The sequence below is a fragment of the Mobula birostris genome, chromosome 17, assembly GCF_030028105.1.
Source record: "Mobula birostris isolate sMobBir1 chromosome 17, sMobBir1.hap1, whole genome shotgun sequence".
In the NCBI taxonomy this organism is placed as follows: Eukaryota; Metazoa; Chordata; class Chondrichthyes; order Myliobatiformes; family Myliobatidae; genus Mobula; species Mobula birostris.
Genome location: NC_092386.1, coordinates 34,801,402 through 34,862,349, shown reverse-complemented (window position 1 = coordinate 34,862,349; position 60,948 = coordinate 34,801,402). Strand labels below are relative to the sequence as shown.

At 40.5% G+C, this 60,948-nt stretch overlaps 1 protein-coding gene across 1 annotated transcript; it reads right to left on the bottom strand.

Annotated features, from left to right (window-relative positions):
• Positions 1-1,262: 1,262 nt before the first annotated feature.
• LOC140211603 (transmembrane channel-like protein 2-A) lies at positions 1,263-43,686 on the bottom strand. Its single transcript, XM_072281501.1, has 17 exons — positions 43,616-43,686; positions 43,307-43,397; positions 42,307-42,388; positions 39,207-39,313; positions 37,490-37,588; positions 32,296-32,438; positions 31,895-32,042; positions 25,057-25,245; positions 22,818-22,997; positions 20,408-20,557; positions 20,043-20,171; positions 19,651-19,718; positions 18,240-18,479; positions 7,120-7,245; positions 6,352-6,430; positions 4,865-4,976; positions 1,263-1,830 (listed from the first exon to the last, which is right to left on the bottom strand). Exons 1-17 carry the CDS (start codon positions 43,639-43,641, stop codon positions 1,628-1,630), a joined length of 2,172 nt encoding a protein of 723 aa, XP_072137602.1. The 5' UTR covers positions 43,642-43,686; the 3' UTR covers positions 1,263-1,627.
• Positions 43,687-60,948: the final 17,262 nt, after the last annotated feature.

The following is a 60,948-nucleotide window of genomic DNA, read 5'->3' as shown; positions in this document are numbered from 1 at the left end:
ATAGAATTTTTTGAGGATGTAACTAGTAGAGTGGATAGGGGAGAACCAGTGGATGTGGTATATTTGGATTTTCAAAAGGCTTTTGACAAGGTCCCACACAGGAGATTAGTGTGCAAACTTAAAGCACACGTTATTGGGGGTAAGGTATTGGTGTGGGTGGAGAATTGGTTAGCAGACAGGAAGCAAAGAGTGGGAATAAACGGGACCTTTTCAGAATGGCAGGCGATGACTAGTGGGGTACCGCAAGGCTCAGTGCTGGGACCCCAGTTGTTTACAATATATATTAATGACTTGGATGAGGGAATTAAATGCAGCATCTCCAAGTTTGCGGATGACACGAAGCTGGGTGGCAGTGTTAGCTGTGAGGAGGATGCTAAGAGGATGCAGGGTGACTTGGATAGGTTGGGTGAGTGGGCAAGTTCATGGCAGATGCAATTTAATGTGGATAAATGTGATGTTATCCACTTTGGTGGCAAAAATAGGAAAACAGATTATTATCTGAATGGTGGCCAATTAGGAAAAGGGGAGGTGCAACGAGACCTGGGTGTCATTATACACCAGTCATTGAAAGTGGGTATGCAGGTACAGCAGGCGGTGAAAAAGGCGAATGGTATGCTGGCATTTATAGCGAGAGGATTCGAGTACAGGAGCAGGGAGGTACTACTGCAGTTGTACAAGGCCTTGGTGAGACCACACCTGGAGTATTGTGTGCAGTTTTGGTCCCCTAATCTGAGGAAAGACATCCTTGCCATAGAGGGAGTACAAAGAAGGTTCACCAGATTGATTCCTGGGATGGCAGGACTTTCATATGAAGAAGTACTCGTTGGAATTTAGAAGATTGAGGGGGGATCTGATTGAAACGTATAAGATCCTAAAGGGATTGGACAGGCTAGATGCAGGAAGATTGTTCCCGATGTTGGGGAAGTCCAGAACGAGGGGCCACAGTTTGAGGATAGAGGGGAAGCCTTTTAGTACCGAGATTAGGAAAAACTTCTTCACACAGAGAGTGGTGAATCTGTGGAATTCTCTGCCACAGGAAACAGTTGAGGCCAGTTCATTGGCTATATTTAAGAGGGAGTTAGATATGGCCCTTGTGGCTACGGGGGTCAGGGGGTATGGAGGGAAGGCTGGGGCGGGGTTCTGAGTTGGATGATCAGCCATGATCATAATAAATGGCGGTGCAGGCTCGAAGGGCCGAATGGCCTACTCCTGCACCTATTTTCTATGTTTCTATGTTTCTATGATTGCATACACTCACAAATCGAATATTTAGTATGTGTCCAAGAATGAATTTCTTCTCAATTATTTTAATATTAACCTTGCTTGGAAACCAGTCGCTAAACAATTATAAGAATCTATTCAGCTTGATCTATTATCGTTGAGATACATTTGTTTTTTATAGAAAAAAAGGCAAGTTTACTAATAATGGGAGAAATAATTTCAGGGTTCATTAAAAACTTGCCTGGAATGATGCATTTCATTATCATTCCAGACATTAATATTATCACTGTATTGTTACCACTGACATATGTCAGTCATAATAAACCAGATTCAGATTTGCTTGACCGCAATCTCATCAAGACCGCTCAAAGTATATTGGAGAAATGGGTTCATTTCCTCTCACTTTTTAATGTCTTGGCTGCCCAGGGCGAGGCCCCTGGTGACGTGGACCTGGTGCTCCAGGTCTCGGTTGTCCTGGTAGGTGCGGTGGTTGCCTTGGGTTGGGTGCTTTCGTTACTACCATTCGCGGAGGTGGTGCCAGTGTCATTTCCTTTCCAAGTTTTCCATTGGTGGAAGGGGGCTGTTTCTCAAATGCTTTTTTACCTGTGTCTGGACCGTAAGATACAAAAAACACAAATTTTCCTTTAATCACAAAAATAATTTTATGGACTAATTGTAAAAGATGAGAGCAGATTATACAAATTCAAGACATACAAAGAACAAACCACTTGAATTGCTCATGGAAATCCAACTTGTAGGGTGTAATTTAATATTTATTAATAAGAGGTTACTGCAAGGTGTCCAGGATCTAAGTACAAGTACTATCTACAGCAACAGTGAGGAAATTAGAAATATTAGAGGATGAGTTTCCAGAGGACAGGTATCAATAAGCACATATTTCGCTCCCCACTCTCCACTTTCTGAAGGGATCGCTGTGTAGATGGCTTTCTTCTCTACTCATCCCTATTTACTGATCTTCCTCCTGGCATTTATCCCTGCAAGTGGGACAAGTGTTACATCTGCCCCTACACCTCATCCCTCACCACTCTTCAGGGCTCCAAACAGTCCTAGGTGAAGCAACATTTCACCTTGAGTCTGTCGAACATCTACCGTTGCTCCCAGTGCAGCCTCGTCTACTTCTGTGAGAACTGACGCAGATTGTGGAACTTCCTCATCAAGCACAAAAGGTGGGATTTCCCGGTGACCACCTGTTTCAATCCAACTTCCCATTTCCATTCCAACATGTCAGTCCATGGCCTCCTCCACTGTCACAGTGAGGTCACTCTAAGGTTACCTCAAATTCCATCTAGGTAGCCTCCAATCTGATAGCATGAACATCGATTTCTCGAACTCCTGCTAATTTCTCCTCCGTCCCCCTTCTGTCGTTTTTCCATTCCTCATTCTGGTTCCCTCTTACTCCTTCTCTTTTCCTCACCTGCCCATCACCTCCCTCTGGTGCCTCTCCTTCTTTCCTTTCTCCCATGGTCTACTGTCCTCTCTTATCAGATTCCTTCTTCAGCCCTTTACATCAGTGATAATAACCTTACTTCATACCCTCTGCCCCACTCACCCACCTTCTCCCTTATCTGGTTTCAGTTATCACTTGCCCGCTTGTATTCACTTCTGCTCTCCCCACTTCTTATTCTAGATTCCTCCCTGATAAAGGGTCTCTGCCCAAATCGTCAGCTCCATAGATGCTTCCTGACTCGCTGAGCTCCTCCAGCATTTTGTGTTGCTCTAGATTCCAGCATCTACAAAATCTCCTGTGCTTAATATCAGAACTACAAAAGAAATGTCAAAACTTTAATGACTCATTGAGAAGCACAGGGGAAAACAAAGGAAGTGAAAAAGGATAACAAATATGTAAAATATTTTGAAGGTCTGGTAAATGTTAAATAATTTTAACTGAAAGGAAAACAAATATATAACAACTGTATTTCCATCTGGAAATAAAAACCTTCTGGAATTGTACCTCTGATTTCCTTTTGCTGACCACAGTGAAAAGACTTGTAGTTTCTTTGTATTGCATGACAGCCTCTATTAAAAGTCTATTGTGACCTGCTCATGGGTAAAGGTAGGCACTTTCAACTTCAAGAGGAAAATATCTGTTTGCTCAACAGAGCCAGCTCATGTATATTCCTGATAAATTATACAATTAATTACGATGCAGAAACATTAGAGAACATTAATATGTAAGAGAGCCTCGAAATTAATAGGTTAGCTCTTTTTATCAGTACTATTTACATGAAACTATTTCCATCTTACTCCAGGATGGAATGTGATTGTGAAAACTTGCAAGTCACTGCAAATTAAACTAGGTTCTTCTGTAAAGTACTTTCAGCAGGAAAGCATCAGCAATATTCTTTTAAAATCTTATAAACTTTATACCAAATAATAAAACTGATGATGATAGCATTGTAATTTTGAAGTTCATATCAGCATCATAGCTATGTGATGTAAACTTAAATAAATGAATGTCTTTGACAGACTAAGCATTTGCTGCCTGTTCCCCTTCCATGAATATCCTCAAACTTGAAGAAATGAACACTTCTGACAGACTAAACTATTGCCGCCTGTTCTCCTACAGATATCCCAAATCATATATGTAGTAGGGGCAATTATCAGAAAGTATGCGATCCCTTTAAAATAGTCATGGCTTGGACTGGCAAACTACCAACAGTGGGGCAGAAGTTAGGTTAGGGAACAAGGCAGGCCAAATCACTTTACTTTCTGAGGACACCCTCTGAGTGATTGGATACACATTCGGTGACAGAAAATACAATCCCAGCAATAAGCAGATGCATATTGTTTATCAGGATCGAGCCAGTTGTAATCCTAAGGCTAACCAGCCACGGTTATACATCTTACTTGAAACTGTTGTGATATTTAAGTGGAACAAATAGGAACTTCACATAGAGCTGAATGCAAGGGTAAAGTTCAGCAGATCTTAATTAAGAATTGAAACCCAGTGGGCGCAGTATTAGGCATTCCTGTAGTCAATCCACTCCAAAGTCTGATGTGTTGTGCATTCAGATGCTTTTCTACACACTACTGTTGTAATGCATGGTTATTTGTGTTACTTTCACCTTCCTATCAGCTTGAACCAGTCTGACCATTCTCTTCGGACCTCTCTCATTAACAAGGCATTTTTGCCCACAGAACTGCTACTCACTAGATTTGTTTTGTGTGTTTTTCACACCATTCTCTGTAAACTGTAGAGACTGATGTGTGTGAAAATCCCAGGGGATCAGCAATTTCTGAGATCCTCAAACCACCCTGTCTGGCACCAACACTCATTCCACAGTCAAAGTCACTGAGAATACATTTCTTACCCATTCTGACGTTTGATCTGAACAATGTTTGAACTTCTTGACCATGCTTTTATACATTGAGTTGCTACCACATGATTGGCTGATTAGATATTTGCATTAATGAGTAGCTGTATCTAATAAAGTGCCAATGAGTGTATGTTTTAAACAACTAGATTCACATTTATTAAGTGCAGTTATTTTACTAGTAAAATATCAATCAAATTACACTATTTAGTATAATTCCTGAATAAAGACTTAAATGCCAGTGTCTTTTTAAGCTACATATTTTACTAAAATTAGGTCACACATTAAACAATGTCATCAGCTCCCACCTGTTTCAAGTTTGCTAGGATTTGTTCTCTTTGGTAAAAGATCTTCTAAATCTTGCAACATTGGATTGACAGTATTTTTATTGTTCCTTCTATTCTTTTGCTCTTCACGTTGCTTTTTTAATAGAAAAGAATCGCACCATATTTAACAACATTTCACTGTGGGGTATGATTATATTTAAAAATGCAACACAACACCGAGATGTTAGCCTTGTTACACAGGAGGAATGTTATTGTTTTAAAATACAGGACAATATACTTTATTAACTTCTATGCAGGGTTTATTAATATTTAGTTGTTTTTTTTTTCTAGCAGAGCACCTTAAGTGACTTCAACAGCCATAGAAAGAGTGAAAGATAGAAAACCTACCGCACATACAGGCCCTTCGGCCCACAAAGCTGTGCCAAACATGTCCTTACCTTAGAACTACTTAGACTCACCCATAGCCCTCTATTTTTCTAAGCTCCATGTACCTATCCAGGAGTCTCTTAAAAGACCCTATCGTTTCCGTCTCCACCACTGTTGTTGGCAGACCATTCCATGCACTCACCACTCTCTGCGTAAAAAACTTACCCCTGATATCTCCTCTGTACCAACTTCCAAGCACCTTAAAACTATGCCCTCTCATGCTAGCCATGTGCAGGTAGAAGTTGGATTGCATAGTATTTTATTTTCAATCCAATCAAGAATTGAAGTAACCCTCAGTAAATCATACTTGGAAAATTCATGCCTGTTAATAAAATGGATCAGCCACTTGTTCATACCATCTATAGTTCCACATCTAATGCCATGCCACACACTTCTGAAGTCCTCCTGGCCTGAAGTAAAGAACTCTGGTCCAGAAAGTGACTTGTCATGTGGCAATCACAAAGAAAGGTGTAAAAATGAGTTTTCTTACTATCTCTTCTTTCAGTTAGTCATGACGAAGGGTCTCGGCCTGAAACGTCGACTATGCTTCTTCCTATAGATGCTGCCTGGCCTGCTGCGTTCCACCAGCATTTTGTGTGTGTATTTCTTGTAAATTTAGATGCCATTTAAATGGCCATTCCAGTGTCTTTCTGAGAACCTCAGTGCTCTTTTCATGGCCTCTGTAACCTCCGCCTTCTGGAACATCTATGTTGTAGGTTGCTTCTGTCTACCAACAACGAACTGTGTTTCCTGAAGGGCTGATTTTTGTTTGGAGTGGCTGAGATAAATTGGCCTTATTCCCGACAAGGCGTGCAGATTACAATCATGCACCTTTTTTATGAAAATCCTACCAACATATTTTGGCTGTGCAGAATGGAACCAAACTTTACAAGTGCACAATAAAATGGATACACTGCGTACTTGGTGCATGCCATGAGAAGATGTATTTCTACCTCTAAGAATTTCTAGACCTCAAATAAGTGTCCTTCTCTATGTAAAGGATATATGAAAAACTATGTATTTCCAAGTTTACATAATAACTGTGCATTCCCCTCAGTGACTACTTTTCAATATGAACTTACTATTTGCATCTTCTTTTTTAGTTCCAGATTTGCTGCTTTGTATGTTTTTGAGGTAGCATTAAGGTAATATATGCCTAAACTGCAATTAAACACAGGTTGAAAGGCAATCAGATGTCATAGTGCTTAATAAATAAATAATATATTTTATTAAAAATATACCTTATAGTTTACAGTATACATTAGCACCTTCTTTATTCAGAATTGCAGTTAAGATATATCAACACTGATTTTTTCATAATGGCTGAACAGCAAACAACCGGCAGCAAATGAGGATCGATTTTTAAAGATTTTGCAGAGTGCAAAATAAAGATTAAAAAATCAATTATACTAAATTTTATAGCATGAACAAAACATTATTTAAAAAGTAAAACAAGTGTACCTTGAAATGCTTATCTGAAGGACTGAAAATCCATATCCATAAAATTAGTTTTATGAGGACCAGAGAGAAATTCACTCATACTTCATGCAACAATGTGCATCTATTTCATATCAATTTTTAAACTCAAAAACATACTGTATATATATAAATTTGATATTAGATTTTTGTCTATGAATATGCCCCACACCTACAGCTGAATATACTTACTCTTTTGATAACCCATTAAAGCAAAAAAAGTGCATTTAATACGATTTATATTATATTTTGCAATTGTACAAAATTAAATTTAATTTTAAGCTCTGTACCATTAATCAAACCATGGGACAGGAAGACCATAATTATTTGGGTGATTAGAGTTTTTTGTTTGCTGAAAGGAAAACAAAACTTACACCATAAGTAAGATCCCAGGTAGAATCAGCCCCGGATTTGAAGCATAACTGAAGAGTTTTCCAACAAATGCTGGAAAATCATACTCAATTGTTTCCATAATAACCTCAAACATTTTAGCTTTCCCACTGTAAGAAAACAAATTGAGAATTAGAGTGAAATATGGTTTAAGCAACAATGACCAATTTGAAGATTGTACTCTAATGGTGCATCATTCGTGTTCTTTAATGGCAGTTGTCACTAATTTTTGGTGTGTCAGAGAAACTGTAACTGATGTACTTATCTGCTCAATGCATCAAAACTTTTATTTGGGAATAGGCATTTATATTGGAGGTGCATTTGCAACAAGGTAACACTCATTGGGAAAGCTCCCTGATAGGTAATGAGACAACTATATAGTGCTGCAGGCTCAGTCCGTATCTTGCACCTGCAACTGAAGTGTTATATGTATCCAGTTCCATCAAGTACAGGAAGAGAAGGGATGGGTGACTGACAGAGAGGCAGAAGAGAGGATATTGATAGTTCAGGAGGGTGCTGAGCGCTTCTAGCTCTCTAAACCATCTTTATTTTAGAGGCAATTTCCCTGGGAAGTGCTAAAAACGGAGAGCCAAGAACCCTAAGAAGAGACAAGAATAGGGATGAATTATCAAAACAAGAGAAACAGTCAATGAAGGCAAGAAGACCAGCCAAATTGCAACTCTGTCTTTGGTGAGAGTGACCTTTGTTCCAACCTACTCAGGAGAGGCACACTGCCACTGCAGAATCGACAAGAAGTTATGAAATCTATATCTCAACTCAAAGAAACAAGATTTCATGGGTCAGAGAGCATCACCACAAAAATCCCAAGCGTTTTAGCCACAAATCCACTATTTCATCCTCCATATCTCAAATGGAGATATGGATGCTGTAATCCTAACTCTCTACAAGAAAAGAGATCAATCTGTATCAATTATAGAGGGATCTCCCCACAGGCAAGCCATCATTTGGAATGTTATCACTTGGGGTCCTTCTTAACCACTTCATCGTGGTGACAGGGGAGCTGTTTCTTGCATTACAGTGTGGATTTTATCTGTCTAGAGACACTGCGGACATAGAACATAGAACATAGAAAACCTAAAGTACAATACAGGCCCTTCGGCCTACAATGCTGTGCCGAACATGTACTTACTTCAGAAATTACCTAGGGTTACCCACAGCCCTCAATTTTTCTAAGCTCCATGTACCTATCCAGGAGTGTCTTAAAAGACCCTATTGTATCCGCCTCCACCACTGTCACTGGCTGCCCATTCCACCCACTCACCACTCTCTGTGTAAAAAACTTACCCCTGACCTCTCCTCTGTACCTATTTCCAGGCACCTTAAAACAGTGCCCTCTCGTATTAGCCACTTCAGCCCTGGCAAAAAACCTCTGACTATCCACACGATCAATGCCTCTCATCATTTTATGCACGTCTATCAGATCACCTCTCATCCTCTGTCACTCCAGGGAGAAAAGGCCAAGTTCACTCAACCTAGTGTCATACGGCATGCTCCCCAATCCAGGAAACATCCTTGTAAATCTTCTCTGCACCCTTTCTATGGTTTCCACACCCTTCCTGTAGTGAGGTGACCATAACTGAGCACAGTACTTCAAGTGGGGTTTGACCAGGGTCCTATATAGCTCCAACATTATATCTCAGCTCCTAAACTCAATCCCATGATTGATGAAGGCCAATGCACCGTCTGCTTTCTTAACCACAGAGTCAACCTGTGCAGCAGCTTTGAGTGTCCTATGGGCTCCGACCCCAAGATCCCTCTGATCCTCCACACTGCCAAGAGTCTTACCATTAATATTATATTCTGCCATCATATTTGACCTACCAAAATGGACCACCTCACACTTTTCCGGGTTGAACTCCATCTGCAACTTCTCAACCCAATTTTGCATCCTATCAATGTCCCACTGTAACCTCTGATGACCCTCCACACTATCCACAGCACCCCCAACCTTTGTGTCATCAGCAAAGTCACTAACCCATCCCTGCGGTTCCTCGTCCAGGTCATTTATAAAAATCACGAAGAGAAGGGGTCCCAGAACAGATCCTTGAGGCACACCGCTGGAAACCGACCTCCATGCAGAATATGACCCATCTACAACCACTCTTTGCCTTCTGTGGGCAAGCTAATTCTGGATCCACAAAGCAATGTCCCCTTAGAACCCATGCCTCCTTACTTTCTCAACAAACCTTGCATGGGGTACCTTATCAAATACCTTGCTGAAATCTATATACACTACATCTACTGCTCTACCTTCATCAATGTATTAGTTATATCCTCAAAAAATTCAATCAGGCTTGTAAGGCACGACCTGCCTTCGACAAAGCCATGCTGACTATTCCTAATCATATTACAGTATGCCTCTCCAAATGTTCATAAATCCTGCCTCTCAGGATCTTTTCCATCAACTTACCAACCACTGAAATAAGACTGACTGGTCTATAATTTCCTGGGCTATCTCTACTTCCTTTCTTGAATAAGGGAACAAAATCCGCAACTCTTCAATCTCCCAGAACCTCTCCCCTCCCCATTGATGATGCAAATATCATCACCAGAGGCTCAGCAATCTCCTCCGTCACCTCCCACAGTAGCCTGGGTTACATCTCGTCCAATCCCAGTGAATACTGAAGCAAAGTATTCATTAAGTACCCCTGCTATCTCCTCCAGTTCCATACACGATTTTCCATTGTCACACTTGATGTGTCCTATTCTCTCACATGATTTTCTTCACATGATGACTTTAACCAAAGGGTTCAGAAAAGAAGAAGATAAGCAGAAAATTGCTCCTAATAAGAAGATAGCAATAGACATTCTATAGTTAGGGAAACAGCGAAGGTCATCAGTGCTTGCAGAAGAGATTTCAGGACAATATGTTGCCTCCCTGATTTCAGGGTGTACACTTTCACTGGGGAACATGGTCTTATTGGTAGGGATGCAAGACCTATCAAATGGGATGAAAAACTGAAGGTTTTTAAGGATTTAGTAAGCAGTTTGAGACACAGGATTTCAACAGGTGTCGATCTGGATTATTTACTGTAGCTACCGTACCATGCACTAGTAAGTACAGGAGAGAATACCACAAAAAAGGGCACAGCTGGAAAAAAGGTGCCTAGTAAGGGCTTAGATTCCTGCTGTATTATGACTAGTTCCGAGCAGGATAAGGCTTGTACAAACTGGATGGGTTTACCTCCACCGAGCAGGGACTAATATCCTTACTGGATGGTTCACTTGTTCGCTGTGGATGGAGGTTTAAACAAATTTAGCATAGGGTGGGCAAATTAAGGCAGCACGGGAAAGATAAGGATAAATGGAGCAAAATAATTGGGAGAACTAATTAGCACTAGAAAAAAAGCTTTTAGATAGAAACAAACTAATAGGATATTGAAGATATGAGTCAAGTTTTCTTGGCATGTCTTTAAACATTAGAAATATATTAAAATTGATGAGCAGCAGGCACGTTACCCACTAATTCTAAAATCCTTTAATAACTAAAAATCCATTGATCTCTATCTGACCAAGTACAGGAAAGAGCCTCAGCGTCTTTTTGGGGTTGAAGAAATATCTCCTTCTCTCCATTGTAAATATCCTACCCTCTATCCTGATGTTTTGATCTCTTGTTCTAAACCTTCCAGCCAGAACAAGCATTTTCCCTGCTTGTTGATCCCTGTCAGAACTTTGAACATTTCAATTCAGTAAGAACATGTTAATTAAATGAAATAAGAAATAGGAGAAAGTAGCCCATCTGATGCCTTCAGCCTGTTCCATCATTCATTAAGTTCCAGGCCAATCATCTACCTCACCTCTATTCTTCCACTATTCTTCCTATATACTGTATATTAATTCTGCTATGTTCAGCAATCTATGAAAGTGATTAGAATGAACTGAATGACTGAGCCTGCACAGCCTTCCTGGGCAAAGAATGAAGAGGTTTCTCCTCATCCCTGTCCTAAGTGGTCTACCATTCTCCTTAATATGTGCGCCCAGACCTGAAATTGTGACCAAGGGAAAACATCCACCCTCCATCCCATCTCTCAAGTCCTTCATGAATTAGCATTGTATTTAATGCTGCTGGTAGATTTCCCAAAAAAGAAAACAATATACTGAATCTTGTGTGAAACACTATTAGAATGGTTCACACCCAGAAGTAGTCACCAGAATGGAACATGCAATATCTAAAGAGACCTCACGTGATTTAGTGCAACTCCTGGCACGACATTGCACAGCAAGTAAATTCACCCAGAGAGACAAGCAAGCTCTGATCAATGAGGTATGTGCTAGGTGAAAGGTCATATGTCATAGGGAGTGGAGTCCCACCAGGTATGACACAAGAAGATTGGCAAGACATGGTTACAGTAGTTTTCCTGTGGATTGAGAATCCTTACTCAGTGGAGCAATATGAAATGTGCTTTCATTTCTTCACAAGCTACGTCTGGGTGATCTGCTCAACACTACTTACACTCACAGAGTTAAGCAGAGGTCTGAGTTTAATAAGTAAATTGGCAATAAGTGATGACCCCCCTCCTGTTGGACTGCTTGAGGTAACTTATTCTTTATTCTTTCTTTCTGCTCTTCTAATATTTGTATATCTGTGCACTTGCAATGCTACTGTGACACTGTAATTTCCTTTGGGATTAATAATCTATCTATCTATCTATGAGGAAATTGAGTTATTACAGCAAGAGCTGGATCAGGGATTTATTTATTCATGTTATAATTTGTGTAGGCATTCTTACGAAGCAAGTGTGAGGAATTTTTATCCAGCTTTTGGGCTGCCTCAACAGATTATAATTGGTGTTTGATGTTAGTGGCAACAATTGGAATATGGAGAGGATCCCTTGAGTTCTGTCGAAGACCATGATTTCACAGGCTGCTTTGAAGAAATGTCTCTCTTCCAATAAGTTCAGTAATCAATATTTCTTCACTCTTCCTCATACCTGGGAGATGATATGGTGAATGCTGTGCAGAACACCCCTTGGTTGTCTTCTTTTTCCTCCTGTTTCACTTGCAGCAGCTCTTGAAACTGCATCTTGAGATTTGACATTCCTTGCTCTGGGACCAATGACTATCTTTGATTTTATGTCATATTATGTCATTCTGCAGGATGAAGTCAGTGGCACAAAATAATCTGCAGATGCTGGGGTCAAAGCAACACTCACAACACGCTGGAGGAACTCAGCAGGTCAGACAGCATCTGTGGAAAAGATCAGTCAACGTTTCGGGCCGGAACCCTTTGTCAGGCCTGAAACATCAACCGATCTTTTCCACGGATGCTGCCCGACCTGCTGAGTTCCTCCAGCGTGTTGTGGATGAAGTCAATGCATCTATAAGGCCTACAGACTGCAGGGTACCTACAGACTGATGCAAGGAACAAATTCCTTCTTAAGAAGTCCAAGGATGTTTTTCACCTGCATCATAGTAGCTATGTGGCTCTCAGGTCTATGGCTGGGGTTGGATATTGCACTTATGTAAGGAGACAAGCAAGTAAAGGGTAGCCCATGTCCCCAGATCCATCCCTCTGAGCAGAGATGATCACTTAACTGTGGAATTAACCTTGAAGGATTTCTTTCATTCATGACCCATAATCAGCTTCACATTGTGAGTGTAAACTTCTGTTTGCAAAATCATCCAAATTATAAAGAGTAGAGTCAATGGCTTCCAGTTCTTATGGGGAGCCAGCAGCACCAACAAATGCCGAGGTTCAAGATGCCAATTGTTTCTGACTAAAATCAAAGTACAGATGAAATGGTTTAGATGAAAAAGGAAACACAATGCCTGGGAGTACTCTGTGACACAGCTATGAGCAACCAATCCATTAGATGTGTCGGGGATCTGCTGCTCTCATTTAGAAAAGTCTTGTGTGAAAAAGTTGGCAGTCAATATGACCTTCACTTTTACAGAGAAGAGCAGAAGGCAATCAACAGAGGAATGTTATCATACAGAATGTCACATACCTCATCAATAAAAGTCTTGGAAAAAGCTGAGGACATTTGTTCATTAGAGCAGTCCAAGTAGGACATGATGTCTCTGAGGACTTGGTGTCAGTTAGCATTTTGCTGATTGCTCTATCCTTGCCTCTTATCCAGAGGTCTCTAATTCACCCTAAGTTACCAGCATGATCCAATGATGGAATATTGCAAGCACAGCCACTACTGTGGAATGAGTAACTCAGCAGTTAAAAATTGCTACTATTAGGCTTTTGAAGGATTTGCAATGGACAGGCATGAATAGTCCCCATGCAATCATATTTTATTGGTTTAATTTCACCACCATGTCAGGGAAACTGGACATCACTTTGGGATTCTATGGGATGCCTTACAGGAGGACTGCAGCATTTTGTGATCGCAACTCATCACATTTTCTCAATGGCAATAAGGAAAAGGCAATAAATGTTAATCCTGCCAGTAACACATATGCCTTTAGTCTTGAATCAGATTTATTATCACTGAAATATGACATGAAATTTGTGGTTTTGTGGTACCAATACAATAGGAAGATATTAAAAAATTATAAATTTCAAGAATAAATAAATCATGCAGAGAAAAGGAATACAAGGTGGCGTTCATGGGTTCATGGACTATTAAGACATCTGATGATGGAAGGGAAGAAGATGTTCCTGAATCACTGATTGTCAGTGTTCAGTTTCCTGTACCTCCTCCCCGATGGTAGTAAAGAGGAGAAGGATGCCCTGATGGTGAAGGACTTTAATGGTGGATGCTGCCTTCTTGAGCATCATGTCTTGAAGAAGTCATTGGTGGGGAATGTTGTGCCATAATGGAGCTGGCTAAATTTATATCCCTCTGCAGCCTCTTGTGGTTGTTGATGGGAGGCTCCATATCAGGCTGTGATGCAGCCAGTGACAATGCTCTCCACAGTACATCTGCAGGAATTTGTAAGACTTTGGTGACATATGAGATCTCCTCAAACTGCTAATGAAATAGAACCACCAGTGTGCCATCTTCATGATTGCATCAATGTGTTAGGCCCAGGGTAGATCCTCTGATATGTTTACACATAGGAACTTGAAGCTACTCATCCTGACCACTGATGATCCCTCACCAGGGACAGGAGTGGGTTCTCCTGACTTCCCCTTTCCGAAATCCACAATCAGTTTTTTAGCCTTGATGGCAATGAGTGTGCAGTCATTGTTGCAACACCACTCAGCTAGCCAATTTGTCTCATTCTTGTATGCCTCTTTGTCACCATCTGAGATTCTACCAACAACAATGATGTCATCAGCAATGTTATATTTTACAGTTGAGCTGTGCTTAGGACAAAGTTGTGAGTATAGACAGAGTAGAGCAGTTGTTTAAATGAAGTGTCCCTGTGTATATTGTCAACAGGGAGGAGATGGTATTTCCAATCTGCACTAACTGTGGTCTTCCAATAAGGAAAGCAAGGATCAAGTTGCAGATGGAATTTCTGTGGGAGGGTTTACAAGCTTGGCAATTAAAACTGTAGGGTAATGGCATTGAATGCTGAGCTGCAATAATCAGCCTGATGTATCTTTTTCTGTTGGTGCTCCAAAGTAGAGTGAAGAGCCATTGTGATTTTGTCCACTCTAGAACTGTTGCAGCAGTAGGCAAATTGCAGCAAGTCTAAATCTTAGCTCTAGAGGAGTTGATTCTAGTGATAAACAACTGCTCAAAGTACTTCATCACAGTAGGTGCGAGTGCTACTGGACCATAGTTGTTGAGGCAGCTCACCCTGTTATTCATGAGCACCGGTATGATTGCTGCCCTTTTGAAGCAGATAGAAACCTCAGACTGCAGAGGCTGAGGAAGTCCTTGAACACTTCAGCCAGACAGTCAGCGCAGGTTTTCCGTACCTGGTCAGCTACACCACTGGGTTCTCTTTCAGAAGGTTCTAGCATTGGCCTCTGAGACAGAGATTACAGGGTTGCTATATGCTGTGGGGTTGCACACAAGTGTAGTGTTATTCTCCCTTTCAAATAATCCAGAAAAGGCATTGAGCACATTAGGGTGTGAAACATAACTGCCATTTATGCTCCCAGGTTCCACTTTATAGCAGGAATGGCATGAAAACTCTGATATATCTGTCTCGTATCCAATTCTGTCTTTGGCTGCACTCAGAATTGCCTCACATGGCCTTCTCTGGGTTATATTTCAGCTACTTGTAATACTATAAAGTAATAAAAAAAATCTGTGTATCACTGGTAATCAGTCATTTGAACATCACATCACACCTAACTCAGGCACATCCCAAATGTTTTCAGCTATCAGAGATACTCAGCACCATTTTTACATCAACAATTTTGATTGATAATTGTTTTTTCATTCCTTGGGTTAATGGACATTTAAATCAGAAGTTGATAACCAGTAACATTTATGAGCATAATCACTGAACATCACTGTAAACATAAACACAGGAGGTAATCATCTACTCGTGGCAGGTAAAATGTGCTACCCAGTCTAATCCCATCTTCTAACACCAGGTCACAGTCCTCACGTACACTTCCAAGTACTGTATGAGAATTCTGTCTCAACTATCAATCTCTTCTGAAAAAATGGTTCCCTCATCTCCTCAACATCCTTCTACTAACAATTTTACATCTACATCCCTAGTTTTTGATCCCTTGTTAAGGGAAGTGGGTCTTAACTATTTATTCTATTTAGGCCCTCAAATGGTTTTTACATCATATCTTCCCTCTACCTTCCCGATTCCAAAGAAAACAAACTTATGTCAATACATTAATTTTCCGACACTGAGAAAATTCTCATAAGTCGCCAATGCATCCTTTCTGGAACAATCATATTCTTCCTATTATGTGACAATTCAATTCAAATTGTACACAGTGTTCAAACTGCAGCCTAAGTAATGTTGCATGCAGGTCCAACAAAATTTCCCTGTTCTTAAACTCAATGCCTCATCTAATGTAGGAACACATCCATGTGCATTTTAACCACTTTATTGACTTTCCTAATTCCTTTAAGGTTGTGTGGACATCTACTCAATAGTCCATTTGCTCCTCTTCAACATGCAAGGTTCTGCCAGTTCTCTTGCCTTGACGTACTCCGCACATGAATTGCCTCACACTTCTCCATAATAAATTCCATTCACCTTTCAGCCCAACTGGCCAGACTATCTGTGTCCTCTCCTAAGGTTTAAAGCATTCCTCCCCATTTCCATCTATTCAATCATTTTGCATCATCTGCAAATATATTTATCATACCCCTTCTAGATTCCTAAGGTTGTCATAGCCAGGGGTGGTAGTGGGGATAAGCTCCCACTACCTATAAAATGCTCCAAATTGCGTGCGTCTCTAACAGCCTCTGACAACCAAGTCCAACTCTCGGCCTTCACGTGTGACTTAGCTACTAGGCCCGGCGGAACTGTTTCCACTGACAAGAGAAGGGGCAAAGCTGGACCATTGGCGCCTCAAAACCAGTTGCTTCGGGCAGGTGGGACACATCAGCCTTGGATGGCAGCCGCCTAGGAGAAGGAAAACTCTGATTTTAGACCTTCACTGCCTTGTTGCCATACCCACCTGAGGAAGAAATCCAGAGCCAGGGTCCTTAAGGCAGTTTGATGTTGTTTACAACTTCACTCTAGCAACCTCTGTGACAACACTGGTGCCAAGATGTACCAGCGCTTGCCCTTCCTTTGGACTACATCAGTGACGTGGAGAGGGGGAGCCCGCTGCATGGGCACAGCCGGTTCTTCAAATCTCCCCGCCCAGGCTTGCACTCTGGAAAAGACACAGTCCACCAGAGGTGAAATCCCATGATCCCCTGCCTACTAATACCCCTTCCATATCATTGTTGCAAAAGCCAAGGGGCTGAGTACTGACCTCCCATGGAACACCGCCGGCAAAAGCTTTCCAAGCACAAATGTACAGCATCAGAACAATAACTCAGGATATGTTTCCTGTCTTTACTGCATGGGTGGTAAGCTGGCAGAGTAAATCACCCACTTGTTAGAGCATTTTCTTTTCATTTGGCCATGCTGTAATTATATCCTCTCCAAGCAGTGCCAGAGTAGAATCTAATTTCAGTCTGACAAGTTTCCAATATGAATATAGACATAGGTATTCATAGTTATTGTCACTGAAAGCAAGTGCAGGCAAAATCTAGATTTTCCTTTAAATATATTGCTACTCAAATGACTGTGACTTTGCACCTGGCAAGTCAAATAGAAATCAGAGATTTGACCTCTGAGGTAAATATTAACTACACAAGTATACCAGCTTCTATGGATACAGAAGTACAGCTAATTTTGTGGAATGTTTTTATTTAAGAGGGGGATGGAAGAGAAAGTTAATTGGATCAAGCACGATGGGCGTGGGAAAGTGAGTGCACTGAAAACAGTTTCTGTGAAATGAATCAAATTAATATTCCCTATATTCTCTAATTTGCCTTGTGCAATATCATGGGAGAATCAACTGTATTATATTCAAATTCTTGTAGCTACACACTTAAATTCAAAATGTGGAGTCTTACAGAATAGTATATCCCTCTACTTACTGCAATCAGTACTACAAAGTTTGGTGATACACAAATCAAACTTGTGCCTTTAAATCTATATTTTAAATATATAGAAGGTTTGTTTACAAAAATACATGAAAAACTTATTTTATTACTGTCTAAGCCTTTTTATTATTGCTACTTTCCATGTAGGGATGGAAATAAGATGACATCTCACCTAGTGGATTATTAAATTGAAAATGAAGTGCTTTGCAAAGTGGCTATTTAAATACCATTTATAAAAAAAAGGATATCTATTTGAAAATAAGGATACAAAATGGTAAGGGGAAGAAATAGAAATGCAATTAAATTCTATTTTAAATGGTTAATGTCAAATGAGCTTCTGTGCTATAATGGCTATAATTATAAGATGCATTTACTTGATAAGATGATCCATTTTGCCCAGAATTGCATCCATCATGTTGATGTGTTTCTGTAATTGTGTCTCATATTAATTCACAATTACTTGGCCAAAAGCTTATTAGTTCAGATATCAACAAAATCAAGAGATATATAATATTAAGAAGGGTAATCCATGCTTGTTTCATTAAATAGGAGACAAAATATTGATTTGACACAGGATTGGTTTCTTTAAAGCTGATTACCTGAATGGTCCACAATCAAATGAGGGCGTAAATGTCATTATGGTGTAGACGACTGGCAACAAACTTAGGAACAAAATCAACAGTAATAATGACATGTAGAAATTATTCGATCCCGATGCCTTGAAAACTCTTGACTGAGGGACATTGCAGCACATAACAGCCCAGCCCTGAAAGTACATAGATGTCAACAGCCGTAGAATATTGATGCCAATTAAGCCAGGAGAATAGAAGGTGCCCATCCTGAAAGTAAAAGAAAGGAAAGTCTTCAATTCGGTGTAAAGTTCATAAATGCAAGTGCCAGCACTGCAAGAACTCACTTGATCTTATTTATTGCCTTCCACTGTCTTCAGGCGTTTAATATTTGAAACGGATTACTTTTATCATTCTGACATGGTTGTTGGTCATACCTGGTAATGATGTTTGTAAAGTTACATTTTTTTTATATTTACGAAGATAATGCTCTGAGGTACTAAAGTGACTGTGTAATTTGAGATACTGTGAGGACAGGAAAGTTATTTCATTTTATTTCTTCTTTACAGTGATAAGGGAAAGTGCTTTCAAAGCTGCTACCTCCATCTACTGGCACAAATCCATTTCCATGGGATAATTTTCTTCAAAGCATAATTTTCAAAATTTGAATTAATTTTAAAAAATGGACACCATAATAGACTGAAATTTTCACTAAATGTACTGCTGTTCCTCATTGATTACAACATATTATCATAGTAAATGTGAGGAAGATCAAGGCTTAAAATGCGCAAACACCAAAGCCACAGACTATTATACAGCAGATTGCTGCTGTCACGTTGATACTCTGTGATACTATATACCATTTTGGAGAGTGACCCGCAAACTTTTTTCAGTCATTGCTCGAGGAAAGTTAGCAAATGAATACTGTTTCCAGTTAGGCCTGTCAAATTTCCAGTGATTCCACTCATTTCTACAGAGAGGTGTGGCTACAAGGAAGAACAGAGATGGCACACCTGCAACTAGACTGGAGTGAAAATAATCATCAAAGTCACCAATATTCTACTGAGCCCTACTAGACAGCTTGGGTGTAATCCATCCAATGATTTATCAGGAAGATTAGCAAATATCCTAAACCCCTTGTTTCCTCTCTCACTATACAGTACATATTCCATTAATATTTCAAACTTTTCCAATAATGTATGCACCTTTATTTCTTTAATGAATTAATTAATATTCATTAATAAACATTTTCTGACTCTAAGATTTTTCAAATACACCCTAAATCCCTCTTGCTCTATATAAAAACCGTTGGGTTTTCCTTGATTATTCTCAAGCTTGGTTCTCACCCTACCTCACACATTGGTAGTCATCGGAGCTCATTAACCAAGATTAAGTAGTTTTACTTTATTAATCATGTGGATGTAAGAAAAGTCCTCGTTACCATATCATTCCTTGATTGAAGATAAGTCCTAAAACATTTCCACTGATGTCAAATTCGGTATATGAAGGCTGAAATTTTAAGAGTAAATATTGCAAGGTTATTGGTTAAAACAAACTGTCTTTTTACAACATTATCAACAAAGACTGTAGACATTTACTCCTTGCCAATGGACCCATTGAACATGTTCTAGCCATTTTTGCTTTAAAAGAATTAATTTTAAATGTTTCTCTAAAAAAAATGAGGTATCTACTAGTGAACAAATTCATCTATGCATGTTCAAATGTGATTAGAAGAGCATAAATATATTTTAAAATCTTTATCATGTATCAAATATACAACATTAGAGATTATTAATTCATTCGACATATTTCTTTTGAGAAATAATACTTAACAAATCCATACTCCAGATCCCAGCACCAGCAGTAGTTAATGAATCTGACAAATAGGGCACGTAGGAAATCCCCAACAAATATACTGCCATAAGTTACGAGAATGTCAGACACAGTAAGCTTTGTAAATTCCTAAAAGTTGTAAACAATAAAAGTTATTCAGTATATCATGTAATGATTCAACCTTTCAATAATGTTGCATGTTTACTACACAGTTAAATCTATCAAAACATAATGTCCCTATATACACTGATGTAATTTGACCAGATTATTTAACATAATATTATTCAAATGTTGACAAGAAAAACACAAACAAGAAAGCTAATATTTCAAAGCCCACTGCTACAATATTGATTCAAATGACATACCATTCCAACACCAGTCTCCCAGCAAGGCCCACGGGGGAAATCTGCAGGATCTATTTGTGGAATATTCCCAGTGGTTGAGTTATCAGATGTTAAATTGACAGAATTCATCATGGCTAAAGTCTTATTCTTTATACTTTCTTCCTCTGCCAGCTGAATAAGAGAAAGGAAATATCTTGTTTAAAATCACATTGGTACAGCAAAATATTTTAAGGAAATGGTTTAGATTTGGATCTGCCAAGATCCCATTTTTTTCAGAAGCAGCCAGCAGTGGATGGCAGACCTGCTGTCTCTTGGATGTCTGGCATTCTCTGGAAAATATTAAAAGAATTCATCAATTTGGGATCGATTTCTACACAACTGATTTAATTCTTTTCTCTTAGGAAATACCTTTCTTCTCCAAAGACGATAAAAAAGCTGGAAACCAAACATGCAGAGGTCTGTATTTGTAGCCTTATTAATACACAAATATACATAACATGTCATATGGCAAATTTAAAAGAAATTTTTATATTTAGAGGAATGTATTTAATGGGCAACAGCAGTTGTTCCAGGAGGAAATGATATAGCAAACAAGGAGATCAAAAAGAGGCTCATGAAATCTTGGAGAGACAGGAGATTGCAAATGGTGGAGTCTAGAAAAAAAACAATCTGCTGGAGAAACTTAGTGGGTCAAGCAACATCTGTTGAGGAAAGGAACTGATAGTTCAGGTTGAAAGCTTGCATCAGGTCTGGGAGTGGAAAGGCGAGATGGCCATTATGAAGGGAAGAAGAGGATTTGCTTCAATTCACATTAACTACTTTTGGCTCTTCTCTTCTTTTCTAGATCTGCCGCCATCCAAGAAGGCAAACTATCTAGTGATATTTACTATAAGCACACTGACTCCCACAGCTACTTACCTCTTCCCTCCCAGTCCCTCTCAGATTCCTGTCACAATTCTCCTTCTCCTTTTTAAACTGATGATTCTTCCTTCTCAGTTCTGATGCTGGGTTTCAACCTGAAACATGAACAATTCCTCCCCCAACCACCATACCCCCCCACCCCCGCATATGCTGCTCGACTTGGTTGAGTTCCTCCAGCAGATTGTTGCTTCTGGTATCATGTGACCTTAAGTTTTTATGTTTTCATTACATAATATTTGTTGACTCTCCAATTATTGCGGAACCAGGAGGTATTATAACTAATCTATTCCTCTTCCCTAAATCAATTTGCATCCACAGTATACTTTTTGGGGCTTTCTCGCTGTATACGTTCTTTGCTTTCTGCTCACAAGATTGATTATCTTATGTAGCTCTTCTGGCAAATTAATTCCTGTCTTCTTCTCTGTATTCTTGTCAAGTTAAATTATTCATGTTCCATGCTAACATGGCCTTCTTTTTGAATTATAAAAAGCTGCAGAGACTCCAGATTTCTTTAGGGGTAGGTATAGAATAGCACAGAGATGCTAATTTTTTGAAAATCACATAAAGTATGTTATGCTGCAATTAGAATGCGAATTACTGGACAAAATGTGGAAACTGACACATCCCAGTCTAGTCTTGTCCATTGTAAAGGTATAGCTGTTTCACAGAAGTCAGGGAAATTCAATACCATTACCCATTATTCTTGATGATCCTCTTAACCTTTCTGCATTTGAATTTTGACTTTGTCACCTCATAATTTTTTAAAATATAATGATCTGTGATAAATGAGAAAATCTAAATATAAAAAAGATCCACATAATGATGTGGAGTTATTAATGTTTTTATGTTGATTTTCAAACCATTTAATCTATTTGTGGTTATGAAGATCAGTCCATGTCAATAAAACCGGCAACACTGAAGCAATCGCAGTAAACTGCAAGTGATGTGATTATGGTTTAAACAAATTTTCACTTGAACTTCGTTTTATATTAAACACTCAATTTAAAATAGAATGCTAATGCATTGTTTATGAAATTAAAAATGAAAACCACAAATGCAAGGATGTTAGTAAAATTAACACTATTTCCAAATAGAGTTCATTTTGTAAATGCTTTTAAGGAGCACCCCAAATGCAACGTGCATCCACGTAAAATATCCGACATTAATAGATCAGTCAATAAAGTCAGCCTGGATACACCTAAAGAGGCGCTAGCGACCATCTTCCAAGGCGTTTTGCCTATCAGAAAAAAAAGATATGAAGATGTGTTTCAACTTGTGTGGGTGGCCAGATGTCATTCCATTTCCTACAAAGACCGAGCTGCTATTAACACATATCATTGCAATTGTTAGCTCTTTATTAACTTCATCTGTTAATATGCAAGACTTTGCCACTTCAACCCCAGCAGGGGATTTTAATGGGATAATACATTCGACAAAAATGAGCTGAGCCTTACCCAGAAACAAAAGTACACCAGAGTAAGCAGATTTAAACTGAATGAGGGTATCTCACCTGAACATTAACTTGATCAATAAGAGCCAGCAGAAATGTGTACAGGTTACCAAGGAACAGGGCAAACATTCGCCACAGCTGCCATTTCAGTGCAATACGTGGATGGTAATTTTCCAGAGTAGCAATTGTTTCAAATAATGGAGGAACAAACATTCCCAACAATGCCATAACTATGTCAATCTACAAAATTAATATATTTAAGAGGTAGTTATTTCAAATACTTGACCACTGTTATACCACCATCAAGAACACTTACAGAGACATTCCACACCCACACTTTGAAAAGTCCGATCACCTGCTATATACTCCCAGTGTAGAGCAGACACTAAACACCTCAGTACCAGTGGTGAGGACCAAGAAGATATTATCAAGGGAGGCAGAGGAGAGCTCAGAGGACTGCTCTGAGTCAGTGGACTGGATAATGTTCGGGGATTATTCTTCGAATCTGAATGAATATGCCCTAGTTATCACTAACTTCATCAAGACCTGTGTGGATAAGTGTGTGCCTTTGAGAACATACTGGACATACCCAAACTAAAGGCCATGGATGAACCAGCAGATCTATAGCCTGCTAAGGGCTAGATCCCTGGCTTTCAAGACTAGTGATCCAATGCTATACAAGCAGTCCAGGTAAAACCTATGAAAAGCTATTTTAAGAGCAAAAAAAAATTCCAGTTGAGGTTAGAGAAGAAATCGGATAAACATTAGCTCTGGCAAGGGTTGCAGGCCATTACTTCCTATAAAGCGAAACCTAACATCAGGCATGGCTGGGATGCTTCACTCCCAGATGAGCTCAAGTCTTTTATGTAAGCTTTGAAAGGCAGAATAAGGCTACATCTGTGTGAATCCCTGCAGCATCTGGTGGCCCCGTGAGCTCTATCTCAGAAGCTGACATCAGAATATTTTCCAAGAGGGTAAAAGGTCAGTGCCTGTAAGACATTGAAAACCTGTGCGACCCAACAGGTAGGAGTACTCAAGGCCATATTCAATCTGTCACTGCTGCAGGCGAAGGTTCCCACCTGCTTCAAAAGGGCAACAATCATACCAGTGCCCAACAAGAGCAGGGTGAGCTGCCTCAATGACTATCACCAGTGACACTCTTAAATTTCAACGGATGTACCGTAGAGAGCATTCTAACTGTTTGCACCATCGCCTGGTATAGGAGGGCCACTGCACAGGATTGGGAAAAGTTACAGGATGTTGTAAATTCAGACAACTCCATCACAGGCACTAGCTCCCCAGCATCGAGACACTTTCAAGAGGCAATGCCTCAGGAAGTGGCATCCATCATTAAAGGACCCCCATCAGCTAGGGCAGGGGTGGCCAGCCAACGAGTTCAGATGCGATTTTATCACACACGAGTTCTATATTAACATATTTTTACAAGAATTGAATGGGGGTATGAGAGTTGTATGGAGCATCTGAACTCATGTGTGAAAAAAATTGACACATGGAATGTAAAAGGTTGGCCACCCATGACCTAGGGCATGTCCTCTTCTCATTGCTACCGTGAGCGAGGAGGTACAGGAGCTGGAAGACACACACTCAATGTTTCAGGAACAGTTTATTCCCCTTCGCCATTTAATTTTGGAATGGACAATGAACTAACCCATGAACACTACCTGATTTTGTTTTTGCGCTCTTCTTGAACTACTTACTTAATATATTTTTAAATATAAACATATTTCTTAATGTAATTTATAGTTTTTTATATATTGCAATGTACTGCTGCCACAAAACAATAGATCTCATGACATATGCCAGTGATACTAAACCTGATTCTGTTAACTTAGATGGTTTCTGTGAAAGTATTTGATTTAAGGTGTTTACAGACAAAGCATTAAACATAAAACTCTTGTAAGTTAATTGATCCATATCTGAGGGCATGATTCAGATAACACATTGATACAAACTAAATAAAATTGTCAAAGAATTTTAGTGAAGGAGCTATAATGAACATAGTAGTCAGAGCTCACTAAGTGTGCTACAGTAGTCACAGAACGTGAATAGAATTGTTGTCTCAAACATATAAGTCACTCTCGGATGTAAGTATCCTAGACCCGGATACCTCCATATCACATTTTTTTTTAAATCACAGCTATTATGTTCCAAAACTAAAACAAAATTTCAAATGAAGCAAATTCAATCATGTACACTTGTGCTTTCTTTCAAATAAAACTGCTATGATTCTTCAATCATTCTATTTGTTTTATGGCAGCTGATGTAAAGGAATACTTACTTCATTTTTCTGATACCAGGTTAAGTTATCCAGTTTTGAATAAGCCTGGGATTTCCTCACAACATAAAAAATGAGATACCCACTTCCGGCAAGACAACAAAATATAAGAAAGTTTGCCAAAACAATTAAGAATCTCCTGAGGTGAACATTTTCATCTTTTTGGTTTTCCTCTTCATCCACAATGGATTCCTGACAAAATAATGAATATAAATATTTAAAATGACCAGTTATACTTGGGAATATTACCAAAATGTGGATTACTTGCAAAGGTAACAATGTGATCAGATTTTGTAAGTGGTGGAATACCTAGGAATTGCTGCAGGGTGTAGAGTAGCTGCTCTCTCTGGAAGGCTGATACAAGAGTTCAATGAGAGTCTGAGCAGCAGGTTAGTAAAATGAAATAAATGAAAAGATCTTCCAGTAAAATGATAACACTCAGAGAGTGTAGTCTTGAGTATCCCCACTACACAATGGGTCTAAAAGCCAAGGGTGGGGGAGGCACTTAAAAATTTAACAATGTAGTCATACAAAGAAATTCAAAATGTGAATAAATGGATTTTTCTAAGGCTGCTGTGCTAATTCCCATGTGCTGCGTTGTCTCACAGGTGTCAGTATAAAGGAAATGATCAAAGTGATGCAGAGTATTTTGCTGTCTGTTTCGATTCTGTATTTACATATGACTATAAACAATACATTGAATGATAATTAAGGTAATGTGTCACATTTTGATATGTATGCTGGCAGAATCCATGCTTCGATAACAAAGAGGGAGTTAAATGCAATCATAGATAAAACATAGTAAGTTCTAGCTCTCTGACTGGTCTGCTGACTCAGAGAAGGCAAAAAGTAGGGTACGTGTTTCATGATAAACTCTTTGTGGTGCTCAGACACAGCAGTCTTGTCGCACTCTTGTTCCCCTAACGTGGAACGTCTAATGATTAATTACCAGCTGTTCAACTTACCGGGAGGGTTCTCCTCTGTGATCCTGCCTGCAGTTTACATATCACCAAAGGCCGATATTAAGCAGGCACTCGAGATACTGAATGCTGCCATCAGCAAACAAGAAGCAGCCTCCCTCAACAACATTCAAATCACAGTCGAGGACTTCAGTCAGGCTTGTTTGAAGAAATCTCTGCCCAATTATCATCAGCATATAACCTGCAGCACCAGGCGTCCCAACACAATCGACCACTATGATACTACAATTAGGAATGTCTACCATTCCATCCCGAGACCTCATTTCAGATAATCTGATCTCTTGGCTTTCCTCCTCCTATGTCTGTACAGACAGAGGCTAAAGGGTAAGGCTCCAGAGATAAGGGCAACAAAGAAATTGTCAAGAGAGGCAGAGGAGCGGCTACAGGATAGTTCTCATTCTGGAGACAGGGCCATGTTCAAGGACTTAGAGGATTTGAATGAATACACCATCATTGTCATGACCTTATAAAAAGAGTCACGGCTGAGTGTGTTCCGAAAAAACATTCAGTCTTCCCCAACCTGAAGTCCTGCATAAACCATAAGACTCACAATCTGCTTTGGGCCAGATCAGTGGCATTCAGGTGTAGCGATCAAGTAAGGTACAAGAGGACCAGGTACAACCTCTGAAAAGCTATCTCACTTGCAAAGTGTCAATTTTGAATCACTGAAGGATGTTTGACAGTTGTGGCAGGGCTTAGATGCTATTACCTTTTACAAAGTGAAACCAAGCGACACAGGTAACAACAAGGCTTCACTCCCAGATGAGGTCAATGCCTTCTATGCTTGCTACTATTGAGCACATCTACATGAAGTGTTGTCGCGGGAAAGCAGCATCCATCATCGGACCCTCACCACCCAGATCACGCTCTCATAGAAAGGAGCACCAACCCAGTAAATCTCTGCTAATAAGTAAAGTTCTTCAGCAAATGCAACATCCTCATAAGTCCCTGCAGCATACTATCCAATGTCATCACCTTCCTTCCTAATAACACAGAAACTAGAATTTTACACAGAACTACCTCCCCAATCTTGAACTCTTTGCCTCCACTTGCAATAAAAATATCCTATATGATCATACATTTCTGTCCCATGACCTCAAATGATTTATGAGAGTGAAGTCAGGAGTGTGAAATTTTCATCAGTATCCTAGATAGGTACAAAGCTTAAAAAGCATTGAAAGAGACGGGGGAGATCTTAACTGGATTCTTTACATCTGTATTTAGTGGGGATTTGGACAGTCTATTGAGGAAGATTAGAGTGGATAACTGCCCAGGGCCTGACGAGGTGTTCCATCAGACCCTGTGGGAGGCTCGTGCAGAAATTGCAGAGGCTCTAACAGAGATACTTAAACAATCCTTAACCATGTGCGAGTTGCTGGAGGATTGGATGATAGTTAATGTTGTTCCATCGTTTACGAAAGGCTCTTAGAATAAGCCAGGAAATTATAGGCCAGTAAACCTGACATCAGTAATGGGTAAGTCAACCAGAAGCACTGGGTGAACAATGAAATCCAGGATCTCCTAAGAGCCAGATCAGAAGCATTCAAGCCTAAAGATCAAGAATACTACAAAAGGTGCAGGTATGATCTCTGGAAAGCCATCTCACAGATGAAGTGAAGATTCCGGACTAGACTGCAATCAATGAGAAATGCCATAACCTGCTACAAAGTTAAATCTTGCAACATAGGGAACAGCAGAGCTTCACTTCCAGATGAGCTCATTGACTTCTCTGCTCACTTTGACCACCAGCACAGGGACGAACCATTGCGCACCTCCATGTCTCCCGATGATCCTTGGTCTCAGAATCTGAAGATGACGTGCAGGCTGCCTTCAAGAGAGTGAAGAAAGCATCTGGTCTGGACAGAGTACCTGGCCGAGTACTGAAGACCTGTGCTGACCAACTGGCTGGTGTATTTATGGATATCTTCAACCTCTCACTCCAGCAGTGTGTGGTACCCACTTACTTCAAACAGGCTTCAATCGTACTGGTGCCCAAGAGGAATGTGGAAACCCATCTAAATGAATATGGCCTAAGCATATCAGCTCTTGTCTAAGTGGTGACTTGAATCCGCTGTCTTATTGGCTCTTCACACAGCCCTGGAATATCTAGACAGCAAAAATGCATACATCTGGATGCTCTTTATCGATTACAGCTCAGCACTAAGCACCATCGTCCCCTCAAAACTAATCAGTTAACTCCAAGACCTGGGCCCCAATACCCCTTTGTGCATTTGTATCACTTGTAGACCCCTGTGCATTTGTATCACTTGTAGACCCCAATCAGTTTGGATTGGCAAAAACATCTCCTCCACAATCTCCATCACCACAGGAAGACCACAGGGATGTGTACTTATTCCCCCCTGCTCTACTCGCTTTACACCTATGACTGTGTGGCTAAGTACAGCTCCAACATCATACACAGGTTTGTTGATGACACCACTGTTGTGGTCTGTATCCAAGAGGGTGATGAATCAGCGAACAGGAGGGAGATTGAAAACTTGGCTGAGTGATGTAATAACAACAACAACCTCTCACCCAATGTCAATAAGACTAAGGAACTGATAGTAGACTTTAGGAGAGGGAAACCAGAGGTCCATGAGCCAGTAATTATGAAAGGATCAGAGGTGGAGAGGGTCAGTAACTGTAAATTCCTGGGTGTCACTATCTCACAGGACCTGTCCTGGATCCACCATGTAAATATTATTGTGAAGAAAGCACAACAGCGCTTCCACTTCCTCAGGGGTCTGCAGACATTCGGTATGCCATTAAAAACCTTGGCAAACTTCTATAGATTTGTGGTGGAAAGTGTGCTGACTGGCTGCATTCCAGCCAGGTACAGGAACACCAATGCCTTTGAGTGGAAAATCCCACAGAAGGTAATGGATTCAGCCCAGTACATCATGGGTAAAGCCCTCTCAACCATTGAGCACATCTACATGAAATGTTGCCATAGGAAAGCAGCATCCATCATCAAAGATCTTCACCACCCAGGCCGTGCTCTTTTCTCACTGCTGCCATCAGTTAGAAGGGGCAGGTGCCTCAGGACTCGCACAACCAGGTTCAAGAACAGTTGCTAGCCCTCCACCATCATTTCATGCTCATTATTTGTTGATATTTATATCTGCATTTGCACAGTTGGTTGTCCATTGATCCTGTTTACAGCTACTGTTCTATAGATTTGCTAAGTATGCCCAGAGAAAGAAAATCTCAGGGTTGTATGTGGTGACATGTATCTACACTGATGATAAATTTTTACTTTGAACTTTGTACTTTGTTACTGGAAAGGTATTTTAAGGGACCGAATATATAAGTCTTTGGATAGAGAGGAACTGATTAGGAATAGTCAACGTGGCTTTGTGCATGGTAGGTCATTTCTAACCAATCTTAGAGTTTTTTGAGGAAGTTACCAGGAAAGTGGATGAAGGCAAGGCAGTGGATGGTGTCTACATGGACTTTAGCAAGGTCTTCAACAAGGTCTCACATGGGAGGTTGGTGAAGACGATTCAGTCGCTTGGCATTCAGGATGAGGAGGTAAATTGGATTAGACATTGGCTTCTCAGGAGAAGCCAGAGAGTGGTAGTACATGGTCTCTTCTTTAACTGGAGGCCTGTGACTAGTGGATTGCTGCAAGGATCGGTGCTAGGTCCGTTGTTGTTTGTCATCTAGATCAATAATCTAGATGGTAATGTAGTAAACTGGATCAGCAAGTTTGCGAATGACATCATAATTGGGGTTCAGTGGCCAGCAAGGCAGGCTGTCAAAGGTTGCAGTAGGACCTGGACCAGCTGGCAAATGGTGGATGGGATTTGCTGCAGACAAGTGTGATGTGTTGCACTTTGAGAAGACCATCCAGGGTAGATCTTAAACAGAGAGTGGTAGGGCAATGAGGAGTGCAGTGGAACTGAGGAATCTGCGAATAGGTGTCACAGGTTAATAAGTTTACAAAGAAAATTCTTGGCATACTGGCCTTCATAAATCAAAGTATTGATTGTAGACTTAGGGTGTTATGTTGAAGTTGTAATAGACTTTGATGAAGCCTAATTTGGAGTATTGTGTGCAGTTATCTACAGGAAAGATGTCAAGAATATTAAAAGAGTAAAGAGAAATGTTACAAGAAACTTGCCCAGACTTGAGGACTTGAGTTATGGGGAAAGATTGAATAGTTTAGGACTTTATTCCCAAGAGTGTAGGGGAATGAAGGGACATTGGATAGAGATATACAAAATTATTAGAGGTTATGTGCAGCCGGTTGGTGGCGCAGTGACATCAGCGCCGGACTCCGGAGCGAAGGTTCCCGAGTTCGAATCCAGTTGGGCGGCTTCCAGGCAAGCTTTCCATCCGTGCCGGGTTGAGTGTCGAGTTCACAACTCGGCCTCGTAAAAAAAAAACTGCAAGAAGGACGTGGGGGACCACTCACAGAATCTTTCCTCTGAGACAACCACTTGAAAGGTGGCCGCCGAGGCTTTGGCAGAGCACACACAAAAAAGAGTACAGTGTAAATGTAAGCAGGCTTTTTCCACTGAGGTTGAGTAAGACTAGAACTAGAGGTCATGAGTTAAGGATGAAAGGTGAAATGTTTAAGGGGAACATGAGGGGGAAATTCTTCACTCAGAGGGTGATGAGAGCGAGGAATGAGCGTGATGAATCAGGGTTTGATTTCAACATTTAAGAGAAATTTGGATAGGTATGTGGATGGGAGGGGAATAGAGAGCTACAGATACAAATTGCTGTTATTAGGCAGATTAGTAATTTGGCATAGACTGGTTGGGACAAAGGGCCTGTTTCTGTGCTGTAGTGTTCTATGGCTCTATGTCAGATAGTGCAGTTCACTTGCGTTGCTTCATTCACTAAAATTAATGCCCATTTTCTTCCAATACCAAATGCTGTTGCATGATTTCTGTATTTTTTTATATTTTCTGATAATGTAGCATGAGTCATGCAGTCAATCAATTCTGTACTGGCTTACAGAGCCACCTGTTTCCAACACTAATTCTCACATATCCATCAATTAACCACTTGCCTACACATTAGGGACAATTGGAATGTCGAAGAAAACAAGGACGCTCAGGGACACTAGCTGTCCCAATTAATCTATGCCAAATTAGTAATCCGCTAAATAACATCAATTTGCATCTGTAGCCCTCTATACCCCTCTCATCCACATACCTATCCAGATAAAGAGCAAACACCATACAGCCAGCACACAAGATCAGGATTGAACCTGAGCTGCAGGAGTTCAGGGAAGCACTCTACAAGTAGTGCTACTCTGTTGCCATGTGAAAATCGTACACTGCAGAAGCTTTTCAGGTTTACTTCACCTGCACCCCAATCCTCTATGAATGCTACCACCAAAGGGCAATAGTAGCAATATCATGCAAACCTCAAATTCAAGGAACAATAGTCTGCTGGTGGAACTGAATGAGTTAAGCAGCATCTGTTGGAAGAAAGGTATTGTGGACATTTTGGGTCAAAGCGAAAAGGGTGACAATTCCTTTCCTACCACAGATACTGCCTAACCCACTGGGTTCCTCCTGCAGACAGTTGCTCCAGATCCCAACATCTGCATTCTCTTGTATCTGAAATTCAAGGAAAATATCCTTGAAAAATATGTTTTTTTTTAGATTTCCATGCAGAAGCAAAAAGCTTCAGGTGCACAGAATCTAAAATTAAAACAGTGTTCTGACAGGAGAGGATCAATATGAAATATTGATTCTGTTTCTTTCCCCAATAATACTGTCTGGCTTGCCCTATGTTCTCCTGTCTCATCTTTAATCATACAATTTCCATGATGGAAGGAAGGGAAAACACAAAGCAATATGAATAGATAATAATGATCTAGTTCAACAGAATTTTGAATTTACCTTAAAACTGGTTGTAATGGATGCAAACTTGTTGTCAGCTGTTTCAGGATTTCCAATTAGATAATCCCAACTAGTAAACATTTTCCAGCTGAAGTTGAAATCTCCGTCATCTCCATCAACTCCACTTTCATTTGCATTCCGTGCCATTCTATACAGGATCAATATTTTTGTAAAACATAAATAATATTTTAAATCAGTATTTTCAACACATAACTTCATATCTCAGCTGACAGCTCGATGACAGGTGATAGTCACAAACAGTTCAGGCTTAATTGCTTAAAAAGTCGCTTGACTGCAATTCTCCATTACGTCCTATGGAATAGGTGCTCTCTCATAGTCCTGGATGAACTCATTAACAGCTGCACAAGAATGTAAACAGTCAAAGCTTAATCAATACTCACGTTCTGATCACAACCATGAGGCTGTATCCGAAGGAACCCACGCCAACCATGAAATAAGACAAGGGTAATCTGTACTTGAACACACCAATCATTCGTTGATTATTGTAGTATCCATAGAAAAGAGCTGAATATCTTATATAACCCTGTAAAATTTTAGTTTTTATTTTACAATCATACTGTTATACCAATGGTTCATATTTTAGTGTTTGAATATCATGTATTAATCTTACAGCATATCATGCACACAAGGTACTGAAAAGCATTTTCCTAAAACGAGTCATCACCTAAGTTTTTACAGACATCACTGGAAAGATTAATTGCAAACTAACTTGCAAAATTCAGATTTAAATCGGGTAGAAAAAGTCGTTTTTTTTTAACACTGCTCGGGGAGAAGGGTCTGCACTGCACAGGCACGTGACTTAGCGCGCCAAGGTTTAAAAAGAGAAAATTTCAACGGTTCTTGTTTCAGTCGAAGCAAGCAGCTGAGAAAAAGGAAGTAAAGAAATCGGGTAGAAAAAGTCGTTTTTTTTTAAACACTGCTCGGGGAGAAGGGTCTGCACTGCGCAGGCGCGTGACGTAGCGCGCCAAGGTTTAAAAGCAGACCTCCATATACAGCGGCCATTGTTGTAGCGGCCATCGTCAGAGTGGACTGAGTCAGAGTGGGACGGCTTTGGCTCAAACAGGCTTCGGCGAGAACAGGCAGAGGCCAGGGTAGGTTCCGGTAAGTTTTTTGTTCAGATTGTTTAGTGCAGTGAGAATGCCAGGCAGGATGTTGGAATGCTCCTCTTGCAGGATGTGGGAAGTCAGGGAGCCCTCCGGTGTCCCTGACAATGACACCTGCAAGAAGTGCATCCAGCTGCAGCTCCTGACAAACCGCGTTAGGAAACTGGAGCAGGAGCTGGATGACCTGCGGATCATTCGGGAGAATGAGGAGATTATGGATCGTAGCTACAGGGAGGTAGTTACGCCAGAGGAGCAGAGGACAGGAAATTGGGTCACTGTCAAGCAAGGGAAGAGGAAAGGGCAGGCAGAGCAGGGTTCACCTGTGGCCATTCCTCTCAACAACAAGTATACCGCATTGGATACTGTTGGGGGGGATGACTTACCTGGGACAAGCTGCAGTAGTCGGATCTTTGGCACTGCGTCTGGCTCTGCAGTGCAGAAGGGAGGGTGGAAAAAGAGGAGAGCGGTAGTGATAGGGGACTCGATAGTTAGAGGTACAGATAGGAGGTTCTGTGGTCATGACAGAGAATCCAGAATGGTTTGTTGCCTCCTGGGTGCCAGGGTCAAGGATGTCTCTGATCGCTTGCATGACATTCTGAAGTGGGAGGGTGACCAGCCAGATGTCGTGGTGCACATCGGTACCAATGACATAGCAAGGAAGAGTGAGGAGGTCCTGGAGAGTGAGTATAGAGAGCTTGGTAGGAAGTTGAAAAGCAGGACCTCGAGGGTGGTAATCTCAGGATTGCTACCTGTGCTAGGTGCCAGTGAGGGTAGGAATAGGATGCTCTGGAGGATGAACAAGTGGCTGAGGAACTGGTGTAGGGGGCAGGGTTTCAGATTTCAGGATCATTGGGACCTCTTCTGGGGCAGGTGGGACCTGTACAAGAGAGACGGGTTACACTTGAACTACAGGGGGACCAATATTCTTTCAGGGAGGTTTGTTAGTGCAATTGAGGAGGCTTTAAACTAGATTTGCAGGGGGATGGGAACCAGAGTGCCAGAGCTGACAGTGTGGCTGGGTGAAAATAAATGATGTTAAAAGTTCAAACAAATCTGCTGATAGAAAGGTTGTGAGTGGTGGTAAAAATCTTCTGAGGTGTATATATTTCAATGCTAGGAGTATTGCGGGGAAGGCGGATGAGTTGAGGGTGTGGATTGACACGTGGAATTATGACGTTATAGCAATTAGTGAAACTTGGCTACAGGAGGGGCAGGACTGGCAGCTTAATATTCCAGGGTTCCGATGTTTCAGATGTGATCGAGGCAGAGGAATGAAAGGTGGGGGAGTAGCATTGCTTGTTAGGGAAAATATTACAGCAGTGCTCAGGCAGGACAGATTAAAGGGCTTGTCTACTGAGTCCTTATGGATGGAGCTGAGAAACAGGAAAGGTATGGCCACATTAGTGGGATTGTATTACAGACCACCCAATAGTCAACGAGACTTGGAAGATCAAATCTGCAGAGAGATAGCAGGCAACTGCAGGAAACATAAAGTTGTAGTGGTAGGGGATTTTAATTTTCCATATATTGATTGGGACTCCCATACTGTTAGGGGTCTAGATGGTTTAGAGTTTGTAAAATGTGTTCAGGAAAGTTTTCTAAATCAATATATAGAGGGACCAACTAGAGGGGATGCAATATTGGATCTCCTGTTAGGAAACGAGTTAGGACAAGTGACAGAAGTCTGTGTAGGGGAGCACTTTGGTTCCAGTGATCATAACACCATTAGTTTCAATTTGATCATGGACAAGGATAGATCTGGTCCTAGGGTTGAGGTTCTGAACTGGAAGAAGGCCAAATTTGAAGAAATGAGAAAGGATCTAAAAAGCGTGGATTGGGACAGGTTGTTCTCTGGCAAAGATGTGATTGGTAGGTGGGAAGCCTTCAAAGGAGAAATTTTGAGAGTGCAGAGTTTGTATGTTCCTGTCAGGATTAAAGGCAAATTGAATAGGAATAAGGAACCTTGGTTCTCAAGGGATATTGCAACTCTGATAAAGAAGAAGAGGGAGTTGTATGAAATGTATAGGAAACCGGGAGTAAATCAGGTGCTTGAGGAGTATAAGTAGTGCAAGAAAATACTTAAGAAAGTAATCAGGGGGGCTAAAAGAAGACATGAAGTTGCCTTGGCAGTCAAAGTGAAGGATAATCCAAAGAGCTTTTACAGGTATATTAAGAGCAAAAGGATTGTAAGGGATAAAATTGGTCCTCTTGAAGATCAGAGTGGTCGGCTATGTGCGGAACCAAAGGAAATGGGGGAGATCTTAAATAGGTTTTTTGCGTCTGTATTTACTAAGGAAACTGGCATGAAGTCTTTGGAATTATGAGAATCAAGTAGTAGGATCATGGAAACTGTACAGATTGAAAAGGAGGAGGTGCTTGCTGTCTTGAGGAAAATTAAAGTGGATAAATCCCCGGGACCTGACAGAGTGTTCCCTCGGACCTTGAAGGAGACTAGTGTTGAAATTGCGGGGGCCCTGGGAGAAATATTTAAAATGTCGCTGTCTACAGGTGAGGTGCCGGAGGATTGGAGAGTGGCTCATGTTGTTCCGTTGTTTAAAAAAGGATCGAAAAGTAATCCGGGAAATTATAGGCCGGTGAGTTTAACATCAGTAGTAGGTAAGTTATTGGAGGGAGTACTAAGAGACAGAATCTACAAGCATTTGGATAGACAGGGACTTATTAGGGACAGTCAACATGGCTTTGTGCGTGGTAGGTCATGTTTGACCAATCTATTGGAGTTTTTCGAGGAGGTTACCAGGAAAGTGGATGAAGGGAAGGCAGTGGATATTGTCTACATGGATTTCAGTAAGGCCTTTGACAAGGTCCCGCATGGGAGGTTAGTTAGGAAAATTCAGTCACTCGGTATACATGGAGAGGTGGTAAATTGGATTAGACATTGGCTCAATGGAAGAAGCCAAAGAGTGGTGGTAGAGAATTGCTTCTCTGAGTGGAGGCCTGTGACTAGTGGTGTGCCACAGGGATCAGTGCTGGGTCCATTGTTATTTGTCATCTATATCAATGATCTGGATGATAATGTGGTAAATTGGATCAGCAAATTTGCTGATGATACAAAGATTGGAGGTGTAGTAGACAGTGAGGAAGGTTTTCAGAGCCTGCAGAGGGACTTGGATCAGCTGGAAAAATGGGCTGAAAAATGGCAGATGGAGTTTAATACAGACAAGTGTGAGGTATTGCACGTTGGAAGGACAAACCAAGGTAGAACATACAGGGTTAATGGTAAGGCACTGAGGAGTGCAGAAGAACAGAGGGATCTGGGAATACAGATACAAAATTCCCTAAAAGTGGCGTCACAAGTAGATAGGGTCATAAAGAGAGCTTTTGGTACATTGGCCTTTATTAATCAAAGTATTGAGTATAAGAGCTGGAATGTTATGATGAGGTTGTAAGGCATTGGTGAGGCCAAATCTGGAGTATTGTGTTCAGTTTTGGTCACCAAATTACAGGAAGGATATAAATAAGGCTGAAAGAGTGCAGAGAAGGTTTACAAGGATGTTGCCAGGATTTGAGAAACTCAGTTACAGAGAAAGGTTGAATAGGTTAGGACTTTATTCCCTGGAGCGTAGAAGAATCAGGGGAGATTTGATAGAAGTATATAAAATTATGATGGGTATAGATAGAATGAATGCAAGCAGGCTTTTTCCACTGAGGCAAGGGGAGAAAAAAACCAGAGGACATGGGTTAAGGGTGAAGGGGGAAAAGTTTAAAGGGAACATTAGGGCGGGCTTCTTCACACAGAGAGTGGTGGGAGTGTGGAATGAGCTGCCAGATGAAGTGGTAAATGCAGGTTCTTTATTAACATTTAAGAATAAATTGGACAGATACATGGATGGGAGGTGTATGGAGGGATATGGTCCGTGTGCAGGTCAGTGGGACTAGGCAGAAAATGGTTTGGCACAGCCAAGAAGGGCCAAAAGGCCTGTTTTTGTGCTGTACTTTCTATGGTTCTATGGTTCTATGGTATTAGTATATAAAATATTTAAGTATTAATCTGACGTTATTGGTTTAAAATTTATTTAATTATATATGAGCACATCAAAGTAAAGTCATAGCACTCATTTGGATATGATGTAAGTTAACCAGACATGACATACTTCACAAGATTTTGTCAAAATATATGAAAATCTATAATGTTTTGGATATACAGTACATGAATCCATTGGTTGCATATATCTTAATTGTTAACAAAAGATTCAAAACTAAGATGTAGGGTACACACTAAAAAACAATCAGAGGCAGCTTAGATTTAGAGCACAAAGACCCTGTCCAAGCAACATCTGTATCTCCTGTCATGGACTGATAATGGACGGCTGATGAAAGTCTTAAGGCATATCTGCCTAGAAATTCATTCTTGGATCAGTTGTACTAAAGATGTCACATAGTAATATCTGCATAATGAATAACTTCTGACATTTAATGGAACCAGATTTTGGAAGTAGAGTGTGCCACTCACCCCAAACTCCCAAAGTACTGAAAAATCCATAGCAGTTGGCTGTTCTGCCCTTGGAACGGTCTTCCGAGGAATGCTGCCATATGGTAGGCCCATCAACACCTGAAGTAAAACAGAACTGTTCTCATTTTTTGTTTTTTGCTTTCTTTGATTTTCAGCTATAGTTTTTAATTTGGGATCATTATCTCTTGGCAAAAAAGCAAAAACATGATCAATAGAAGTTATCCTAGGACTGAACTTTGAATGAGCAAGACAGAGGGGAACATGAAGTTAATTTTATTTAATTATTGAGATACACCATGGAATAGGCTGGCGGCCCTTTGAGTCATGCTCCCCAGCAATCCTCCAATTTATTCCTAACCTTATCACAGGACAACTTACAATGACCAATTAACCTACCAACCATTACGTCTTTGGACTGTGGGAGGAAACCGGAGCACCTGGAGGAAACCCACATGGTCACAGAAAGAAGGTACAGAGTCCTTACAGGCTGCAGCGCGTGGCAAGTGGGATTAGTATAGTTAGGCATGATAGTTAGCATAGAAATGGGGACTGAGGGCCCTGTTACTATGTTAGACCATTCTGTTATTCAATTAATCATCTGCATTATTCATGAAAAATTCCTTTTTCTCTTTCTGGTACTCTTTTTTTTTAAACAGTTCATCCCTTCACTGCACACAGTTTTGTCTTCACTAGTACTCTTTCACATGAACTTTCCGTAACGTCTATAGGGAGTAAATTGGATGGCCTTGAAACTCAGACACTGGGTCCAATGGTAAATGATTAACTCATGCCTATTGTTTCCACTGTCAGTCATAGATATATAGAATTGTGCAGTACAGAAGCAGGCCTGTTAGCCCACCCATTCATGCCATTTTGCCCTACTAGGCAATCCCATTTGCTTGCATTATGTCCCTGTCTGTCTATATTGTATCTGATTCCACCACCTCATTAGGCAACTAGTTTCAGATATCAATCACACGTTGTGTAAAAATTTTTCCTTCACATCTCCATTGAAGCACCTTCCTCTCACCTTCAGATTATGCTGTCTTGTTTTTATTAACCCCACCACCTGAAAAAGATTGACTGTCTACCCTAACTACTGTATGTCTGTCATAAACTTCTATCTGGCTGTTTCTCAGCCTCCTTTGGTTCAGGGAAAACAAACTCATCTTATTTAATCTCCCTCTATACCTAAAGTCGTCTAATCCAGGCAACATCCTGGTGAATCTCCTCTCCAGGAGATATAGTTGCACATCTCCAGTACAACCTTGTCTCTTGTGGAGTGTGGCAGCCAGAACCATACACAATACTCCAAGTGCAATCTAATCAACTCTTACGTTATCACCTCGCCCCAGTGCCCCTCCTTCTTCCCCTTCCTCTATGGTACACTCTCCTCTTCTATCAGATAGCTTCCTCTCCAGCCCTTTACCTTTCCAACCAACCTGGCTTCACCTATCAACTTCTAGCTAGCCTAGCCTCCTTCCCATCCCCCCACCTACATATTTTGTTATCTTCGTTTCCAGTCCTGAAGAAGGGTGTTGGCCTGAAACATCAACAGTTTGTTCATTTCCATAGATACTGCCTGACCTGCTGAGTTCCTCCAGTCTTTGGATTTCCAGTATCTGCAGACTTTCTCATGTATAAAAGATTAATTTATTTTTATTCCATACAATTTTATAAACTTAAGGAGAAGTATAGTTGAAAACCCAAAACCCACCTCTGGAATGACAACCAGTCCAAATGTTAAACCAAATAGAACCAAGTTGATCCCATAGAGCCAACGTAAGAAAATAAAGTATGAAGCTACAGAAGAACCAAAATGACCTATGACAAAGGAAAAGATTTTATGAGTCCTGTGACATTTTGACTTACTTTCCAAAAACATATTATTTTTCCACGTATACAATAGTTTTAACATAATAATATGTTTCATGTTACTTCACAATTAAATCAAGGGGAGTCAATAGGCACAGCAAGAGAAATGAACTAGAGAAGAAAGCAAAGACATGGTCAAAGAAATAGTTTTAGAAGAGGTCACTGAAGGTCATCTGAGATCTACTGAATAGTGAGTTCAGAGTTCAAGAGTGACAGTGACACAGTCTGACTCTCCCAGTGATCATATCAGTGGTAAGAAATGTTAATTACACCAGCAGTTAAAATATCCCTTGACCAGAATGTTTTTCACCCAATTTGGTCACTCCATCCTAGATCCTAAGTCCAAGTCATAACTGTAGTGTGTGACAATGCACACGGCAGGTGCTCAGTCATGGCTCGGACATTTAGATTCAGTTTTCATTAGTTTGCTTCAGATGGTCACAATGTACAATAAGATTTCCCTCATCAATATCAAAGCAGTTTCTCAATGTCACCTCAAGATACAATGACGAGGCTGCAGATCCGAGTGAATATAATGTAATGATGAAAATAAAAATCAGTGCTTTGTAGATGTTAGTAAAAAACAGGCATCATTACAGAAAAAATAGCAATAAAAACTCAGTGTGTTTAATACACATCTGACCTAAATAGACTTTTCATGCACCATTTTCTAAACTTTTCTCAACAAAACCACTAAAAATGTTGCAGATATATAAATAAAAAGATAATTTTCCATAATCTTATATTCATACATAGTCGTCATCTCCTAACGTTTATTTGAAACATCAACCTTTTATTGGTAGAAATAGAACCATGATAAATAGTTCAACTGAGAGAAGAAAACAAACCACTGCAGAAATTCAGTAAGACAAGCAGGATTTGCACAGAGAAAGAAATGGTTTATGCTTCGGATGTTTAAACATTAAAAGGAATCACTTGAATCATTGGTATCTTGTATATATACATCCCAGAGTCGCTGAAATCTCTCTGCTGTCCAGTTGCTCTAACTGGAGATGGGCAGTGTTGTTAATCACACAATGGCCTGCTCCTTCTCATGGGACTGACTTGGACTATGAGAACAGAATCTTGCACAAGGGATGCGTGTGTGTTGCTGTGGAATTGAAGGGTGTGTAGATGTTAGTGATGAGGCAAATTAGAATGCAGACCCATCAGGAGATCTAAGGAGTAGGTTTTTTTCACAGAGAGGATAATATTTACATTATGTGCATGAGCTGACAGAAGAGGTGGTAGAAACAGATACAATTACAGTATTTAAAAGGTCCTTGGATAGGAAGACTGCAGCTATTATAGGTGTATATAGCATTAATGCGGACAGTGCTATGTTGCAATAAACAAGGTGGCTTGAAAGGTCCCATTTCTGTGCATCGTGATTCTATGATTCCATGATACACCCTTGGGGCAATTATCAATCTGCATGTCTTTGGGATGTGAAAAGGGAATCAAAGTGTTCTTGCAGTCACAGGGAAAATGTGCAAACTCCACAAAGGCAGCACCCAATATCAGGACTGATTCCAGTTTACTACAGCTGTGAAACAGTGTTCTACCAGCTAAATCCAACTCTTAACAAAAATAATTTAAACTAATTTTAGTTAAGAAAATTGGTTGAAGTGTTGTGAGCCGTTTTGGCCCCCATGTCTAAGAAGGATGTGCTGGCATTGGAGGGAGTCCAGGGGATGTTTATGAGAATGAAATGGTTAACATATGAAGAGCCTTTGTTGGTGGCTCTGGGCATCTACTCACTGGAATTTAGAAGAAAGAGAGAGAATCTCATTGAAACCTATCAGATATTGAAATTCCTGGATAGGTTGGATGTGGTTCCAAACGGGGGGAGATTCTAGGACTAGGGGACATAACCTTTGGATAGCTGATGTCCTGTAGAACAGAGATGTGAAGGAGTTATTTTAGCCAGATGGTGGTGAATCAGTGAAATCCATTGCTACAACTGGTTCTGGAGGCTGTGAAGACATCGGGTATATTTGAAGCAGAGGTTAATAGGTCTTGATTAGTAATGGCATCAAGCATTACAAAAAGAAGGCAGGAGAATGGAGCTGTAAGGGAAAATAAATCAGCCATGAGTGACTAGCAGAGCAAACTTGATGGACTGAATAGTCCAATTCTTCTTCTAGAGTATGTCCTATGGTATTATGGTCTTAAATTGTGTTATCCAAGTTTCTAAATATATTTTATTTATCTGATAATTTAAGTTGACTTCAACTGCATTGCAAGGTCTCTGAATATCAAGAACATTACTGAACTGCTACCACAACCTATAGACTTTTTATCTAGGACTTTTTATCTCATGTTCTGGATATTGTTTGTTTGTTTGTTTGTTTATTTATTTATATTATTATTACTACTTTTTTTCTTTCTTTTTGTATTTGCACAGTTTATTGTCTTTTGCACACTGATTGAATTCCCAAGTTGGTGCGGTCTTTCATTGATTCTATTATGGTTATTGGATTTATTAAGTATGCCCACAAGAAAATGAATCTCAGGGTTGTATTTGGTATCATATATGTACTTTGATAATAAATTTACTATGAACTTTGAATAGTTAAGACATTTGGGAAAGCAAAATGAGCCATAAAGGCACACTGTAAAAGGGCCTTGACATCCACCACCTGAGGCCTAGTCACCAACCGAGGCCTAGTCACCACCCGAGGCCTAGTCACCACCCGAGGCCTAGTCACCAACCGAGGCCTAGTCACCAACCAAGGCCTAGTCACGACCTACACTTTAGGGAATAGTTGTCGTAGCAGGGCTTCCAACTACAGTGGATCAACAGAGCCACAAATCATTAGTGTTGAGCCAGAGATTGTACAGGAACAAACATGAAAGGCAGTTCTGGTCAAGTTCAGTACAACCAATTATTGAAACACGATGTTCCACTACAATATATTTATTTAACTAAATGAGCTTACTCTCAATTTCTTTTATTTTCATCTCCCACGGTATGCACGAAGTCTTAAAATTTTCGAAGTCCCTTTTAAATTTGATCCATTTCTGAAATGTTAAAAATCATATAAATATGAACTTCAAAGCTTGAAATATCCCTGAAGAGTCATATATCGTAACAATGCCCTGAATAACTTGATTAAGGACATGGTCACTTCAGTCTTCCTCCCTTCATCCAGCAAAAAAAATTTATATGTTTATTATAAGTGCATTTAGCTAATGGTGCCTCAGGCAAAGGATCTTGAGGCTCCATTCTCAGAATGAAGAAAAATACAGAATTAGAACTGGAATAGTAACTGAAAATGCTTACTAAATGGGGAGATGTTCACTGTGCCAATAATTGTTTTGATTGAGAGCTGTTACAAAATTCTGTCATACATATATGTCAAAGAATGTCATGCACTCCAGTAGAGCTTTATGGTGAGGGAATCCGTTTTGCACTTCGGTGATACAGAAATTACACCCTCAGTTAATTAAGTTGCAATTTAGCACCGAGATTATTATTTCTAGTCTGCATACTCAAAGAGATTTTACTCTCTGCAACAAAATATACAAAAGCCTCCAACAATTTCCTTCGTCGTAACTGCTACTATTTCATACCATTGTTTCCTTTCTTCTAGCCTACTAACCTTGAAAGGTTTTCCTTGAGTCGTGAGGTACTATGAGTTTGGTGGCTGGGAAATGTTCCTGACACCTTTAAGGATTGAGACAACTATACAACGTTTCTACTTTGAACCACAAAATACTGATTTCATTCTACCATTTTGTTGACAGAAGCATGGACCATTCTTATGAGGAGAAATGTGAAGATTTAAACTCCTTTAGGAGATAGCAGCAGCTATTGCAACCTCTCTCAGCCCATAGGTGCAGAGCATAGCTATCAGGTATGTTACCGGTTGTTATCAATGCCTAAATTTTATTACAACAATATGAAGAGATACTGTAAGAAGGAAGTCAGATACTAACCTTCATCATCAACACTTTGTAGGCATAAAACTTTCTACCTTTCCCCTTCCCCAGGGCGCCTTCATATTTCTCGATAAATGCTTGAGATTCTCTGATAAACACAAATTAAAACTGATTAGTTAAGTTGTACCACTGAGAGGTCATTTTATATGTCCAAAAGGGTGAGATTTTTCAGTCCTTGAAATCTGTTGGAATGACCCTGACTAATAAACACAATATAAATTGTTGGCTAACAAATTCTGTAAAACATCAACCTAATTACAGCATTTATAATATTTAATTATTATGCATAAGCTGCAAATCCATTACTTCAACATTGTAAGCTTTCTTTTCATGCGCCAGGCTTTGTTCCGTATAGTTGCTATGAGTTTCTTTTTCTCTTCCACTTCTTCCAAAACCTTAGTAAGCTCTCCCTCTGACAGAGAATCTTCACTGTCCGATGAATCTGATGATGAGCTGCAACAAAACAGAAGTAAAATTGTCAGGGATGTAAACAGCTCAGGCCCTGGAGGTCACTCTGGGGAATTTCTATTTTGTTACTTGAGCATTAAGAATTGCTGGATGGATTGAAAGGAACCAAATATGTTGACCGCCTTGAATGAATAGGTGTATAAGCTGAAGAGAATGAACATAAGCTTTGTATACATTACTGTCTGAATAATAATGCTTCAAGTTTAATTAGCATTCAAAAAGAAATGTGCACTGATCTGAGTAAAAAGCTTGCAGAGACATTTGAGAGGATTCTCTATGGTAAGACCCTATGTGATAAGGATTCTACACCAGAAGGACCATCATGAAGAGTATCCAATTCTTTTTCTGCTGTCAAAATGAGAGAAAAAAATACATTCAGCTGATTCTTACATCCAGACTTAGCCCAAATTGTAATCGTTTACAAATATTCTGAAAGCTTCTGGAAAACATAAATACACATATAACAACATTTTAAAAGCAACTAAAAACTCAAATAATTGGAATGGGAATTAAAATTAGTTTAATATTGTCACATGTACCAAGATACAATGAAAAGCTTCTCTTGCATTCTGTTCGTATACAGTAGATCAAATTGTTACACAGTGCATTGAGGTAGAACATGGTAAAACAATAACAGAAAGCAAAATAAAGTAGACCAGCTACAGAAAAAAATATACTACTAGCAAATGATAAGATGCATGATTATAATGAAGTAGATTGTGAGGTCAAAAGCCCATCTTATTCTACTAGTGAAGCTCTTAATAGTCTTATTGCAATAGAGTAGAAGCTGTCCTTGAGCCTGGTGGTATGTGCTTTCCGGCTTTGGTATAAGAATTTTTGTTTAAGAAAAAGAATAAGAATGATAATTTTTGATTAATACTTTTGAAAGTTCCAGACAAAACAAACACCAAACACATTGAAATCCCTAAATTAAAAAATCATTAGTATTTTCAGTTTTTAAAATTTAATAGTATTTTTAAATTAAGTACTTATCTAAAGCAGTCTGACAGAAGTTAGCTCCCATTCAAATTAGGCAGAGAATACTCCTGTATCTCCTTTGAACTGGCATAGAATTTTTAATGAGTTTGTGAAGTGGAGAAATAGTGAACTATGAGGACTCTCACATCAAGCCTCCTTCATAGTAGTGAATCTTGAGGGTAACATTTATGTACACGTGTAAACTCTGGCGGTGCTACCTGGTGAATGTTATTACCCCTCAAATTCCAGCCAACATTTCATATTTGCATAGTCTATGGCTACAACAGAAAATCAACCAGTCCTCTAACATCAGGCAGGACAGCACAATTTCACCACAAAATATAATTTAAAGACTGAATTACATAGTTCCATTTCTTTATGCTCTACATGATTCAACAATGACGAAGAAAAATCAATTGCAAAAGCAAACCCTGAAAGCTCCACAAGATCTATCTTTTCTCGAGGTTTTCAATGCTTCCTCTGCTTTAGCACATGGAAGAACCAGCGTACCAGTATCCAGAGGCATGCTGCATGTGCCTGGATTCTACATTCCTGATCTTGGACTACGTATGGGTGGCCTACAGCTAACAGTCCAGGAAGCAGACCTCCTTAAGCAATTCCAAAGCCATGGAGTCTGACACTGAGAATCCAACTCAGGTATGGCCTTCCATGATTAAAGTTCCTACCCATCACCGACACTCTCCATCAAGACTGCGCCACCCCAGCCCTCACAGGTTGTTACCCTTATCCAAATTTCAACCCACATCCCAATCGCCCCTACTGATCTTTAGACTAATCACCCCCATTACTGATCCTCTGATTAGTCACATCCAGTCTCAGTGACCTGCTACCCGGCCCCAACCCCCATACTGACAGAACATAGAAATGAAAGGATTTGGGATAGGTGAGGCCTATTCCAAAACGTGCAAAAACTTATGCCTTGAATAAAATCCTTGTGGTGCCAGAGCACGCCACCATTTACAATGCCTTTACAGGTGTCACTCAATTTCAACGTTTAGCCCGACAACAAATAAAATTGTGAAGAATTTCTACGAAAATAGAGAGAAATTATTATACTGCTCTATTCCCTTCATGTAGCCGTGACTCAGAATACAACAGTGTAGTATAAAAATCGACGTATACAGAATTCTCCAAAAGATTACCAGCTATGCAAAAAATTGCTTTGCTCATTTTGAAAGTGAGAAATGCCAACATTATTGACTGCTGTAGCCAAACATTTTTAAATTTCATTATAACTACATAAATCTGAGGAGGAAATGAAAGTTGATAGAGCAGCATTTAAAGACTGGAAAGTGGACTTTGACCAATTTCATTCCTCAGACAATGTGACAAGCACTGAGATGTCAATGACATCATGGAGAAAGGAAATTGCCATTGAATGATGTAGACACCTTGCTTGTTCAACCACATTTTGAGATGTCCTGGCATTGTGGGGAAGGTTGATGAAAATGGTGTCAGCGGACAATGGCGACATCCTGCAGACAGTTCACGACATTTAGTTTATTTCTTTGAGATATGATTCTACTACTAAGCTGCATGCAATTGGAAGCTATGAGTTATGTTTTGATAGTGTGTTTTTGGGCTAATTGAGTGATCTGGCACTTTACTACACAGGGAATTCAGTGAGTTTGGAGTGAAGTGTGCAGCATAGAGGCTTCCTGGAAGCCTGGAGATGAGGCATGGACGACTCTATTTCCTCTCTCTGATTGAGGCATCAAACAAGATTGAACTTAACGAGGATGAGAGTAGAAGATCAGCGGGTGTTCAGCTCCGTTCCCCTGCGTTTGGCTGGTCTCCCTCTCCCTCTTGCTAGCTGCTCTCAGAGGAAAGTGCAGCAGCCCTGGGTTCCATGCTGCAAAGATTGATCAGCGAGGCTGGGGACTCGTTTTGGGGGACTGAGGTTCATGGTGTATGTATTCTTGGATTCTGGTTACTCTCTTTTTTTGCTGTTTTTGAGCGGTTTGATTGGGTGATCGATATGGACTGGGGCATTTCGGTGAAGAATGGCTGTGTGTGCAACCGCAGTCGGCTAGCGGTGCAGTGCTGAACTGAACTAAAGTGAACACTACTAGACTGCTGGCTTGATGATTGATATTCTACGTGTCGCTCGCTTGCATTTTGCCATTTGCGCAATTTGTTCATTTTTCTTGTGTTGGGTGTTTGATGTTCTCTTAAATGAGTTCCATGGTGTTTCTTTGTTTCATGTCTGCCTGCAGGAGGACAAATCTCAGTTGTATTCTGTATTCATACTTTGATAATAAACATACTTTGAATCTTGAATATTTGAATCTTTGAAACTATCTTTCCTTCCAATACTGAGCACCCTTAAGATTTGGCTATTTAAATAGCATGCTTACCTTGTACAGCTCATTGATTGCTGCCACTTACACTACACCACATTAGTAAATTAATTAAAAAAGTATATTGTTCCATATTAGGAGTTAGAGTAGATAATGATTGGAACTCACAATAACTTTTTCAGCATTTCAAAATGAAATTAAAATGCTTAAGGACATGTTTCTTAGTCAGTGCTAGTAGGAAGACCACATCCAAAACACCAGTCTCTGACATATTGCCAATTTTTACTACTTTTATGAAATACTCTTCAAATGTGTACTCTTTTATTGATTAAGCAATGCGTGTAAATTATCCAGATTCCCTTTTTGTTTTCTTACTGCAAAAACATAAATGTCTTTGGGAGTGTTTTAGGTTGTAGAAGAGAAGAAAGTAAATTGGGGATTTGACTTCTTGTAGTTTCTTATGATGGAATATTAGATTTTATTAATTGATTACTTTCCATAACCATATGTCAAAACACAAAATAGGTCAACTGGTTTTCTTCAGCTCTGTTTCCTTATTCATGCATAAGATATACTATGGTTAATTTTCTTTCAATTATATTTCTGGTTCATATTTCATGCTTTGTGAAATGGGATAGTTCAGAACATAGATTTTGCTTTGTAAAGGTGCAGTCAATAGGACTAGGCAGTTTAAAAATGGTTCAGTGTGGAAAGGGGCTGTTTCTGTATTGTAGTTTTCTATGACTCTATGACCCTAAATATATAGAGACAAAGTTTGCATGGTAGCATAAGTTAGAAAATAGCAGACCCCTAATCATCTCTACTCCTTACAATCAAGATTTTCTTCATAAGAGAATTGTCATATCTATTGCAATATATGGGCAACATCCACATGCAGTAAACAAATGCCAGGTACCTGGAGTCTTTGCCTTTCTTTCTTCCATGGCTCTTTTCACCCTTCTTCTCACCATTTTTATTTCTTTGTTTTGCCTTCTTATTATCTTCATCTTTCTGCTTCTTGTTCGCACTGTTGCTGTTATTATTGCGGGCTGGGTTCCTTTTAGTTTTCGTACTTCTTCCTTCTAGTTCATTGTCATCATCACTTTCCTCTGTCCTATTATTCTTTTTGTTTCTTGCTTTTATCCTTGAATTCTTAGCTGCCCCATTCTTTCTTTCCTTTTCTTCTTCTTCTTCTTCATCATTGTCTTCTTCACTTTCATAGTCTCTATTCCTGTGTTTCTGTTTACTTCTGTTCTGAACTGGGAGTCTCCTATTATTCCTTGGTTTAGGTTTGGTAGCTTCTTCTGAACTATCTTCTTCATCCTCAGACACTTTGTGCAGGTTTCTGTTATCCTGTTGCTTTCCCTTCTTCTCGGGCTGTCTCTCATCATCCTCTTCTTCTGCATCAATAGAAAAATGGCATTTAAAAAAGAAGATTTAAGAATTTCTGTCATGATTCAGTTGGCAAGTAAGACAGTCACAGATTTGTTGAGTTAATTAATTTTAGTAAACATTCCATAAATGGTGTCAGCATTTCTGGAATGGAAAATAGTAAATCAACAATGTTCATTTTAATGACCAGGAACCATCGACACTCGTTTGAATTTACATATAAGCAATTCTTAGGGAAAGGCAGATACAGACTTCAGTGCCATGTATTTCATGGAACAGCAGTTCACAGTCGTTAGTTTCTGAGAGCATAAAGGTCTTTGGGCAAGGTGCCCAATAATCACAAAAACCAAACCTCTAAAAATGTCTACATTTGCGGAGGAGGGGGAGAGATCATTGAAGGGAGAATAACTGAAAAAAAAGCACGTAGCTCTGATTTTAGTGTGTAAAAAAAAAAACTTTTATTGTTTACAACCATTCAGATAAATTTGATTTGCAGTAAACGCTTCTCATTAATTGTTCTGGGTGCAGAACTTCAACTGAAATGTGTAATGAATTAAAATAGTTTCCTGGTGAGACAATGGACATCTAGCTATAAATTATGTTGTAATTCATTTTTAAACTTCAAATCATCTTAAACCCAATGAAATATTTCTACCATATAACCAGAATTACCACATGGGAAGAATGCTGCAGACAATCAGCACATAAATGCAATGTGGCTTAATCGAATCCTCTTAATTGAAGAATGATTGATGTCCTGGACATTAGAAAAACACGAATGAACAGTGCAGCAACTCTTCATCAAAATACCCAAGAATCAGTCTAGAATGTTCAATAGGTACATTTAATATCAGAGAAATGTATACAATATACATCCTGAATTCTTTTTCTTCGCAAACATCCACGAAAACGGAGTGCCTCAAAGAGTGAATGACAGTTAAACGTTAGAACCCCCAAAGCACCCCCCCACACACACACACAAGCAGCAGTAAGGCAACTATTTTCGTCCCTTCCCCACCAGCAAAAAACAGCAAAAAGCACCCTCCACCGAGCACTCAAGCATGCAGCAAAGCATCAATATGTGCACTAGACTAGACTAGGATTTCAACACACACCCTCCTGCCCAAGAGATAAAGTGCTCTCAGGCTGAGTAAAAGATGACACCCTTATCTCTTATGTTGCTCAGATTCTACAGTTTTATCTATTGACAAAGGTATTTTGCAGTACATTTTTGTGCATATTTATTTCAACATTTGTTTTGAGAATGGCAGATATGGATGTGCTCTAATAGGAATTTTGTAAATTAATAATTATCTTACCATCATCATCATCTTCATCTGTCTCATGGTCTATCTGAATTCCAACTGCAAGTGAAAATACAATTTAATTTATTAGGCTAAAAACTTCACAGAGGAAACTTTGAATGAGGTAGTTACAGAGTATAGGCTGCAGATGGAAGATGGGTTACCACCAGTAAAAGTAAGGGGAATATGCAGTCAGTGCAGAGTTCCCCTGTGGGCATTCCCCTCAGCAACAAGTATATCTCCTTGGATACCTCTGGGAGGGGAGTGACCACTCGGGGCACAGCAGCAGCCAGACCAGTGGCACTGGGGCTGACCATGAAGCTCAGCTGGCAAGGGTAAAGTCAGGCAGGAGGATACTCAATAGTTAGGGAGATGGACAGGAAATTCTGTAGCCACGAAAGAGACGCCAGGATGATGTGTTGCCTCCCTGGTATTAGTGTCCCGGATATTTCAAAGCAACTGCAGAATATTCTCAAGGGGGAAGGTGAACAGCCAGAAGTCATAGTGCACGTTGGCACCAATGACAAAGGAAGAAAGAGAGAAGAAGTTACACGCAGTGAGTATGGGGAGTTAGGGAAGAGGCTGACGAGTAGGACCTCCAAGGTAGTAATCTCTGGATTACTCCCTAGTGCCACATGCAAATCAGGGCAGAGACAGGACGATAGTACAGATGAATGAGTGACTGAGGAACTTGTGCAGGATACAGGGATTCATGTCCTTGGATCATTGGAGCATCTTCTGGTGCAGGGGTGACCTATAAAATAGGGATAGGTCGCACCTAAACTGGAGGGGAACCAATATCCTGGCCAGGAGGTTCACTAGTGCTACTCGGGCAGGTTAAAGTAGTTTGGTGGGAAGGGGATTGGGAACCAGAGCACCAGGTCAGAAAATGGAGGGATACAGAGGAAGGTAGATGATAGAAACATAGAAAATAGGTGCAGGAGTAGGCCATTCGGCCCTTCGAGCCTGCACCGCCATTTATTATGATCATGGCTGATCATCCAACTCAGAACCCCGCCCCAGCCTTCCCTCCATACCCCCTGACCCCCGTAGCCACAAGGGCCATATCTAACTCCTCTTAAATATAGCCAATGAACTGGCCTCAACTGTTTCCTGTGGCAGAGAATTCCACAGATTCACCACTCTCTGTGTGAAGAAGTTTTTCCTAATCTCGGTCCTAAAAGGCTTCCCCTCTATCCTCAAACTGTGGCCCCTCGTTCTGGACTTCCCCAACATCGGGAACAATCTTCCTGCATCTAGCCTGTCCAATCCCTTTAGGATCTTATACGTTTCAATCAGATCCCCCCTCAATCTTCTAAATTCCAACGAGTACAAGCCCAGTTCATCCAGTCTTTCTTCATATGAAAGTCCTGCCATCCCAGGAATCAATCTGGTGAACCTTCTTTGTACTCCCTCTATGGCAAGGATGTCTTTCCTCAGATTAGGGGACCAAAACTGCACACAATACTCTAGGTGTGGTCTCACCAAGGCCTTGTACAACTGCAGTAGTACCTCCCTGCTCCTGTACTCGAATCCTCTCGCTATAAATGCCAGCATACCATTCGCCTTTTTCACTGCCTGCTGTACCTGCATGCCCACTTTCAATGACTGGTGTGACACCCAGGTCTCGTTGCACCTCCCCTTTTCCTAATCGGCCACCATTCAGATAATAATCTGTTTTCCTATTTTTGCCACCAAAGTGGATAACTTCAGATTTATCCACATTAAATTGCATCTGCCATGAATTTGCCCACTCACCCAACCTATCCAAGTCACCCTGCATCCTCTTAGCATCCTCCTCACAGCTAACACTGCCACCCAGCTTCGTGTCATCCGCAAACTTGGAGATGCTGCATTTAATTCCCTCATCCAAGTCATTAATATATATTGTAAACAACTGGGGTCCCAGCACTGAGCCTTGCGGTACCCCACTAGTCACCGCATGCCATTCTGAAAAGGTTCCGTTTATTCCCACTCTTTGCTTCCTGTCTGCTAACCAATTCTCCACCCACACCAATACCTTACCCCCAATACCGTGTGCTTTAAGTTTGCACACTAATCTCCTGTGTGGGACCTTGTCAAAAGCCTTCTGAAAATCCAAATATACCACATTCACTGGTTCTCCCCTATCCACTCTACTAGTTACATCCTCAAAAAATTCTATGAGATTCGTCAGACATGATTTTCCTTTCACAAATCCATGCTGACTTTGTCCGATCATTTCACCGCTTTCCAAATGTGCTGTTATCACATCCTTGATAACTGACTCCAGCAGTTTCCCCACCACCGACATTAGGCTAACCGGTCTATAATTCTCCGGTTTCTCTCTCCCTCCTTTTTTAAAAAGTGGAGTTACATTAGCCACCCTCCAATCCTCAGGAACTAGTCCAGAATCTAACGAGTTTTGAAAAATTATCACTAATGCATCCACTATTTCTTGGGCTACTTCCTTAAGCACTCTAGGATGCAGACCATCTGGCCCTGGGGATTTATCTGCCTTCAATCCCTTCAATTTACCTAACACCACTTCCCTACTAACATGTATTTCGCTCAGTTCCTCCATCTCACTGGACCCTCTGTCCCCTACTATTTCTGGAAGATTATTTATGTCCTCCTTAGTGAAGACAGAACCAAAGTAATTATTCAATTGGTCTGCCATGTCCTTGCTCCCCATAATCAATTCACCTGTTTCTGTCTGCAGGGGACCTACATTTGTCTTTACCAGTCTTTTTCTTTTTACATATCTATAAAAGCTTTTACAGTCCGTTTTTATGTTCCCTGCCAGTTTTCTCTCATAATCTTTTTTCCCCTTCCTCATTAAGCCCTTTGTCCTCCTCTGCTGAACTCTGAATTTCTCCCAGTCCTCAGGTGAGCCACTTTCTCTGGCTAATTTGTATGCTTCTTCTTTGGAATTGATACTATCCCTAATTTCTCTTGTCAGCCACGGGTGCACTATCTTCCTTGATTTATTCTTTTGCCAAACTGGGATGAACAATTGTTGTAGTTCATCCATGCAACCTTTAAATGCTTGCCATTGCATATCCACCGTCAATCCTTTAAGTGTCATTTGCCAGTCTATCTTAGCTAATTCACGTCTCATACCTTCAAAGTTACCCCTCTTTAAGTTCAGAACCTTTGTTTCTGAATTAACTATGTCACTCTCCATCTTAATGAAGAATTCCACCATATTATGGTCACTCTTACCCAAGGGGCCTCTCACGACAAGATTGCTAATTAACCCTTCCTCATTGCTCAAAACCCAGTCCAGAATAGCCTGCTCTCTAGTTGGTTCCTCGACATGTTGGTTCAAAAAACCATCCCGCAAACATTCCAAGAAATCCTCTTCCTCAGCACCTTTACCAATTTGGTTCACCCAATCTACATGTAGATTGAAGTCACCCATAGGACAAGTAAAAACAGGTCGGAGCAAAGTAAAGGATACAGTGGGATGGATAGTTTGACCTGTGTATATTTTAATGCGAGAAGTATTATGGGTAAAGGTGATGAAAATGAGCCAGATCAGTAAGTGGTGCTGTGATGTTGTGGCCATTACAAAGACTTGGTTGAGAGAGGAAAAGGAATGTGCACTCAATTTTTTAGATTAGATTAGATTATGAGGACATGCAGTCCTCTTTTATTGTCATTTAGTAATGCATGCATTAAGAAATGATACAATATTCCTCCGGTGTGATATCACAGAAACACAGGACAGACCAAGACTGAAAAACTAACAAAAAACACATAATTATAACATATAGTTACAACAGTGCAAACAGTACCATAACTTGATGAAGAACAGGCCATGGGCACAGTAAAAAAAAAAGTTCAAAGTCTCTCGAAAGTCCCACATCTCACATAGATGGGAGAAGGAAGAAAACTCTCCCTGCCATGCCTGACCACAGTCCGACTCTGAGTCGTCCGAAAACTTCAAGCCTCCAACACTGAGTACCGAGCACCATCTCTGCCGAACGCTTCGACCTCAGCCTCGGTCGCCAGCAGCAGGCAAAGCCGGGGATTTTGGGGCCTCCCCTCCGGAGCTTCTCGATCACACAATAACAGCGGCAGTGAACTGGGCATTTCAGAAGTTTCTCCAGATGTTCCTCTGTGCTTCTCACGTCTGTCTCCATCAAATCAGAATTGTGCACGGTGTCCTACTTACAAATACGATATCATTTCACCAGAGAACTGCGCGCACTGTGTCGCACCGCCATCTTCTCCTCCCAGAGTTGTGATAAAAGATAGAGAGAGAGGTGAAAGAGGGGAGAGTTCCATTACTAATCAAGGACAATATCACAGCTGTCGTCAGAGGGGACATAATGGAGGGCTTGACCATTAAGTCTATATGGGTAGGAAGGACATGAGGGACATTATGGGGGACGTCAACTTCCCTGATATAAACTGGAACCTCCTTAGTGCAAGAAGTTTAATGGGGCAGAATTTGTTACATCCATCTAGGTCAAGGAGGATTATAAAGAAGCCAGAAAAGAACTCAAAAAGGAAATTATGACAGACAGTGTGTCCTTGGCTAGTAGGATTAAAGAGAATCCCAAGGCATTCTATACGTACAGTGTTTATAAAAAGTATCCCCCCCCCCTTGGAAGTTTCATGTTTTATTGTTTAACAACATTGAATAACAGTAGATTTAATTTGGCTTTTTTGACACAGCTCAACAGAAAAAAGACTCAAAGTGGTTGAAGTTAATTACAAATACAAAAAACACAAAAAAATTGCTTGCTGAAGTATTCACCGTCCTCAAGTCAGTACTTAGTAGATGCACCACTGACAGCAATTACAGTCTTGACTCTGTGTGGATAGGTCTCTAGCAGCTTTGCACATCTGGACACTGCAATTTTCCCCTTTCTTCTTTACAAAACTGCTCAAGCACTGTCGGATTGCATGGGGATCATGAGTGAACAGCAAGACCAGCCACAAATTCTCAATTGGATTGAGGTTTGGACTCTGACTTGGCCACTCCAGGACATTAACTTTGTTGTTTTTAAACCATTCCTGTGTAGCTTCAGCTTTATGCTAGGGGCAGTTTCTTGCTGGAAAACAAATCTTCTCCCAAGTCGCAGTTCTTTTGCAGACTGCATCAGGTTTTCCTCCAGGATTTCCCTGTATTTTGCTGCATTCATTTTACCCTCTACCTTCATGAGCCTTCCAGGGCCTGCTGCAGTGAAGTATCCCCACAGCATGATGTGGCCACCACCATTCTTCATGGTGGGGATGGTGTTTTTTTAGTTAGTGCGGTGTTTGGCTTACACCAAACATAGCATTTGGTCTAATGGACAAAAAGCTCAAGTTTGGTTTCATCAGACCATAGAACCTTCTTACAGCCTACCTCAGAGTCTCTCACATGCCTTCTGGCAAACTGTAGCCGAGATTTCATGCCAACTTTTTCTCACTCTCTCATAAAACTGCAACTGGCGAAGCACCCAGGCAACAGTTGTTGTATGCACAGTCTCTCCCATCTCAGCCACTGAAGCTTGTAAATCCTCCAGAGCTGTCATAGGTCTCTTGGTGGCCTCCCTCACTGGTCCCCTTATTACACTGTCACTCAGTTTTTGAGGATGGCCAGCTCTAGGCAGATTTACAGCTGTGCCATATTCTTTCCATTTCTTGACTTAACTGTACTCCAAGAAATATTCAGTGACTTGGAAATTTTCTTGTATCCATTTCCTGACTTGTTATTTTCAATGACCTTTTCGCAGAGTTGCTTGGGGTGTTTTTTTGTCTTCATAATGTAGTTTTTGCCAGGATATTGTCTCACCAGCAGTTGGACCTTCCAGATACAGGTGTATTTTCACTACAATCAATTGAAACACCTTGACTGCACACAGGTCTCCAAAATCAGATCTCCTTTTAACTAATTATGTCAGGGTCCCCAAACTTTTTCGCACTGCGGTCCGGTTTTCTTTTGACAATATTCTTGCGGACCGGCCGACTGGAGGGGGGGTGGTGGTAGGGTTGCCAACGAACAAGAGTAGCAGCCAAATATGTTGGGTTTACCCCGAGAAAGAATACAATTACCATGAAGCCTTGCGCGGGCACCAGTGCGCATGTGTGATTTGTGCATGCGTGTACATGCCGATTTTTTTTCTACAAATCGTTTTTGGCGATTCTATGCAGGGGGGGGTTAATCACAAACACAATATAGGTGATAAGTGACTAATACACTCAATTTCATTTCTAAAAGGGTTTATCTAACGAATTTAATATTAAACACACAGCGCATATTTTCCTTGCATAAATATAGCGATAAGTCAATTATCAGGGGAGCTTGAATGAGCTTCCAGTAGAAGTGCTAGAGGCAGGTTCGATATTATCATTTAAAGAAAAATTGGATAGGCATATGGACAGGAAAGGAATGGAGGGTTATGGGCTGAGTGCAGGTCGGTGGGACTAAGTGAGAGTAGCATTCGGCACGGACTGGAAGGGCAGAGATCGCCTGTTTCCGTGCTGTAATTGTTATATGGTTATATAAGTCAATGGCATCATAACATTTTAAGTAACATTTGGATATTAAACACACAGCACATATTTTCCCCGTATGAATATATAAAATCATTGCAACACACCAATATCGCTGAATCAGAGGGAGCCCTGGGCTTGTTTTCCTGCAACAAGATGGTCCTATCGAAAGGTGACGGGAGACGACGATACTCGAAGGGGATTCCTTATGTCCAGTCTATTCCGCAATTTAGTTTTCGTTGCATTCATTGCAGAGATATGTTGGAGATGGAAGCAATGTTTTCAGTCCTTTCGTGGCTATCTCAGGATATTTAGTCTGGACTTTGATCCAGAATGCCGGCAGAGATGTTATGTCAAACATACTTTTCAGCCGGCCGTCATTTGCAAGCTCGAGGAGTTGATCTCCTTCCCGCGCTGACATGGATGACGCGCGGGTAATGACCTCATGTGCCTGCAAGCTCAACAGTGGCTGTGACAAGGAATGAGGAAAGGTGCAGCTGACTCATGTTGCCAAATCATATCGTTTCCTCGCGGCCCGGTAGCAAATGCTTTGCGGCCCGGTACCGGTCCACGGCCTGGTGGTTGGGGACCACTGAATTATGTGACCTCTAAAACCAGCTGGATACACCAGTGATGATTTGGTGTGTCATATTAAAGGGGGTGAATACTTAAGCAATCAATTATTTTGTTTTATATTTGTAATTAATTTAGATCACTTTGTGGAGATCTGTTTTGACTTTGACTCGAAAAAGTCTTTGTCTGTTGATTAGTGTCAAAAAAGCCAAATTAAATCCACTATGATTCAATGTTGTAGAACAACAAAACACAAGAACTTCTGGGGGGGGGGGGGTGAATACTTTTTATAGGCGCTGTATATACATCAAGAGCATGAGCATAACTAGGAAGAGGGTAGGACCACTCAAAGATAAAGGTGGGAACATTTGTTTGGATGTGGAGGATATGAGTGAGGCCCATAACGAGGACTTTACATCAGTATTTACCAGAGAAGGACGTGGAGGAGAGGGCAATTAGTGCCCTGTGTCTCACTGTGCTTGGGCATTTCGAAGAAAAGGAGGAGGTAGTGTTAGGTTGCTTAAAAAGCATTAAGCTGGATAAGTTGGCAGGACCTGATGGGATAAAGTCTCTCGTCGGAAGCTAATCCAAAAGATTAACATCCACGGGACCCATGGTGAATGATCAATTTGGATTCAGAACTGGCTTGACCATAGAAGACTGAAATAGTGGTCAAAGAGTCTCATTGTAGCTGGAGGTCTGTGATTAGTGGTGTTCTGCAGGGATCTGTGCTGGGACATTTGCTGCTTGTGATGTATATAAATGACTTGAATGAAAACGTAGATAGGTGGGTTGGTAAGTTTGCAGATGATATGAAGATTGGTGGTATTGTGGATAGCGTAGGAGACTGGTAAAGAATACGGTGAGATATGGAGCAGTTGCAGACATGCACAGGGAAATGGTAAATGGAGTTTAACCCAGCCAAATGTGAAGTGGTGTACTTTGGAAGGGTATACTGCTAAAGGCATTTCCTTTAAGTGTTGTCAAGCAGAGGGATCTTGAGGTCCAAGTTCATAGCTCCCTGAAAATGGCTCAACAGGTTGGTAAGGTAGATGCTTGCTTTTATTAGTCAAGGCGTTAAGTTCAAAAGTCAGGAAGATATGTTGCAGCTCTATAGAACTAATTAAGCTGCATCTGGAGTATTGCAAACAGTTCTGGTCGCACTCTTTATAGGAAGAATGTTGAGGTTTTGGAGAGGGTGCACAATAGGTCTGAAGTTGGTGTCTGAAAAGAGGATGCTGTCCAAGTCGCATGCCATCGTGGACAATGTCTCCCATCCACTACATAATGTACTGGTTGGGCACAGGAGTACATTCAGCCAGAGACTCATTCCACCGAGATGCAACACAGAGCGTCATAGGAAGTTATTCCTGCCTGTGGCTATCAAACGTTACAACTCCTCCCTTGGAGGGTCAGACACCCTGAGCTAATAGGCTGGTCCTGGACTTATTTCCATCTGGCATAATTTACATATTATTATTTAATTATTTATGGTTTTATATTGCTATATTTATACTCTATTCTTGGTTGGGGCAACTGTAACAAAACCCAATTTCCCTCGGGATCAATCAAGTATGTCTATCTCTCTATCTATCTATCTATCTATCTTACCAGGATTCTGCCTGGATTAGAGGGCATGTGCTATAATGAAAGGCTGGACAAACTTGGGTTGTTTTCTCTGGAGCAGTAGAGGTTGAGGGGAGATCTGATAGAGGTTTATAAGATTATGAAAGGCATAGATAGAGTAGACAGGTGATATCTTTTCCCAGCATTGAAATGTCTCTACCAGAGGGCATGCACCTAAGGTGGGGGGGAGGGGGGTAATTTCAAAGGAGATGTGAGGGGCAACATTTTTACACAGAGAGTGGTGGTGCCTGGAATGTGCTGCCTGGGTGGTATAAAGGAAGGTATATTAGGGATTTGAAAAGACGTCAAGATAGGCACATGAATGTGAGGAAAATGGAAGGATATAGACGTTGTGCAGGCAGAAGAGTTTAGTTTAGTTGGCCAATTGATTATTAATTGTAATGGATCAACAGAATATTGTGGGCCGAAGGGCCTATTCCTGTTCTATAATGTTCTATGTATTGTTTTAGTCAGAGTACAATAACATAAAGCAGTGGAAGTTTGTTACATTCTTTCAGAACTTCCACTAGTGAATTTCTCTATAAGTCTCAAAGTAAGGCCTAGCAAAACTTGTATGAGAAGGAGACGGTTAAGAGGTTCTTGACCCAAAACATTGACTGTTAATTTCTCTCCACAGATGCTGGCTGGCCTGCAGAGTTGCTCAAGCAGTTCAATATTTGACACAGTTATAGATCCAGCTGATGGCCTGAATATGTAGAAAACAACCGAAGATAGGAGCAAGAGCAGGTCATTTGCTAGTCAGCCTGCTCTGCCATTTAATATGATTTTGGCAGCTTCTTCTTAGGAAATATACACAACTTTTTCTTCAATATTGTTAATGCATGTCTATAAATCAAGGAAAAAAGGAGACTTAACAGACCAATTATCTCTAGCAGTTGGTGAAGTTCTGGGAAATGAATCTTACTGACCAACAATATGTATGCATCCTGTACATTGAAGGTCTTTCAGAGTAGTACCCCTTCAGCAAGTGTCTACAGGCCTTATTCTGAATATTGTACTTCATCTAATGATGAGCCAGCTTATTGAGGTCCCAACTTATTGGTCCTGGACTTATTTCATAATTTACTGGCATAATTTACATATTACTATTTAACTATTTATGGTTTTATTACTATTTATTATTTATGGTGCAACTGTAACAAAAACCAATTTCCCCCGGGATCAATAAAGTGTGACTATGACTAACACATTGCTGCAAAAGCAATCTAACACGTAGTGGAAGCAATGAGAACTTATACTTCTTAAATAAATTAGCATTTCAAATTAAAAATAAAAATAGTACATATAAGCAGTACTGTATGTGTGAGAGAAAACATTTCACTCTAATGTCCTTACATTATAAACAGTCTTGCAATGTAATTAAGCAGTAGCAACTTTAGAATGTTATTAGCTTTTGCTATCAAGAATTTAATGTAATCCCTGCCCCAAGACTCCCAGTTTTAATAATCTCATTTCCACCACATTCTAGAATGAACTAGTTATCCCTTCCCTCCCAGGATTTCCATTATCTCGGGCTTCCTGCCATCAATGCTCCAGGTACAAGCAGCAGAACCTGAACTATTGCCGGCATAGCTCATCCACCAATATACAGGCCAGGACATTCCTTGTTCCCTGAGCACAAGGAAGTACAAGGCTCTGACTTTGCGAGAAGTGGCCCTTTGGAATGCTGCTGGTTTAATGAGCAGGAAGCCTCTCCAAAGATCCGGTAATCTTCAGAACAGAACACAGAACATTACAGCACAAGAACAGGCCCTTTGTTTTTAAGGTATCTATTCCAAATACAATTCCAAATTAAATTAAATCTCCTCTGCCAGGACATGATCCCTATGACTCTATTCTATGCATGTTCATATATTTAAAAGTTTCTTAAATGCCACTGTCATGTCCGCTTCTACCACTACCCCTGGCAGCCCATTCAAGGCACACATCGTACGCCTCTCTGTATATAAATACTTGCCTTTCACAGCTCCTGCAAACCCCGCTCTACCACAACATCAAATGCTTGTCCTCTAACATTTGACATAAAACTGAGTAAAAGGCAGCCTTAACAGTTCATCTGTTCATTCCTTTTCATGATGATATTGCTACTAGATTGGGTCTGTGGTGGATGGTGAGGGGACCAACAAGAGAGAACACGATGTCATCCTCATCAGTCTGCCTGTTGCAGATGCGTCCATCTGCGACGATACTGGAAGAAGTGACTACCATGCTGTCCTTACGGAAAAGAAATCCCATCTTCACAATCAAAATGTACTTCATGTTGCACGACGACCATGTAAATGGGGCCCTGTGACATGAGGTCTTTCAGCTCAGGACTGGACTGCAGAATTATACCCAACCACAGTCTGGAAACTCAGGGCCAGCATTTACCCACTCTTCCATTACAATCAAACCCTGCTTCCTCGAAGAATCAGAATCAGATTTAATAGTACCAGCATGTCGCGAAATCACCAGCAGCAGTACAATGAAATACATGATAAAAAAT

Coding starts and splice junctions, on each gene's coding strand:
- LOC140211603 (XM_072281501.1), bottom strand. CDS start 43,641: ATGAAAAGAAAGCTTACAATGTTGAA. Junction 43,398..43,615: donor AGAAAGCTTACAATGTTGAA/GTAATGGATTTG, acceptor TGTGTTTATCAG/AGAATCTCAAGCATTTATCG. Junction 4,977..6,351: donor TAAAAAAGAAGATGCAAATA/GTAAGTTCATAT, acceptor CTATTAAAAAAG/CAACGTGAAGAGCAAAAGAA.